At 39.3% G+C, this 71,675-nt stretch overlaps 5 protein-coding genes across 10 annotated transcripts in view; 4 read left to right on the top strand and 1 right to left on the bottom strand.

Moving 5' to 3' along the window:
- Positions 1 to 2,385: 2,385 nt before the first annotated feature.
- C7H8orf33 (chromosome 7 C8orf33 homolog) lies at positions 2,386 to 13,711 on the top strand. 4 transcript variants are annotated; one of them, XM_072417636.1, is made up of 9 exons: positions 2,386 to 2,438; positions 3,252 to 3,322; positions 4,289 to 4,379; positions 5,120 to 5,257; positions 6,788 to 7,341; positions 7,756 to 8,013; positions 8,616 to 8,706; positions 11,883 to 12,029; positions 12,687 to 13,711. In XM_072417636.1, exons 2-9 carry the CDS (start codon positions 3,314 to 3,316, stop codon positions 12,893 to 12,895), a joined length of 1,497 nt encoding a protein of 498 aa, XP_072273737.1. In that variant the 5' UTR covers positions 2,386 to 2,438; positions 3,252 to 3,313; the 3' UTR covers positions 12,896 to 13,711. The 4 variants fall into 4 exon arrangements, with proteins under 4 accessions (XP_072273737.1, XP_072273738.1, XP_072273740.1 ...); XM_072417638.1 differs by having other exon boundaries at positions 2,405 to 2,438; positions 5,125 to 5,257; XM_072417637.1 differs by lacking the exon at positions 11,883 to 12,029.
- A 16,971-nt stretch (positions 13,712 to 30,682) lies between these two features.
- LOC140335186 (uncharacterized) lies at positions 30,683 to 41,266 on the top strand. Its single transcript, XM_072417634.1, has 8 exons — positions 30,683 to 30,863; positions 33,537 to 33,610; positions 34,748 to 35,756; positions 36,156 to 36,369; positions 37,413 to 37,561; positions 38,397 to 38,504; positions 39,219 to 39,413; positions 40,941 to 41,266. Exons 3-8 carry the CDS (start codon positions 34,955 to 34,957, stop codon positions 41,264 to 41,266), a joined length of 1,794 nt encoding a protein of 597 aa, XP_072273735.1. The 5' UTR covers positions 30,683 to 30,863; positions 33,537 to 33,610; positions 34,748 to 34,954.
- A 30-nt stretch (positions 41,267 to 41,296) lies between these two features.
- LOC140335187 (uncharacterized) lies at positions 41,297 to 56,337 on the top strand. The gene is made up of 8 exons (XM_072417635.1): positions 41,297 to 41,488; positions 43,013 to 43,328; positions 45,530 to 45,740; positions 46,261 to 46,409; positions 46,519 to 46,632; positions 47,977 to 48,153; positions 52,220 to 52,313; positions 53,372 to 56,337. The coding sequence occupies exons 1-8, from the start codon at positions 41,297 to 41,299 to the stop codon at positions 53,433 to 53,435; spliced, it is 1,317 nt and encodes a 438-aa protein (XP_072273736.1). The 3' UTR covers positions 53,436 to 56,337.
- Positions 56,338 to 63,592: 7,255 nt separating this feature from the next.
- Positions 63,593 to 71,585, bottom strand: LOC140335184 (uncharacterized). Of its 2 annotated transcripts, none has more exons than XM_072417630.1 (5): positions 71,456 to 71,585; positions 68,971 to 69,433; positions 67,636 to 67,817; positions 67,421 to 67,531; positions 63,593 to 66,180 (listed from the first exon to the last, which is right to left on the bottom strand). In XM_072417630.1, the coding sequence occupies exons 2-5, from the start codon at positions 69,404 to 69,406 to the stop codon at positions 65,866 to 65,868; spliced, it is 1,044 nt and encodes a 347-aa protein (XP_072273731.1). In that variant the 5' UTR covers positions 69,407 to 69,433; positions 71,456 to 71,585; the 3' UTR covers positions 63,593 to 65,865. The 2 variants fall into 2 exon arrangements, with proteins under 2 accessions (XP_072273731.1, XP_072273730.1); XM_072417629.1 differs by having other exon boundaries at positions 68,971 to 69,436; positions 71,456 to 71,578.
- A 50-nt stretch (positions 71,586 to 71,635) lies between these two features.
- RNPS1 (RNA binding protein with serine rich domain 1) overlaps positions 71,636 to 71,675 on the top strand; it is an 8,798-nt gene continuing 8,758 nt past the window's right edge. For both annotated transcript variants that reach the window (XM_072417633.1, XM_072417632.1), the window contains exon 1: positions 71,636 to 71,675. This exon is cut by the window's right edge and continues 116 nt beyond it. The gene's annotated coding sequence lies outside the window, so the exon portion shown is untranslated.

Genomic DNA, 71,675 nt, shown 5'->3' with positions numbered 1-71,675 from the left:
AAAATCCACTCTAATACAATGTCAGCCTAACATCTCTGTGTACAACCCTTCATGGTCGTAACGACTTTTAATTACAAAGGGGATTCTCATAGCTAGTAGTATTTCCCACTTGTCAAGGTTATAAGTTTAAAAACTAGCAAAGATTGAATATTGGGGTTGCTGTTTCAAAAGTAAGTTTGTCTAGGAGCCTGAAATTAAAAAAACAAATTGGGGACCACCCTAATTTACTAATTTAGCACTACTTACATAGCAAGGAGCATTGGGGTGCAACCCCTAAAGTTTTACCTACATGTCCAAAAACTATACATTACCTTTTCCATGTCCCTAATTTGGACCCCAATTTCTCTTGAACAGAGAGAAGTACAAAACCAAAAATTTAGGTGCAAGTGGGGGGTGGGGGGAAACCTGTGACTAAGCATCTCTAAAATGTAATTGCTATGGCATCATCAGTACAAAAAAATCTCTGGCCATCAAAATGTGCTGCGCTTATAACAGAGCAGCGCATTTAGTTGGCAGAGTTCTGACTGCCATAGCGATGCAATTTTAAGGGGTGCAATTAAAAATTTAGCAACTGTTAGTCACAGGTGTCTTGCACTTGCACCTACATTTTTGGTTTTGTACATCTCCCCGTTCCAGAGAAATTGGGGTTCATAATAGGGAAGTGGACAGGGTAGTGTAGTATGACAGTTGATGTTTTGTGACAGGTAGATAAAAATTAAGGCGCCGCCCCCCGAAGCTTCTTTCACCAATTTTTTTAATTGAAGGCTCCTAGACACACTTACTTTTGAAACAGCAACCCCAATGTTCAATTTTCGCAAGTTTCTACATTGATGATCCCCCATATTTTGAAATTTCCTAAAGGTGGGGAGATGAAATGTGGGATACTAATAGATATGAGGCTGTGTACCCTGAACATTTCAAGTCGTTATGACAAACAAAAGGGTTGTATACACAGATGTAGGGCTACTAATTATGACATGCAGCATTTCACACACAGCTATCAAATTGTGCTTCTGATGACGGCATTGTACACCCCGGGTTGTACATGTGCATGCCCCTTGAGTGAATTTTTTTCATGGGCATTTTTTTTTTTTTTTTATGATAGAATGATGTGAGGAATATTTTTATGGGACACTTTGGATCCCTTGGTACTAATTGTTCATTGTTTAAATGCCCTAGCCTACTTTAATATTGATGCTGACCATGTACATCCCATTATGACCGCTGTGTACCCATCTTGTGATAGCTACTTCCACCACCATAACACAAAGCTCAGATCATCTCAAACTGTTTTCTTGAACAGGACAAAGAGTTTGCTGTACTCGAATGGCTTTCACAGTCACCAGATCTCAATCCAATAGAGTACCTTTCGGATGTGGTGGAACCGGAGATTCCCGGAGTTGGGGGACCACTGTACCCATGCTAGATTTTTGCCCCAGAATTATCTAGTATGTTCATGCAGTTTACAGCTACCTAGATAAAATCACCTTACTATATAAATGGAGTGGAAGTGTGGGATGAATTTTATTGCCGTTCAGGGCAGTTAGCAACTTTAGTCTGGTTCACCAGCATGTATGGCCTTGATGTGCACAGTGGTACAATAACACCCACACATTCCTGCCAACTGAGGAACTTGACTGACCATGCATTCTTTGATGCTGCTTCCCACAATAAACATTTTAAAGACTCATGGTGCATGGCTCCAAGCACAGTCATGTGATGATAAGTAATGGGGCGCCAATGTGGTGCACAAGGGGCATGTAAATGAGGGTTTTATGAGTGTACTTTCCAAATTATTGAGATAAAAAAGTGAGACGCCTTTTGGCTTTTTTCACATACAAATACAACATTTTGGAAGTGGTATAAAATTTATAATGTAATATAACATTTTAACAGTCAAACAGAACATTTTTGGTAGCGCTCAACACATTAGGATAGAATAAGGAAAAATTGAAGGGGGAAGAAAAACAGAGGGACACTCTGCAAAGCATGGACAGTTAGTAACCATAGCAACGGTTTCAATGCAAAAAATATAATATTTTAAAAAAGGATGTTTTGTAAAATAAACCAGCAGTCCAACTATTGGGGACACAGACTACAAAACTATTACTTTTATTGTGAGAAATTAATTCTCATCTTTGAAATTTGTGGGATGCTTATTATTTATATTTAAATGTCTCACAAATCTCTTTTTAGGTGTTAAAAAGTGCCAAGTGTAAAAAGAAAAGATATGTGTGATATCTATATTTATTTATTTATTTTGTTTAAAGGGAACAGAATGTATATTTAACAATATTAAACCCCGCACTGGGGGGAACATTTGTGTTGCGGAACTAAATTGCACTGTGCTCCGTTTGACACGAGGCGGTATTGTCACAGTACTCATTAGAAGAGAGCGAGCTAGACCACAATAAGAAACGTGCAGGGGGCTTGGGAAGGTAGGTCAGTGGTTTGAGAATGGGGTTTCTTTTACTGGTTTCTATGGTGTTTTTTATGTAGTCAGTAATATCTTCACTTATAAAGCGATGATATAAACGCATAAAAAACAGGCATGCACGTGTGTCTTGAATGTGTTATCCTCCATGTGTTTCAGTAGGCATCCTTCATGGGCTTTTGAGCTTTTGTTGTGGTGTATCAGCAAACCCTCCAAGCATCTTATAGTACATTGCTGTAGAAGCACACATTGCCCTAACTGCTCTCTTTCATTTGCAGAGAATGTACCTTTTAATGTGTATATAACCCACCTCTATTGTGTGATATTACCTCCCCCACCACCACCACCACTTAGATTGTAAGCTCTTTGGGGCAGGGTCCTCTCCTCCTGTGTCACTGTGTGCATATGTCTGTCATTTGCAAACCCTATTTAATGTACAGTGCTATGTAATATGTTGGCACTATATAAATACTGTTTATTAATAATACTGTAGCTGATGTGCTTAAGCAACCATCACCAACAAGCGCACCAGCGACTGCTTTTACCGCCATAGCCGAGCTACAGTCGCACTGCTCCAGTTTTTTGGCTGAATGCAAGAGTGATAGTGGATGAGGAGCATTAATGTACAGGACGGTGATTTGTTACTGCATAAAATGTCTCCTTAGTGACTAATAACCAGCAGTTATTATTATTAAGAAGGATTTATATAGCACCAACATAATAACTTATGAAGGTTTGCAATGTGTTCCATACATCTGCTACTGCTTAGACTGAGATTTGATCATGAATATAACATGTTTAATTTTTCTTTGTCTAGGTCTTGTTGTCATTCAGCAGTGTAGTTCCCTGGTGATCATCAAGAAGTAGCGTTGGATAGACATGGACCCGGTGAGTCTAAAGCCACCTATACAATAGTCCTACAATTACTTTGGATCACAGCACAAAAATGGCTGAATGGAATAATGCAAGTCAAGCATGCAATGCATTAAGTCAACCCCAACTTTTTTTTTTTTTTTGTGGAGCCAGTAAAACTTTCTGTCAAGGTTTTTGTTCCGTACATTTTGATAATGTTGGCAACATGTTATTACAGCCACATCCTACAATAGCAAATACAGTATATATATATATATATATATATAATTAATATTATTATTAAACAGGATTTATATAGCGCCAACATATTACGCAGCGCTGTACATTAAATAGGAAAAAAAAATCATACAGCAATGCACACAAGTCAGATGAAGAGCTTAAGCAGATGCATGACAAGCTTTGTAATCAATTAGTCCACATTTAACCCTTCAAATCTTGCTCAGCATCTGTTAAATTGTGGATTAGATTAATACAAAAATACAGAAATTCCAAAGCATTTCAGTTTTTATTAAAACATTTACTACTTTTTCAGGGGACAACATGTATGAAGTTTGCTATTATGTGTATTATGTGGAATATCCTCAGAATATAGGCTGGTAAAACAAACATGCTTCTTAAAAAGGGTGGGGGGGAGAGCTGGAGTGCCATTGTATACAGAAAATTATGTGTTGGGTGAAAAAATGGTTGTTTGAATGAGGTCTCTGCCTTTTATATTTCACCTAATGAAACCATGAAGGCAAGAAAGAAAAGGATTCACAACAAGACCCTTCTACAGTGAGATGTAAGCGTGGTCCTGGGTGTCCTCCCTGATAATGACACAGTGACAACCACATTTGTTATTATATAATGGAGACCAAGCACATTAAACCACGTTTTACCACATGACACACAATAGCGGACTTCAAACATAATGATGCTGAATGTCCTCCAGCCAGAAAGTGTGACACGATTTGTCTGACAATTTGCACAATCATGTTTTAGAACCCACGGAGAACGTTTGAGGAAGATCTGGAATGGTGTATCTTACAGCTGGAAACTGGCCTCCTGCTGGATTATCCCCCTGAACAGCAAGGTAGGATGGTATATTAATGTGGCAGTTTGCTCTAAAATGGGTATTTCCTAATTTAAGGGGTCAGTTTACCCAAAGCTGATATTTGTCATTTCCCACAGCACACATTCACTGTGGTATAGTTTTTATAATGCAGTGTCACAACATTATGCTTATGAAGTGTCACAACATTTATTTCCATGCAGCATTCACTTTTCACCAAGATTTTGTTTTCATAATGGGAGGGTCCGAGGGCTGTATAAAGCAGTGGTCGCCAACCTTTTTGGTCCCGCGGACCACTTAAGATACCGGCTCCTGACCGTGCATGCACGGGGAGCCGGGTGTCACTCAAAGGGGGAGGAAACCTCCCCCTGTACTGACGTCCTGATGACATAACCCCGCCCTCTCTCCCATCGCAGCCTCAGATCTGTGCTCACTTCGCTGAGCCTGGGACTTGTACGGGGAGACATGGTCCGTGGCTGTGGCAGTGACCCCCCCCCCCAGCAGGGGCCTTCTCTTGACCCCACTCAGGGATGCACCGGCTAGTGCTGCGGACCACCAATATTTGTTCCTTTCCCCTTATTGTTCTCGCATGCTGTCGCCCTGCTAGGGCTTTCCTAATGGGGACTACAATCAAATGTGCTTTTTGAATTATGTGTAGAATACAGGAGCTGTAAATATAACTGAAAAATATTAAAATTAGGAGAAATATAACACGTAAGATATGTGCATTGTTATGCTAAATTTATCATTTATGTTATTAGTACAGGAGACTCAAAGGATACTCGGGATTCTGAAATCCCCAAGGAGCCACATTTCGAAAAAGAGGGGGTTCATGAATGAAGTTTATGTAACCTACCAGATCCAAACGGCAAAGGCGAGAAGGCAAAAAATATTATCAGGTTTGTAACCGCTGAGAATGGAAAAACATTCCTCCCACACTGAAAACCAGAAGAGGGGGCATCCTGTCATCTCCACCCGGCTACAAAATTCTAGGAAATATTAAATACATTTATCTTAATTTGCACAGCGTTCTCCTACTGGCAAATGTTAATCAGCATTGATGCCCTTAATCAGCATACCATTTTTAAAGCTGAACTTTAATCTGCCTATATTTTGCCCTCCCTGGTTTTCCCTCTTTATTTATGGACATGCTTATGAATGTTTTATTACATACTGTAAAGTTAGGGGGATCAGCTCACTGCAAGACACTGCAGTGCTTCAGAAAAACGTCAATTTATTTAGATTCAGAAACACATAAAGTATCTTACATTCAGCCTAAAAAACACAAAAAAGGCTAAGTCCAGCCAAACAAAAACAGCTCAGCTTGCTTTAGCAAATTGGTCCCACAGATAGAATGTCACACAGACCTCCACATGCAGCTACACCAGGAGGATGCCTTGTACTCGCAAGTGTTCTGTGTGTCGTTTGTTTGTCCTCCAGAACTAGGGAGCTGCGTCACACTGTGGCTTCCAGGCTCATTCAGATTGAGTAACAACCACTGTCTCACTATAACCATACCTGCCATGACAGTCTGAAAGTCTGGGCTGTATTGCCGTGGGATAGTAAGGCCCACCCAGATCGTTCCCTCCTATCCCAGAGTCCAGGCTTGCAATATTTTAATAACCATGGCCACCACAGGTGGTCCATGACTCTTTGGCAGTACCCAACCTCTTTTCAAAGGAGCCATGACTTAAGTAGGGGAAAATGTATTTACCATCCATGACCCACCCCTGGCATTACTGGGTCTCCTTGCTTCTCTATACAATGCTGGAACAGAACTTGGCTGGCGGAAACTGCTGGCAGGAAGATAATATATATTTGCATGCAGACATTTTTATGCAGATTTTTAAGCAGACAGTACTAGGTAATTCCCACATATAAAGCTGAGTCTTCATGTTTAAAGGAACAAAAATAAATGAAAGAAGGATGAGCTGGAAGGGAATTGATCAGCCTTTCTCAATGTTTTTACCCTAGAAAAAGCCCAAACATAATTTCCAGGTTTCAGGGAGCCTCAGCTAAAACAAATGCCTTGGCTGTAAGTGGGAAACATGCCCTATGCATTAGTGATCAGTTGGAGGGATGCTTCCCTTAAAGTAATCTTCTGAATGCCACCCTTAAAAGACAGCTAAATTAATCTCTGGTGTCACACTGTTGGCTCTGCCAAGTGGCAGAAAATTAAGCAGGCACTACAAAATGGCAGGTCAAACATCCATAGCCCAAGGAACTCCTATCAACCTCCAGATGAACACTGGTTGAGAATGGCTGGACTAGATGATGTTGGATGTGCATCAGCCAGTTGTCCCACTATCCCAATTTTTTGTTTTTTGTTTAGCTTTTGGCTTCCTCTCCTTGATTTGTCTGCTGGTATGTATTAATCTTTTTAAATGATTTCTTTAAGCTATAACTGCTTTGTTTCCTTAAATCCAAAGAATCTCCTCCGAATAAGATTCAGGAAGTGACCCAACCAAGTCACAGTGTCAGTGACAGTCAAAGCACCAGCACACCATCTGACAATTTCTTTGCAAAACAAACTGATGGCTGTAAAGGAGCAGAGCCCGGAAATAGGAAGCACAGTCAAGCCGAGTGTACACAGTTCGAAAACAAGAACATATGGATGTTGCTTACTGACGAAAAGACTCCGTTCCGCTTTAATTTCCAGTTCCCTGGGAGTTTAACACCTCCACTCCTAGACTTTAAGGGGGACGTGTCCACTGCGGGCACATCATGTGACAATCCCAACACTAAAGACTCTTCAGCAGTTGGAAATGTAGCAAACACAGAAGAAGCATTATCTCTTGCTCCTAGTTTGGATGCTTGTAGCACTTCGGCGTTATCAACCGATCAAAACTTAACACCAGAAGCTGCTGTGCAGGATTCAGCTGATTCTGTTCAGCAAAAGAGTAAACAAAAGAACAAGGTGGAGAAGGTGAAGGAGTGCAAAGCTGATACACAGATATCACCTCCAACTGGGGAAGATGGTCAGGTAGGTGGGGTTAATTGGAATTATTATACATTTTGTGCTTCACCTCAACCATAGTCATATCCCTGACTGCCATAGGAGCTCACAATCTAATGCCCCTGCCATAGATCTATTTTAAGCCAATTAGCCTGCACTATCTTCATTGGATATGGGGAAAAAACAGAATGTTCAGAGGAAACACTTTGATACAGGGACAACATACAAACTCGATGCATATAGTATCCTTATGAAAAAAAACAATACCCATTTAAAAACGTATTCTTTTAGTTCCATTTCTTCAGTGAGTAAAAGATAAATTGGGGTTGCTATTAACGGGTCATTTACAATGATATTTCTGTCTGTCTAATTGCCTGGTAACTAACAATTTAAAATGTCACCCAATTCAAGTAAATGTTTGTGTTTAAAATTCCTTTCCAGCTCAGCACTAATGACTCATTATCAGCAGTTGGAAATGAAGCGGAATCACAAAAAGCATCATCTCTTGGGCCTAGCTTGGTTGCTTCTAGCACTTCGGGATTATCGGTCAATCAAAACTCAACACCAGAAGCTGCTGTGCAAAATTTAGCTAACTCTGTAAAGCAAAAAAATAAGAAAAAAGGACAGAAAAAGAAGAAGAAAGAGGAGGAGTGCAAAGCTGACACACCAAACTCACCTCCAGCTAGGGAAAATGGTCTGGTAGGTGGGGGTAACAGACACCCATATTTAAAACTGACCTTGAAATAGTAACCTAATAAATTATTTAAATGTACTGCTGTAAAGAGCAGCATCATAAGCTTTCAGATAAGTTAAGGTAAGCTGTCCCTGTGCAATGTCAATAGATGTATATGATCGTCCCATAATATGCTTCCTTCTGGAAATGAGATGATCCTATACACCATACAAAGTACTAGACACCCAAGTATACAATTACTTTCATTGGAATTACTTCAGCAAAGACTTTTTCCCCAGATCTTGTCCCCCCCCCCCTTTTTTGTTGTATTGCATTGTATAGCACTAAAATATTTTGCACGCTTTATATAGTCCGTAGTCATATCCCTGTCACAAACAATGCAGTTATCATTGTGAAAAAAAAAATAAAAATTTGTTCTTTTACTTCTATTTCTTCAGTCAGTAAAAAAAATGTGGTGGGTCGCTATTAACCTGTCATTTACAGTCCTAAGTCTGTCATAATATTGCCTGGTAACAATTAATATAAAATGTCACCCAATTTAGAGTAAATGTGTATGTATTTGTTAAAAATTATTTTCCGAAGTAACTGTTTACCTCTTGTGTTACAGTCAAAGGCCATTGAGCTACAGAGAGAGGTGGACTGGTGTATAGAACAGCTGGAAATAAGTTTATTGCAAAAGAGAACCACTCCTAGACAAGGTAAGAAAATCCCCCCCCCGGACATTTGCTAAGGTGCTCATTACCATCTTAGCATCACTATGTTAATATTGTACCATTTTTTTGAATACTTCTCGACTCTTGGGTAGATTGGGTCACAGTCATTACCACCTTTGGCTGATAAATTACCAACAGAGCCACCTAAAACCCACATAGAATCTATTTTTTTTAGGATCCCTGTAATACCAAAGATGACTGAGAGAGTGGCCTCCTCCTAGGGAAAGATAGGTACATAACAGAGCTCAGTCTTAGTGAGGAACCAGAGCTGAAAGGGTGTATCCAGGCATATGCTTGGCTAAATGTTTCTCGATGCTGTGGGAGTGCATGGTGTCTGTATGCTTTGACGGCTTCCCTGCTTCACCTTTTTGCACCCAACAAACCTGGTAGTTACCTGTTCATATTTTGAAGAAATACCTATTCCATTCCCCCCCAAACCATCAGAGGTATTAATTTCTGACATCTTTAGCAGAAAATCCTAATAAAGGGACTTTTCTGTATGATGTCCCAAAATCTACACAAACATCTCCAAGCAACAAACCATAATACCAAAAATACTCAGGGATAAAGCAATTCACAGTGGAGGTCGCCCACACACTAAAACACTAATAAACCACATAGAATGTGCAAAGAAGTCTGTCCCACGCATGAGTTCATAAAACTTGAACAGACGTGCACATTTTATTGGGATAGTTTAACTCGCCTTTAGAACTTCTTTACAATATGATTTTGCATCCTATGCTGTTTGACACTGTACAAAAAAACTTTGATGCAATATATAATATCTACCCTGTAGCTGATATGTTTTTTAGTTAGTAATAACCATAAATAAAAAAATAATTTTAACATTTTTTTTAGATACTCTGTTTCTTAAAAAAAGATCAGCTAAATGAAAATAATCAAATTCTGTTCCATTTTAAAAGACCTTCTTGTATAGAATTCATCTATGAATGGATACAGGAACAGTCATAACTGCCTATTACAGATGCAGGTTCTACTTCCTCCTATTCCTATTGTCCCACTGATAAGGACTGTCACATTAAATGCAATAAACTTTATAATGTATCAGACAATGCACCTGGCACTCTCAGACTGTGCCGTCTTTGTTTAGGCTGTAGATGACTTCACAGAACTTTCTGTTCATGGCTAAGGAGGGGTGCTGGTATGTTTTAATTTCCAAAGGATTCTTTATGTAAACCTGTAGGCCAGATATCATGGCTTCCTCTTTGGATCTCAGGGCAGGAAATTGTACAGCTCGGATTCACACGTGACAAGAGGCTGCAATCACCTCTAGAAGCACCATAAAACTCTTGCAGGATCTACCTGCAATATATGACATGAAACACAGATTAAAAACTGCTTTGGAAGTTTGACTTTTCTGATGTCGATGTTTGGGTCAGTGGGTTTACAAAATAGTAAAACCAAAAACATCCAGCCAGCTCACATTTTTAGGAGGTCAGTGGCAGTCTTTCCTTCGTTTCTTTTATGCCAGGTTTACTTTAGGTCAAAATAAGTGGACCTTTTATCTTAAAGGGCTACCGACATGAGTGTGTTCACTGCCGTTGCTTATTTCTCTTGGTAGTTCCCTAGGTGCCATTCTGATGCTTTGACGTTCATGCTTTCTAAGTCTCCACACAAGTATATAAATCGGAACTCCAGACACTTATTTAATGTATACTTGGGGGTTTTGACTGAATTATACATCAGTCACCCAACATTTTCAAAAGCAGACCTCTAATGGCAGCCCCAGTGGTTCTTTTAATGACTGAGGCACATTTGCGATTTTTCCAGATAGCACTGTACTGAACAGTTTTTACTGTTAAAACTATTAGTGCAAATAGTTCTGTATTTATATTTATTTTACTGATATTTTGACAGTTATAGTTACAAAACATAAGACTTAAGATAGTAAGCTCTTCAGGGCAGGGTCTTCTCCTCTTCCTGCGTCACTGTCTGTATTCGTCTGTCATTTGCAACCCTTACTTAATGTACAGCACTGCCTAATATGTTGGCGCTATATAAATCCTGGTAATTATTAATAATAATAATAATAATAATAATTATATTAATGATGATGAGTGAAATTTAGGTGGTTTTTGGAGCTTTTAAGTGCAGTCAGTTTAATGGCTTCTAAGGGGCAGGAAAGTCCCATTTAACTATTTTTCTTTTGCCAATAAAAAATGGCGTTGTATTACCCTGATTAATATAAAAAGGAATGAAACTGTGACAAATATGATCAAAATGTAATCTTCAGAAAAGAGGGCAATATCATCAGGACAACTCAAAAAGCAAGGAGTTTGTGTGGCATTGAAATCTTAAATATTTATTTCATATTCCATTTACAAAACAGTATTATGCAACAATTCCCACAGTTAAAATGTATTCCGAGGTTCAGTGTTACTTGGTATTTTTTTATAGATTCCAATACGTTTCACGGGAGACCTGCTTCTTCGGGGAAAATACCAGACGTGAACCAGCATTTACAAAACCTAGGACTGTGTTAGTGCCATGAATCAAAGTAGAGAAATAAAGATTGTTGAGCCAGACAAGGCTCAAGATAGGAGTCAAGTTGTTTTCCCAAAGGGGCAGATACAGTCATGCACCTTTAAGGCAACATCCCATCTAACTCCATAAAACAGGGTGTTAGTGACCCAAAGCAGAGAAAGAATCCTCCCTTTAAGCAAATCAAGTTTAAAACTGCTAATCCTTAAGTTAATGCCACGCGACTCCCTGCTTTTTAAGTAGCCCGATATTAAGGAACTCCTCTCTTTTCTATGTATATTGTTTCCTTTAGGAAGTGGCAACTTAAACTTTGTAACAATAGAAATTGGGGAATTTAGAGCTTCTCTTGCTTTTTCCTTCCACAAATACCTTTACCCAATTAAACACACCAAAATAACAATAAGAGGTATTTTTGTCAGCAAATGTAGCCTAACCTGTACGAAAGGAAACCAAGGGGTTTCCCCCAATGCAGATTTCACACAGCAAATCGATTTTGACTAAATAATGCTGCTCATCCCTAATAGTTACATACAAGTGAACCCCAAGGTAAGAGTGCCCTGTACCCTTGGAAAGTTCTGATTACAGCTACATCTGTCTGTCAGTCTCATGTTTTTGTTTTAAAGCATTAGTGATCGTGAGTTTGATCTTGTATTGTATAGTGGAAGAAGCTTTGGGAGCTATCAAAATACTGCGTAGCAATACCGTGGTATTGGTTAAGAAACGGCGACAGATGCGCTTACTGTTTGCTGATTACCGACACAAAATGGAGGAAGAAAGAAAAAAGCTGCTGCGGTTAATGCAAGCAGGTGAGTGATCTAAGGTGACTGGTAAAAACTGGAGAGGATGAATAGAGCAGGTGCATGAAACAACCAGAGAATCATTTTTATTCCTGAGTCAGCCATAGCAACACCAATTCAAATCAGTCTTCTGTTTTGACCATAAAAACTGTTTTTAATTTGGTTGCCCCTAACCAAAAAGAAAATGTCTCCTGCCTTTACAATAAAGCCAACTTGAATTAGTCCTCTGTTTTCTGTAAAAATAAATACAATACCCACCAATGAGATTTCTATTTACTGCTCTGCCTGCACATTGGACCATGCTTGAGTATCATTGCACTAGTCTTAAGCTAGACATACACAAAGATTTGATTTTTTAGGTCAACCAGCATCAATATAAATGTTGACCAGTAATTGAAAATAAATTGGTAATACACTATAAGTGATGCTTGGTGCAATAGGAGAAAAATGTAGTGACAAAGCATATTCACAGCCAAAGAATAAAGTGGTTGCCTTTTTTTTTTTTGTGCTTGAAGGGTGAATCAGAAGTGAATGTAATGATAGCTTTTTGATTTGTTACTGTAGCAGTATTTATATCAGTACAAACACCTAACTAATCTTAAGCATTGTTTATATCCATGTGGAGCCTCATTATAATTCCTCTAATAATTTTCTTGTTCTTTGTAGCTGTTAAATCTACATGGATTATTGAGATGCCCGAAATAGAAAGACAAAAACGCAGCCGATTTTTCCAAAAGCGCTCAAGGCAATCTAACAGCAACACTAGGCAGGTCCTTCCTGCCGATTCTCAGGACTTGCCATCACAATCACCGTCTAACCAAAAAGAAAACAATGGCCAGTCTTCCAAGGAACAGTTCTCCTTCAATTTCTTCTAACGGACTAATTATAATGGATAATGGATGTCATTTTTCAATGGGTGGCTTACATCAGCCTCAGTACTTTTTATTTTTAAATTAAAAAAAAAAAAGATTCAATATATTGAATGCAAACATTTGAAAGCTTTTAAAGGAAAAGTTATGCATACAACCTTCTCAAAAAAGGAGTGCTGAGGAATACCATACAATATCACTTGAGGGACAGCTCTGAATCTGCTTGGGCTGCTGACATCAAATCCAAGGTGGTGGTGTCCAACAGAAGTCTCCGGATATCTACACTAAGGAGGATTTATAAATCATTAACATAAATAATATATGGACGTGTATTCACAGCTCATGCCTGCCGACGGGGGGAGCATAGTGCTGCACAGAATATCTTGCGCCTTCCTTTTGAATTTGTTGGTTGTGCGACGATGCCCTGTGTGTATCCCTTATGCAAATGTAATAATGTAATAACATAAAATATGTGTATAAAACCTAAATATGCTAAGTTGTGCACATGTAGGTCCTAGTTCTTGCTGCTATGCCTGCACATTCTCAGGAAATTTGATAGGGTTTGCATTGAGAAATGTAAAACTACAGTTCTTTACCTTAAGGCTGAAGAGCTCCTTCAGCCATAAGCACTTGTATAGCCAAAGATACCGAGTGCCTTTTCATTCTGAAACTTTAGCTTAAGAATTAATAAATGTGCTAGTGAATAGGAAACTAGCAGCCATTGTTTGATTTAGTTTAGGAGAAATAAAAAAATATAAAAGACAAAATTACAAAGGCCAATATTTGTAGCACATTGTCAATAAACTGACTACACAAATAAAATTGGGTGATAGATTGTTGTTTTCAATATAAGTGCTGTGTTTTGTTTTTTCTTTAGCAGTACATGTTTTTTTTTTTTTTTCAAGGTTACAGTCTTATGAGCCTAAAATGTAGTAATAAATCTCCAGTGAGGAATTTAGGAACAAATTACCCACTGCTATCATGTCTATTCTGTTTAAATACAAGCATAAAAGCTTACAGATAACATGCAATACTTGCTTTCCATGTGGAAACTACTGCTACATCATCCCACAACAGCTGGTCAAGTGATTAAATGCCTAGGCTGATGTCATGTGACTAGCTGATGTATAATCCTGCAGCAGTCTATATTGGTCATTGGTCATTATTGGTGCTGGTCATTTATTGATAATAGGCCAAGTAAATGATCAATATATCCAATATATCAATTGTTTACCTGTGTAGCACTGTGCATCAGTATGCATCAACTAGCCCCTTTCTTTGCTTTACTGATGCAATATTTAACCTCTGTAATGACCATCAATAGCGGGGAGATCGCCTCCAGCTTTATATTATTGGTGGTCAGAGCCAATCGGGTAACAATCATTTTTTTTTTAAATTTATATAGATAAAACATTAATCTGGAAAGCCCCATCTTCTAATAGATTTGCATTAGATTTAATTATATTAATAATATATCCAATGTTGAATATATTGGAAATGTTTACTAGTGTATGGTCAGCATTAAAGTAAACCTTAAGACATGCTTTCTGAACCTTTTTAACATGTGGGACCTCTTGAAATAACTTTCAGGTCTTCAGGGAACCCCTGCTATAAATACTATATCCGTAGCTCACACTACATTAGTGTGATGGTCAGTGGGAAGAATGCCTCTTACGTTGCTGGCCATTGAGAAGAATGTCACGCTTACAAATAGCCAAAAGGCACAAATTGCTCATTGCTTAAGAAACCCCTAGCATTTCTGAAGGAATCCTAGGATTGCATGGAACCCTGGTTGAGAATCACTGCCTTTAATGGAATTACATTTTGTTTGCTAAAGCACTATGTATAAGAGAAAGGTGATAAATGTCTATCCTTTTGTTACATGTCATGGCTTCTTCCCATCTACAGCAGCTTCATTTCTACATGTGCCATAGTACTGGCTTCATGGCTTTTCCCAGGCGAATTTCCTGACAGTAAAAAATGCGCAGTGTATGTTCAGCAGTCCAGGTGCCAGGATGACAACAAGGAGCAGAACTAATAGACTGGGACAGAACGTTGTCATCTTGTCGCAGCAGGTTCCAGCACAACGATCTTCATGAAGGTAAATTCCTTTAATAAAATGAATACATAAAAAAAAATTAATTTAAGGGTTACATGAAGGTGACAGTATGTACATGATATTGTATTGATTAGGTTTACATATACTTTTAATTTCAATCATTTTTCCTTTGTCCAATGTAGGATGCCTTCATTATTTTCTGCTGAGACATTCGTCACCAAGCGAAACAGAATGGAGTCAACTTCTGTCCATAATACACCAAGTGGAAACAAAGCTGTCAATCGGGACATCATAGGGCTCCATAAGCCCCACCTTCCTCCTGCAAAAGGGGCTGCAATAAGCAGGCAAGGAGCAGACTGTGTGTGGGATTGTAGGGAAGGTATAAGGACAACAGCAGAGAAGACATACAGACCAAGAATTGATGGGATACACCAATAACTTGGAATAGTGACAAAGCGGATATCACTCTAAACAAAGCAAATTTTATCCTGCAATCAACACCAACCTACTTGATCCTTTTGTTTGTTTTTTAGGAATATATACTTCAATATAGAATACATTTTGTACATTTCTACTACTTACAGTAAAAACCAAGAAGAAAATTGTTATATTTTTATAGCATTGGACTGTAGTCTTTTATTCAGATTTGATTTTGTTTACAGAACTGCAAACTTTTGTTACTTTCCTGGTTTTGCCGTTAAAAGGCGATCCTTCTGATTTTTCGTGGTGCTAGAAAAAAGAGTTGTTAAGTTTCCAAAGTTTCCCTAAGAACAACAGAAGCAGAACATGGATGAAGTATGGATCTTGTCCCTCTGCCTCACTTTCTTTGCTCTTTTCCTCTTTATTTGGACCTTAAAGCCAGCCAAAGAGCCCGAGCCAGAAAGCATCAGCAAGAAATCTGTCTCCACTTCTTCCTATGTCAGCTTTAGCGGAAAGAGCCTGGAGCTCGAAGAAGACGATATGGAGAGGATGATGCAGCGGCTGACTAAATTGCTGTATCAGGATGAACCTAGGAAGAAAGAAGTCCCTCAAGAAAGAAAGCGTGTTGTTCAGGAGAAAGCCCCAGAGTCTCCTCTCCATATTCAAGACTCGGAAAGTTCTTCTGAAACTCAAGAACATGTAGGCAAAGGGCCAGCACATACCCAGCCTGCCTACCAGCCGAGCCACCACAGGGTTCAGGTATGGGGCATGGCCAGGAGGAACAAGTCCAGTCAGCATGGGCTCTGAAACTTAGACCAGAATTAGCAGCTTGTGAATTATATGGGGGTATAAATAACACTTGAGCTATAAAATCATTGTCCAAATGTGGGATTTAATTTAACGATCCCTCTTTTTTAACATGAGTTTGTAATGTTATGGATTAATTCTAATGGATTTGCTTAAGTGTACCTAAACCAAGAACATACATGTAATTAATTACAGTTTACCAGTTCATAAATGTAGGGAATGCATTCATCTCCTATTTTCAGATTCAGTATATTGAATAGAGATAAAGAGAGATAGATGATTTACATAGTTCTAAAAACTTCCTATTCAAATGTGGCAACTCTATCTACACCATAGTGTTGTTCTCCTAGGGCAGGAAGTGTGTTGGGTTCACCAATATTAGGTCTAGTGACAAATCCTCACACAGCTACTGGTGGAGGAAACGGTTGCTCATCACATCTGTGTGTGTTCCGCATTTACTGTGGATTAAGTCATGACTTTTTAGTTCCCCCCTGGACTCACATGAAAGTGGTGACAATTCCTGCCCCATTTTTATATGTGGTTTTCATGCAGTGCACCACTGAATTGAGCAGATAAAATGTTAACAAATACAAACAAGCTCTATACATTTGAGCTGATTAATGAAAAGGGATTAGGCACAAAACGTTCAGCAACCAATCAAAAATCCACATTTTAGTGGTCTGACTTCAGCAAAGTCTAAGAGTTTATGCCCTTTGCTGACTTCCCTGTTTGTTGTACAAGCCTGGAAGTGTGCAATCTTCCATTTTAAGGAGTTAAATTGTACACGATGATGGTGTATTTTTGGAACCTATTTGGAGGTGAACAGACTCAGTCTGTGTTTGCACACTTATTGCAGTTCTCTTTGTTGTTTGAGTAATTCTACAGATGTTCCATCAGTACCTGGCACGCTAAGCCTGTGCCTATAGGTGGCATAGAGAGGCAGTTTTTCCCTGTCTTGTTATTTTTATTCCGTTATCCATACTCCTAAATGTTCATATACACATTACAAGATTCTAAGTAAAGTTAGGGCAAGTAAAAAGGAATGACATTTGTCCTTCATTTGAAAAAATCTCTCTCTTTAAGATCCACTTTTTGGTCCAATGTATAGACATCCTTAAGAATGCACCTCCTCGGTAATACAAGGAGCTGCTTTTCTACAAGCATTGGGCCCATGACACCCTGCCCTTATAGTGTGTCCTCAGTCTTTTGGGCATTAATGAGTCGAGATGACTGAGGACAACTAGTGGCAGAAAGGAATTACTTCATGAAACAGCAATGGAGAGGAGGTGAGTATTGCAGTCAAAGCTGCATATCCTTAAAAAAAAGCCAGGGGCTCTGCTTTAACTAATAAAAGTGTGTTACAATACTAATCCTTTCATCATACTTGCATTTCTTTTTTTTTTGAAAGTTAGTATAAAGAATGAAAAAACACCTATTGGTTTACCTATCATATTGTATATTCATTGTTCATAAACTATATATTCAGAAGTAGACAAGAGTGTTTCCTTTGCCTACACACTTTGGGCCTGATTTATTAGAGCTGTCCAAGAATGAGGAAGATAGACTGTCATAGATGAACCTGGGCTCAAGAAGAAGTCCAGTCAAGGTCTGCTTGATCACCCAGATTCTCTCATATTTAGTCTATTTTCTCCCAGTCTTGGAGAGCTGTAATAAATCAGGCCCTCTGTGCTCAATGTATCCTTTTTCTCATCTCACAAAATTGTGACATATGTCAGGAGATAATGATGTCACTGAGGGATAGCTTTGGGCTCCAAGAAGCTGCAATGGAACATGTATAGCCTTGACTAGTATAGTATAGTAACTTTCTACACCCAATCAAACTGGGACATTTCTTAAGAAAAAGACTTTTATAAGAGTCACTGATCAGTCCATGTTGGGGTCTGGTCTAATAACAGCTGATGAGCCTTGCGTGCTATCGGTATGGATGAGCAGAGATTGGGATTTAGTTACTGAAAGGCCTTCAGCGGAATCCAGCAGCATCTCATGCTTGGATATTCGGAGTGCCTGAGCTCACACCTCCTGAATGTCAAGAGAGGACCACAGGCTGCCAACAACATATTTTGCAATTTACAGTGGTATTAACTCACATTGATTGCATAATACATCTTCCTATTAGAGGAACGACAAAGTAAATACAAAGCCAGTAACTTTTTCAGCCTGTGTTTTAGGGCGTCCTTTTCACTTAATAGACTTTTAGGACTTTAGATAAAAATAAAACTGCTGATTTGCTGCTGTAATTGAAATACAGAAGAACGGCAGCTAAGAAATCTAAAGCAGATGTGCATCTGTTGACCAAAGCTATGGGGAGCTGGTTCAGTTTTGCTTTGCTTGTTATTATTGTGCTGTATTCATGCTCATAGGGCTCCAGTTACAGATTACCATTCCACTACTTTTTTACTTTTATAATACAAATAATATTACCCTGGAAATGTTGTTTTCCTAAAGGAGAGCTAAATGTAAAAATTAAAATATTGGGGGGGATATGGACAGGAGGCTGAAGGCTTTGATCTTTTGTAGCTCTGCACCTGAAGCAGACAGGATAGAGTAGATAAAAATGTTAAAACTCAAACTACACACATACAACATACATATCGTTCAACAGGTCTTCACAGGTAACCTGAATTTGGCCCTGGCACTGGACCTGGCTCCAAGAACAATAGCCTTCTATGCTGAAAATCTGTTGGCTGCCAAATATAACAATACAATTTCCCAATTACTTAACTCATAAAAAGTCAGTTTTCTATTCATATTTAGTAAGAATTGGTGTTATTTCATTGGTAGACCTAATTATCTTATTAATCAGTGGTTCTGAATCAGTAGTCTATAAATTACTGGTGAGTGACTGAAACTTTGCATTGAGTTCCTGGATCTGCACACCTGTTGTGGCCAATAAAAGGTTTTTACTATTCCTTTTGGTGTAGGAAATTAGCTCCCTGGTTGATTTTTTAATTATTATATCCAGATAGTCCCCGAGTTGAGGACATCTGACATACGGATGACTTCTAGATAAGAACACGGCTTCCCTGTTGGTTTGTGTGCAGGACCGAGGCTCGATAGGGGGCCAGTTTGCATGACTTGCAGAAGAAATCTTTTATTAAACACAGCTGAGCAACATCTTGTAACTCAGGGGTCAGCAATCTTTGGCTACTAGGCCATTTTAGGAGGTCAAGAAGGCACACTAAGCTGGACTCTCTCGAGTCCCGTGCTGATGGCTCCGCCCCCCACCAGGAATGCCCCTGAAGGGAAATCCCTTTCCACCGCAATGCGGAGGAGAGGGAATGTCCCCTTACCCCGTTGTTAACGCCGGCCACCGTAAATATGGAAGGGAGGCATACCAAGGCTGGGATTAGGCCGGGTCGCCCAGGGGTCGTTAGGCCAGGACGTACTACAGGCTAGGCCGTATCTGGCCTAAAGGCCTGGGTTTGCCTACGCCTGTTGTAACTGTTTAATGACTAAGACAAACTCTGCAGTTGTTAATTTTTGCAAATTAAAGTACAGCGTACTCCAGAAATGAATGAATGTCTAGGCTTCATAAAGTTTTTTTTTTTGTCCTTTGTCTATTTTTTACAGTAACTGACACCATGCTGCCTAAAATTATGTTGAGACAAACATCTGTCCTAATTGCATTTATTAAAACAATGTACCTGTTCTGACTTACATACAAACTCAACTTAAGAACAAACCTACAGTCTCTATTTTATATGTAACCCGTGGACTACCTGTATTGTGAAGAATGCTTGAATTCTATCCAAACATGGATGTTCCCCCTATTATGATGATCAGACTAGCTTTGGCCAACCCACAAGTAATTACAAAAAAACAAGTGTTTTTAAATTTTATTAACTGGATGGTTTAGGAAAGCGGGAATTTGGGGAGAAAAAAGTACAAATATTTATTCAAAAATATGAACACTATACAAGGTTCAAATTAATACAAGAACAACACCTGTGTATAATGGGTGTTTTGTTTTTTTTATCAGGAGCAGGAATCTCAGACTCGTTTTGTCCTTTTTGGCTTCTTCAGAGAATGAGATGTTCAACTGACAATATTGCAGTAATTTCCACTAAGCTTTCATAGGAAGGTGTTTGTAAAGATAGAAATGAGTTTTCAGTAGACTTTGTAAGCTATGGTGTCCTTCCAAACATGAGGAGGAGAAATTCTCCTTCATTTGCTTGCAGGTTTAAAGGTTACAGCAAGAATAAAATAAATCCACATACAGAAACAAAAATATTGGATCCAAGCATACAATTTTGAACATTTCCTTGCCTCTCCATTTAGATCTAATACTTAGTACTTCCATGCATGGAGGAACATATGACCCACTAAATTCTGGTAGTGTTGTCCTATGGGGATCGGACAACATTTCTGTGCCACATGTTATCTCCAAGTGGAACCAGTCATAGCTAACACATGGCTGTCTTTCCAATTATGTGCTGCCATAAACATTTAATGTCAGTGTTCTTTTCTGCTTATTAGCCCAAAGACACAAATGTAATATATTGCAGCAAACTATTTCATTAGCACCCCCTTTAGGTGCCAATGTTCACTTACTGTACTGTGTTTAAAGAGGGGTTGCATTGTCATTCTAGCATCCTAAGACAGGAATTTTTTTTAACACTACAGAACAGCACACTCCATCATAACAGGGGCTGTTCTTTTAGAGATCAGTCAAAAAGCATAGTACATAAGTTTTCCAGAGGATCAATGAGTACTTGTTTTACTTTACTTATCATTTATCATTTATCAAACAGTTACCATACATTCTCAAGTATAAACTGAGACCTTTAATTCTAAAAATACCATGAGAAAAAAGAATCTGATACACAAATCACACCACCAGATGGGGTGGTGTTTCTTTCTAAACACAATGAGGCACATTAGAGTTTGCTACACACTTTACTCCAGGACACAGTGCCATCTACTAGTTGCCAACACTAATGTTGCAAAGACCATTTAAAAGAAAGCTCAAAATGCATCAAAAACTAGGAAAAAAATATAAACAGTCCGACCCCTTCTGTTGATTACCTTTTGGAATGTTAGCAGTAACAGCCACATTTGTGCCCTAGGTTTATATTCGAGTCAATGTAGTTTTCATTTTTCTTCAGATAAAAAAACATGGTAAAGCAGAATGCTTCCAATTGTATTTGACAGACCAGAAGAAAATTATTATGTTTGGGTTTATATACACTTTAAAGTCAAATATGTCAGCTTGGCCATCTTCCACCCACCTCTCGGTGATAAAACATAATCCATAATCAAAAAAAGTAAATAAATATAACTGGCATCTGTTCCGCAGTCTGAATGTCCCATCACATGATTGTAAACCGCAGTGTTCTTTATATTACAGGAGAGATCAGCTGCACCTGCTGTTGAGAATATCATGGATGAAATAGGTGAGTTGGAGGCATGGGGGTTGTGTTTTTTTTGTGTGTGTATAGGGGGGGAGTATTGCTGTTCCTAGTAGGATGATTTTTGCTCGGTTTTGACACATCACATATTTGCTTCTATCATTAGAAGTTTTTAATGTGTACAAATAAAATAACATGCCGGTTAGTGGCTGCCAGTGCAACATCATAGCAAAATGATTGCTGAGATAAAGCCAGTTGTGGAATAAACCACCTAGAATTAGTTTTTTTTTGGTTTAGTCAGAAAGACTTTAAACTTGAGGGTGATCATACTTCGTGCCCTTTTTCGACATTGAAAGTACATAAAGTTGTTCCTAAGAATGTTGGGTGGTTTGAGAATTGTCTTCCACTATATAGACATCATTATTATTATAATAGACAGTATTCATATAGCGCCAACATATTACGCAGTGCTGTACATTAAATAGGGGTTGCAAGTGACAGACAGATACAGACAGTGACACAGGAGGAGAGGACCCTGCCCCGAAGAGCTTACAATCTAAGAAGTGCGGGTAGTAGCACTCAATAGAAGGAGAGGGTATGGAATGGTGGTGATTGTTTAAAAGACCAAAGAAGACAGGTAGGCTAGTTTGAAAAGATGGGTTTAAGGGGCTCTCTTAAATGTGTGGAAAGTAGGAGCAAGCCAAACACGATTGTTAAAGGGAATTCGTAGGGACAGGAATACTGGAACTGCTATTGCTTACTTGTTTTTTACTTGCCCATAATCCTGTAGTGTGACAAGCCTGAAAATTCAGAGGTGCCATCCTTGTTAGAGGATAGTGACTCCCTAGATAGTAAGTAGAGAAGTAAGGATCAGGATGACATCTGTGAGGCTTTAAAACAAATCAGCAGTGCAACTATTGTAGATTCCTGGTGGAGAAAGGGTGATGCCTCATACTTCTTTTGTCTGTTTTATTCTAGAACAAGCTGTACAAGAGACCGAGGAGCTGGACTACTATGCCAGGCGTAGGCAAGAACGTGCTGCAGCTCGGGCAAAAAATTTGTAAGTAATATAGTGAACTCAATTTTAATTATTCTAAGGGAGCTGCCTTGAATAAGAACCCAATTGGATTTTCTCTTTGGAAATATTTTGGAGCTAACTGTGAACAAAATGTGAAAGTTATTTTCTAAATATCAGACCCTAAGCAGAAAACCTATCCCCAGTACTGTAGCTAGAGACCCATGGGCCAGTCCCAGCAAGCACTGCCTCTTGATGTTCATCTGCCTACAGGGTCCATCCCTCCCACCTGTCAATATACAGTAATCCTACCTTCACACAGTAATAGAATGCCCCCAAGGGCCTGGACAGTATTGCTTGTTGTATAAATACATTCATGTAACCATGTAACAGACTGTGACTAACACATAATAAGATAACATTCAGGAATACAGTATATGGTAAAGGCAAAAGCACAGCCCCACATCCATTGTTAGTAAGAACCTGTGCAGACAATTGGTGGGACTAGTGGTTCCTGTGCTGCTCTGGTTCTTAATGCACCAGGGTACTATCCTGCTCACTACTGCCCTATTCATTCCCCATTGGCAGCTGAGGGTGAGATGCTATGTGCAGAATGTGGTTCACGGGTGTGCAGAATCAGTAACTGCAACCTCACCAGTCTGGACAAACCATAAATAGTGGCTGGTAAACAATGCACCCAAATTAGTATTGTGTATATTAAATTAATGTTATGTATTTTACCAAAAATGGGGATTATTTTGTGTTTAAAAAAAAGTGAAAGAAGTGCAGGAAGCGTAAGTATAAAAGTGCCTATAAGACTCACACAGTGTGCAATAGAAGCTGCAGCAAGTCAGATAGAACCATGATCTCATGGCTGGAGGACATTCAGCATCATCCAGCCATTTCTTCCCCAGTCTGACTGTCTCTGGCTACTGCTTCATTAATTAAATTAAAGGTATTTCAATCGCAGATGCACCACATGTGGGAACTACCGCACCTTTCTGTTTTCATGTACAGCACCCCACCAGCCACAACCTGTCTGCATTACATAGAGAAGACCATGATAATGTCACTAGTTGAAAGTTAAGTATGTACAAGTTAAGTATGTTCATAATATAAACTGAAATGTTTCATTTATTAATTTCTGTCGCATTCCAAGAACGGAAAAAAAAGTCTTTACCATGAGAAACCAAGAAAACCAAGAAAGTTTAAACTTTAAGTTAAGGTTGAGCTAAGGTTAAGGACAAGCATTTGCCCAGACATATTTTCTTAAGGCAGACCTTGAACAAAAAAGCAAAGTTTTCTTAATACCCCATATAAAATCATTGTTACACACAGTAGAGGGTGATATCGAGTTCCTTCTGGAAAATTGTGAGAACTCCTTGGGGGGTGTTTATAAAGTCTCCCCTGTCAATTTGACTAAAATTCATCAATTTATTCATTAAAATAATTATCATTTACTATTCTGATTGCTGGGCTTTGAAAACTGGCGACTAGGTGGCAGGATCAGTCTTAGCTTTTATATACTTTGGAGAGAGCAATGTATAGGGTTTCAAATGTCTGTGCACAAAAATAGAGGCAAATTAATGAGCTATTGATTCATTAACACAGCCCGAAGTGTCTCACTATAGTAATAACCAACACTAAACTGTATACATAAGGAATTGCAGTCAGTAGTTCGGCCAGAACAGATCCCTCCGCCGGAGTAGAGAGACACGCTGTAGGCAGGGAAGCAGCAGCCTTGGCCATGCTGTCTGCTGCAGCGCTCTCTTCCACGCCGCTCGTGATCCCGGAGGAGGTAAGGTAAGTACCTTACAAGTACCTTGTGTGACCTAACAGGTGTAACCTATCTAGGGTTGGCTTTGTATATTAGCAAATATGTCTATAGTCTATTACTACAATATTTTTACATACCATTCCTTTCTACAGAGTTGTATGTAATGTAGGAGCTGAGTATAATGTCTGGGGTACAGTTTGGAGGATGCTGGCTATCTAAAAACATGGCGCGTTGTTCTTCGACTTGTAGCATATCCCGGTGCATAGTTCATGGTATGTTCTGCTTTAGAAAAACTGTCTTACTCATTTATTAATATTTATTTTCATCTTTGTAGTTCTGAGACAGACAGCCAATGAAGGACGCCCTGCACTTGGTGAGTTGTTAGACATTGGATTAGGGAACACAGTACACTGGGGTCCCTGGGCTATTTGCACATGCGGCAATTCACCACCTATTAGTTAGAGTGTGCTGGCAGACTGGTACTTACACCAGATTCTCCCCAACATTAGGCATATTCTCCGAAGGGTCTCCAGCCAACACCAATCTGATGGACACACACCAAAACCCTTTGGCATACGGCCCTACTTTGAACTAGGATATATCGCAGTTCAAATCCTCAACCAAAAGTGCATGCAACCACCAACAAGGAGGTAATCTTTTCCCAATGGTGGACGTAGCCATCAGTGGGCCCCTGTGTAGAAATGACTTAGGGGGCTCTTGTGGCTAAGGAAGGTACAGTGCCCTCGTGCAATGGCACACGTTGGACATCCTTATGTTTGCCAGTGTCTCTTCCTAAGAAGTAGATAAAAGTTAGCACCTTTCAGTAAGTTTGGGGTTCTCTTTGGATAATGTGATATTACAAGAAACAACCATTGAGGTCTTTAGGGCCTAAGGGGACTTCAAGTTGGTAAATTCTGAGGATTAGGCACAATGGTCTGTTACCCCTACTTTGGTATTCCGCATATCTGACAATGCACTCTCATTGGCTGATGAGCTTCCGTCATGTGACGCATGATGTAAACATCTGGTGTGGTTGCAGTTTGGCACGCTTTGGCCATGTTGGGGAAAGGCCATTCCTCATCTGACTCTGTTCTAAACTATAAAAAAGTGCTATATTAATTGCTATAATATAAACTAGGAATCTTTTTTTTGAAATTTTACATGTATACTTGCACTAAAATAATCAAGCTAATAGGATTCTGTAAAATGATCTAAAATAGGAAATAGTCTATTTCTACAAAGTTCTCTTTTTTCATTTGTTTAACCTCTTTCCTTTTCCTAGATCGTCATAAGGTCTTGCAGGAATGGAACCCACATCCTGTCCCCTCTCCCGTCACCTCCTTCAGCTTCCTCTTTGCTCACAAATTCATCAATTCGAGGAATTAAAACTTCCATCACCATGCCTGTGTCATTTCACTTGTATCTGTCTCTACTTCTGGTTAAAGTCTGATCTCTGGATAAAAACAACAACATAGACCCGCCATGCCTTGTCTATTAACTGGTAGGATAAAACAAAAGTCACATTTGTTGAAGGATCAACCCCATGACCTTCTTACATTAAACATTTTGTTTTATTGATTGAGCATGAACACATACATGTCCCATATATTGAAACCAAAAGTCCAAATAACTAAAATACCAGATTCACAATTCAAAAATATTGACTGAACCCATAATATATTGATAATATAGTACCCAAAGCACATTAAACATCTTCATTAAAATCACTAGCTCAATGAAGTCCTAACAAAATGATTTATTTTGTTTGGAAAGGTTTGGTAAAAAATCCACCAATTCTGATAACTTCTCTTTATAAACTCTGAGCTTCATGGCCTCAACAGGAAAAGTTCTTATCACTGGGTGTAGATAGTGAATTCAATGTATCCCAGGATAAAATCTTCTTACACATATTTAAGTTTAGATCAGATTTAAGGGAACTACAGGACAATATTCTAGTTTCTCTTCTAGAAACTGGATTTCTAAAAGCATTTGCTGCACATGGTTGGTGGTTTTGTATTGGTTGTGGTTATTGAAGTTTAAATTTCAGGAAAAGTTTCATTATGCGTTCAGCTTTACTATCAATATACCACCTTGAGCTCAGCCTTTAAGAAAATCAATGGGCAGAGCATTATTTTAGTAAGTGAGGAGTAATCTCCACTAGAGACCAAGGCAATACAACCTAAATGGGATTCTAGCCTTCACCTTCCCCACTAATATAAAACTTTTTTTTGTAATTGTGTCTATGAGAGATATAACCTTAAATCATGTTTTAGTGACAACGTTTTCTACAGGACAAGAAGCTCAAGTAAAAATCCTGAAGTGGGCCAGATGAAAGGGATATCCAATGGTTCCCTACCCATTGTCTCCAATATATTTTATTCTAAATTTACATCTACACTATAGTGAAAAGAACGTTGCAATGACTGGCCAATCAATAAGTGTATTATACGTAATGCAAGTAATAAATGGCCAACTCGCTTATATAAAATGCAATTTCCGGGTGCCATAATAAGTAAAATCTGTTTGGTAATCCATTATACCATGCTGGTAAAATATAACCAAGACTTGTGTGAATAACTCATTATTATGGGAAGTTGCTATGGATTTGTTATCATTGTTCTGCTACCACTGTAAAATTGTACTTTTATACTTATTTGTACCAAAATAGGCTTTAGGTTCTCCGATCTCTATAAAAAGTAAATACCATATATTGTATAATGATTTCTAATGAAAGTACTATCCTTGACATATGTATTTCTATTACTGCCCCTTGTTAATGTCACAATGTATAACCAGAGATTGTAAAGCCAATGTCTTCATACTTTACCTGTTGGAAATCTAATGGTTCTACATTTTGAAATGATCATATGTATAAAATGCAACATTACATGTAATAACTGTATATTAGCATTATATTTGCTAATTTCCCAAGAATAAAATGTATAAAGAAGTAATATCAAATGCAAAAAACGTTTTGAAAAGGATCATCACATCTCAGCATTTCTATATTAAGATAGGGAACTGGGGTTTGCGGTGTCTGTGGCTTCTGATTAAATGAAACACAAAATCATCCACATAACATCATTGCAATTGCAAAACTATTTAATATTATTATTTTTATTAATATTATTATTATAAATAATAAACAGGATTTATAAAGCGCTAACATATTACACAGCGCTGTACATTTAACATTTTTAGTAATGGTAAAGCTTAAAGCTGACACCAGGAATATATATGAGATTAAAGTTTATGCAGCCCTGTATGCATAGCACTATCAGTATCTGAATTTCATTTCTGGCAGTCCCTGTACAGAAGAGCCGAAGTATAAGAGGAAGAGACAGCAGAATAAAAGTGATGAGCTCATCGCCCTGCTGCTTCAACTTTCATTGTTACTGACAAGCTAGGATGACCTGGGCTCAGAAGACGAGGTTTTATCTATGATGGCCATCAAATATCAAGAGGCAGAAAAAAAAAGTGCTACAGGAGAAGTTTCAGGCTGCTGAAGCATTTTTTTAATTTTGCCAACGCAACCATAAACAGGCCAATATTAGAAAGTATTGTAAGCATTTTGCTAAATTTGAGCCATGATGGGGTTAATCTACAATGAGGATGTAGGAATGTGGAAAGGCCTTGCTATCACACAGAGAGATTTTCCGGTACTTTGGAAGATGTTCATGACGTTCAGCAATCATTCTTTTTCCAATATAGAACAAGCAACAAAACTAGTGTATGTCTCTAGTGGACCTTGGCAAAGCAATGGTGTTCAAATCTGAATAAACAAGGATGGATCTGTTGTTGGGGAGAGTTTCATTCATGCATAGCTGTCCTAAACTGAATTTAGAGTAACAGGTTCCATAGATGTTTGGCAGTTTTGGGATATACAGATAGAAGTCACCTCCCAGCTTTTCTACTTTAGGGAACTTTAGTACCTGGAAATGGCGGAATAAAGGACATAAAAATGGAATAATCTAAGGCCTGAGAATGGTAGAATCTAGCACATGAGAATGGTAGCATGTAGGATCTGAGGCTGGAAGGATCTAGGACCTGAGAATGGAAAGATCTAAAACCTGTGAATGACAGGTTCTAGGACAAAAGAATGGCAGAAGCTAGGACTTGAAAATAGAAGGATCTGAGATTTGAGAATTAAAGATTTAGGATCTTTGAAATGAAAGATCCAGAACCTGGGAATATAAGAATCTAGATCCAAAGATTGGCAGGATCTAGGACCTTAGACTATCAGGATCTGAGATGTAATAAAGACAGGATTTGGGATCTAAGAATGGAAGAATCAAGGAAAAAATATAATATAACAAAACGTATAATGTGATCTAGATTTGAAGTCATCCTGAATTCAAAAGGTATGTAGTCTTATTATTAAGGTATGCAGTCTTATTATGGCAGACTGGGGTAGCACAGGCGATCACATCCAATCACTGTTTTATAAATGTGGGAGAACCGTACTACAGAATCAGTACAACAAGTTCATTTGTATTAATCAGAATTGTAATTTATAAAATGTTATCAGCTGATTGAGAATGTACAGGGTGATCTAAATAATAATAATAATGCAGAGAATGGCACAGGACTGGGCACTGCCAAGACCAAGGAAAAAAGAGATCCAATGTGTCATGTGACCAGGCAGAAGACAGATACTACTATGTTTGGGGGTAATGAAAGCAGGCTATTGTGTGTTGGGAGAGAGGGGTGGTATTTATCAGTCTGTAGTTGGAAAATGAAGCAGTGCTTTGGCTATTCAGATTTGTATGCATGGGAAGGGGTTGGGGATGCCTTTGTTGTCTAGGATAGTTTTTGACAAAATGGGGTGCTGGGCAAATATGAAGTGGGAACCCTTAATGTACACCATTCTAGCCCCTTGCACCCTCTGCCAATCTGCCATCTGGGGCTATAGAGAAGGTAAGGGGTCCAGATTGTCCTACCCTAAAATGGGTGTAGTGGGGTGGCACTACACCCATTTTAGGGTGCCCTCACTTTTTTCACGCCATGCCCTCACTTTTTTCGGACCCCCCGGATAGGCTTTCCCTGTGCGCTCGCCACTGATAGCCTTCACTATTACCATGTCCCCATGTCTCCGACTACACCCCTGCCCTAAAACCAGACTTATCTGTAGTTGGGCTCTAAACCAGCGCTTGCCAACCTTTTGGAGCTCACGGACCACTAAATTCATCATTTTAAATCCCGCGCACCATTAATATGAATTTTATAAAAAGATAAAAACATTTGTAAAATAATGATCTTGCTAATGGCAACTGACAAGGACTGTGGAGGCTCTGATTCATTGATCGGCTCACGGTAAGTGAAGTATTACTATTGTTACTATTATCATTAGTTGTATTATCTTTGGTATTACTAAAGAAATGCAAAATATTTGTTTGCTTTCTCTCACTCATTATGGGTTTATTTCATTCCAATCTAAGATCAAGCAAGAAATGATAGTTATCAAAGTCAAACTATTTGATGCCATCAATTATAACCGTTAAAGAAAATACACAGTTAATGTCATACTTACCTAAAGAGCATCTAAGAAATAAACAAATAAAATAAACCGATTGGATAAGAATAGTGAAGTGTACGGCCAACAACGATTGCCTCATACAATTTAAAACTACACTGACATCATGCTGCACCACCCTTGTTTTTCCGTCTCTAGTACAGTTTGTGAACTTAGTGCAGTATAAAGGCAAAATTTGTCATTCAGAATATAAGTATTTATTAGAATATTATTTTTGTTTTATTAATAAAACATAAAAATTGCAAATAATGTCCAAATTTTTCTGTGGACCACCAAACTTTGCTCTTGGACCACTATTCTAAAGTGAACCTGTGCTTAGCTCATGCAGGTACCTATGCTAATCTGATGTAAAATTGTGTAAAAAGGAAAAGAAATACACACTGAGACCAGGGGGACATCTGACATACAGGCAAGTATCTGATCTAGCAGACCTTCTAGCTCTCCATTAGATCAAAGGCAACACTTTTATCAGCTCCTGACATAGGGCCTGATTTATTAAAAGGTTGGAAAAGATAGGCTATCATAAGAGAACCATGGTGATCCAGCAAATTTGCTATTTAAATTCTGGACCAGATTCATTCCAGCTTTGCTGGGTCACCCAGGTTCTCCCATGATAGACTATTGTCTTGACTCTTGGAGAGCTTTAATAAATCAGATCTTTGCATTCAGTTTTAAAATACTGCAGGGTATCCCTCCATCTGCATCAAGTGATCAGAAAGGGTTAAAGCCTTCTCCTGGTTTGCAGTGATGACCAACATCTGGTAGTGATCAAGGCTCCTCCATCCCTAATCCCTGCACTGGGGAAGGATCCTAAAACAGAATCAGGCCCCTTTACAGCAACGTGTACATTAAGGGTTTCAGATTTCAAGCAAAAGTAACACACTTTTTTTTCTTTATCCTGGCTTTCTGGGAATGAAGGAGGAGAAGAGGAAGCTGGGAAGTGGCTTCAAGCAGAAACTAGGTCAGACATGCGGAGGAGAAGGCAGAATGATCAGTAAGTTTCAGGGGGTATCATGCTGTATGGGTCAGGGAGGGGGTAAAGTTTAGGAAAGTGAAAGAAAAGAAAGTTTGGGTATCAAGAAACAAATGGCTTCTTTTATGTAATATATTCCAAGTTCTAAGTTTTAGGTTGTGTAGAACAAGTGAAAGGGATATGTAGCTAATACAAAGAAGAAGTAACATAATATACCCCAAATACTTCTCTGTATCGGTTTACCTTTGCCACAAGTTCTTTCACTTTCTCTTGTGCTAATGTCATTGCAAAGGTTTCCTAAACTTGAACCAAGTTTTTGTTCAAGCATTTCCTTTCTTAGGGTGACAACACTTTCCTGCTATCTCCCAACTACGCTCTGGTGTTGCCACATAGGCTTCTAACTGAGACCACAACTGGTTATACATTACACAGCCGGGGCCTTCGGTTGTCACCATTGGGAATCATTCAGCCACATCTGGACGGGACATGGCTGCGGGAACTCAGCAGCAACAAAAGGGGTTTTAGGAGAACTGGAAGGGGCCGAGTCACGCCGTCTTATGTTTAGGATCAGCTTGGTAAATCTATAAAGCCGCATGTGCAGCCTCATAGTAATTGTGAAACTGACATTAATATTATTTATTGGGATGTCTCATATCCCCCAACCACCATGACTTATCATTTAGGGAAAATAAATTGTGTAAATTGTTTGAGTTGGGTAAATTGTTTGAGAAATGAGCGCAATGCCGACATTTGTCATTCAGAGCATCTGAATATTTGTTGGGGATTAGTTAAGGAAGGCGATATGTTAATTGTATGATTTTATTCGTCATAGGATGGTGTGGGTCAGATTGGATCCAATCCCTAATGCACTCCTGCAGCAACAGATCACTTATAGATCTCTAATATTAGTAAACTATTGTTGGATTGTAATCTGGTGCTTGTTCCTAGTAAGTGAAAAAGAAATTTAAAAACCAGAGACAGCCAGGCAACCAGCATTTATGGTGGCTACCCCTTGTTTTTAGGGGGTATTCCTAAACAGACAAAGGGTGCACATGGGGTGCTTTTTCTGTCTGTGTATATAAGTGATGCTGTTTAAGGGGGAACTGACCTCAGAAGCTGTGCAGTGAACTAATTGTCAGTAAACCAATGCTGATCCCTACAGCTGACCCTTTTCTATTACTAACTTATTATGCCGCTTTGTAGAAGTGGCCATTAGGACACAGACAGGGCTTTGCTTCGCAATATCAGAGCCTCCTGCAAGGACAACAATGAGAAGCACAATAGTAATATCACCAAATCTCAGTCCAAATCTCCTGATTCTAGCAGCAGTGCCTTTGATCTCACATATTAGATATTCAAGCCCTAGGCACACCAAAAAGTACACTGCCATTTTTAGGAACATCTGTCACATGTACATAAGTTGTTGTAAATTATGCAAGGAAATGCTGTTTTGTAAATACTGGCATATAATGATAAAATTGATCTCCTTTCTATGAATATCTGAATAAATATAAAACAACTTTAGGCTAAGTTCAGATGGACATTTGTCTACCTTGCATTTTAGTTGCTCATGGGTGCCCATATTCAATCATTAGGTGTCCAGGAGGAATCAACAATTGGTTTGATTTCACTGGAAGCAGATTGAGTAGCATATAGTTCTCCATGGAGCATCTCCAAAACCGCACTGCAACCCAACAACTGTGTAAAAAAGGATTTCAACTACTCAGCAATAACCAGGGTTTTAGGGAAGTTGAGGACTAGTCGACAGTGGTGATCCGCAGCTGTATTGCTGTCACAAACTATTGGTCTGAACTTATCCTTGATAGTGATGCACAATTTGCTTTGACAATTGGTGCTTGTTGGTGGAGGTTTGATCTATGATGCCGGGAGTCAAAGTTCTGAAGACGTTATTCATTCTTGGTCAGTAAAGCTTCATAGATATCAGAAGAATATCAACCATGTAGACACTCCTGGGTCTATCTTAAGAGATCTGGTGGGGGTTTTACTAATTTATAAGCTCTGCTGGAACAGGCTTAAAAGTATGGTATATGGATAAGGGCAAGGTGGAAGATATTGAAGAAAGAAGGACAAAAGTTTCTTACCTGTCCAGCTAATGTTCCGTCTGGTATTGTCCAAAAACAGTCAGATTGGGAGATTGTCATCCAATGTTTATGGCTATCCAAGTTTAGGATCTCTTGCCATGCCTGTGCCAGGATTCTTTAAATGTTCGTGGTTCTGGAACATTTCATTGTCCTATACATTCTAAAATTGTGTAAATGCAGAACCTTGCTAATACACACCATATCCAATAAATAATACGTCCTATTTATTCATCCACATCATCCTTATCATGCCATACCCCATTAACAAGAGCAAGGTTGTGATTTCTTCCCCATGAAATAAAATAAAGATAAACAATCATCATTTCTGAGAACATTGCCCTATTCTACAATTTTTTACATATAGGAGTACAGACATCAACTTCTGCTTTAGGTTTGTTGCTGTCTGACCAGACATAAAAAAGACAGCTGTGTATTTCACAATACTTCATAACTCTTCATTCTGAGTGGTGTGGTTATAAAAAAAGTGTTGTTTTATTACAAACATTGTGACGATTAGTAAAGATCCTGTGAATCATCTCCACCATTGAGTCATCAGAATTGTTCTACATTTGTCTTGTGTTTTTTGGAGCAGAAAGAGAGACAGCCGTGTGTGACCTCTTCTTCCTTCTCGATGCATTCCTCTCCATCCCTGAAGATCTGGTTACGGTTAGTTTTTTTAATTTCATTTTCCATCATCTCATGTTTTTTGTTCTTTCTGTCATTGGTGACATCTCACAGCTGGGATAGCCGAGGTTCATGTATCGCAGATATGTATTGTCATCTCTCTGGATGTTCTTTAAAGGAAAGTGTTTGATCTAGAAAGTGCAAACTGCAGATTCCCCACCTCAGGCTACTCGGTTTTGTAATGAAAGCTCTTTTTTTGCTTTGTTTCAAGCTGATCTACAATACTTTGATTTTTGTCACTTGAGTTTGGAAAGTCTGTTTGAAGTGACATATATTGTGCGTTGTGGTTCCCAGTCGACTCCGATCAGCCATGCTCATTCACAATAACGAGCGTTTGAGTGGGATTATTAGTTATGGAAATCAATCAACAGCTCCATACTGATCCCATCCATTCTCCATGGGTGACTAAGGATAGAATGCTGGTAAAAAACCAATAGCCGCACTGCGCAGGTGAATAAACTACAAAGTTATTGATTTTCTGAGTCCCCCCCCCCCATGAATTTTTTACGTGTTGATCTTACAGTACTTTGCTACTTCCTGTAATTGGGTGACTACACTATTTTCTCTGCAGTAAACTTATATAGCAGCATTATCACCCTGTGAACATGAGAGTCAAAGCAGGGGTTCCTTGGGGGTATGGGAACTAAATGCTTGGGGTATGGGACTCCATCTCTGGGTACTGGTATTAATTTTATTTAATGTATTAATTTATACTTTGGTAGTACGTGAATGGAATGAGAAATAATCTTCAAGAACATTCAACATTTCCTGCAAATGCTTGTATTTAATTATACACGTGTGTATTTACTACAACTTTAAATTTTCGACAGTCAAGTAAAGGGAGTATGGTACCATATTTGACAATCCATTGGGGGCCTGGAGTCTGGAACCCCTGGTCTAAAGCCCCATAGGGACGTCAGATAATAGTCTTTGTGACTGTTGATGATAGAAAAAGACAACAGAATTGCAAAGAGATGAACTTCAGATAAAGTTAGGGGGAAGGATAAAGCTAATGGAGGGTGAAAACATGTGTTACTTATTCGTACCAGGAAATAATTAGGGTTTATTTGGGTATGTGGTTCATAGCCTGGCTTTAATGACATATTCCTTCTTTTTCAGATTTCCAATATGCCAAAGCACACATCTTAGGATACCTTTTCAAGATATTCCCTGACGCCCTTTGTTTCCACTTTCCATTGACCCCAACCTATTTTAAAATATTTCTCACTGATAGTTAAAAGAAGTAAAAAACTTCACAATTCACCAAAAAGCTTTATCAACATGGCAGCCTCAATGTCTTGAGTAATATGGTTTTTATGGTCATTGATGATGGTCCATTCACAAAACCTTATAAAGAACTTCAAGGATGTGAACTTGGACGGTCGACTCCTAATAAACGAGGTGAATCCTGACAACCCGGGTCATGACATAGCCGAATTCATTGAACTTCGTCATACCAGTGGTCAGAACGTCTCACTCGATGGCTACACGCTGGTCCTGTACAATGGAAAGACAAACACGGCCTACAAAGTGCTAAGCCTAATGGGCTATTCCACCGATAGGAAAGGATTCTTTTTAATTGGGTCAATGGCAGTCAAGCCTGCACCCACTATTATTTTACCACGTAACACCATCCAGAATGGGCCCGATGCTATAGCTCTATATTTTGGAAAGGGTCCCTACAAAGAGTCAATGCAACTTACTCAAGATGGGTTAGTTGATGCTCTTGTGCATAAGTCTAAAAGCACTGACCAAGCTGATGATCTTCTGAAAATCCTAACACCGGGTTCGGAGGCTTTCCTGGAGGATCCAAATTTTCACTCATCAGATGAATCAATTGGGAGGTGTTTGGATATCGCCGGTAAATGGACATTTCACCTGACACATCTCTCTCCAGGCAGTGAGAACCACTGTAAGGGCTTTCCGATCATGATCAATGAGGTGTCCTCACCTTATGCTGATGACCTTTATGTGGAGATCCGTGGACCACCATCCACTTCACTTTCTGGACTAACTATAGCGTTTATTAATGGGATGGACCAGCAAGTCTACTTCTCTACGGATATCAGGGGCCAGACAGATTCCAGTGGGTTGTTTTTGCTTGTGAATGAGAAACACGACAATCGAGGTAACTACTCATCTATACGATCACTTAACAAAGACTTTGTCCATAACATGTAACCAGCAGATAGCAAATCATTCACACATTCACACAGGGAGAATAATATTGGGTTATAGTTGGAAGGATATTGACCTCCTGTTCTGTGTCTGCAAGGCTGTCAGGTAACTGCTGAGAGTGAAGCAGGGAAGGATAAGTTTTGACTTGAACTTCAAGGGTGAATTATTCCACACTACATGCAGCTACAAAATTAGTGAGAACTTATTTTATGCTAGTTTACTTAGGAATATGTCCAGTCTATAGCTTGGGCACAGGTATAGATTTTGTCACTATAAATGTTTATATTTTTGTGTTGTTCTGGTATTAATGGTCACACTGGTGTCACTTGTGGTTGTTTTTTTCTCAAAGCCCAGCAGACTCTTCCCAACAATGCTCGTCTGTTACATAAGGGAGGTGGTGCTGTAGCGCTATACTTGGGGAAGAGCACTGATGTTTTGCAGAAGAATCGGTATACCACAAGTGGTTTGGTGAATGCCTTAGTATACGGTGATTATGAAGACATGGGACTGCATCCTCTTCAAGATCTAACTACTGACAATAACATCATCTACTGGCATACATGGTATGAAAACAAAACTGCTCACTTTTTAAAATTAAACAGAACCTTGTTTCTTGAGTTTAGAATGGTGTATCTCTTCTCTGCCAATCTTCCCTTCCCTTTTTTTGCCCTCCCTTGTTCCTTTCTTCCCTTCTTTATGTCGCCATCTTCCACCCTTCCTTTCTCCCACCCCCTTTTATTCTTTTAATGAAGTCATCCTCTGCTATCCTTCCTGTCTACCTACTTGTCTTCTGTTCTCCAGAAGATCTCTGCCCTACCCAAGCTCCAGTCCAACCCTTTCCACCTGTTACCCCACTATCATGCTTCTGTTGATACACAGTTTGCCCATACCTGATATTGTGATAATGCCCCATGTTCAGGTCTAAGACTTCTCTGCTCCAGGGTTCACCCTACAGCCTGATCCCCACAATGAGCCTGATTTATGAAAGCTCTCCAAGGCTCGGGAGAATACACTTTAGTCAGTGAAGCTAGGTGATTCAGCAAACCTGGAATGAATTTCCTAAACAAATTTGCTATTTGTTCAATCCTGGACCAGATCCATTCCAGGTTTGATGGATCACTCACTTTCACTGCTGAAAGTGTATTCTCTCCAGTCTTGGAGAACTTTCATAAATTAGGCCCAATTAGAAGATAAGGAGATGCCTTCTCACTGATGCTGTTATCCTGGCCAGATGCCGTGTCAGTAAGGTGAAACATAGGTGGAAGCTTCAAAAGCTTAGACAAGGTGGAAATTCAGCTGCATCTTCATTATTGGTTTAGCCCAGAGTGGGGAGGAATCAGATTTTTTTATTGCTTTGTCCCAGTACAGGAAAATTTTTCTCACTTTCTGTCCAGGAAGCACCCAACACGTGAACTTGTGTTTCCGAAACAAATCCACCAGAAAACCGTTCTTACTATCACCAGCTTCCGGTGTAATGGGTTTAGGGAGTGGCTTGTACCAGAATGACGCTGGGTTCCATCATATTTGAACAGTTATTGATCATGACAAAATCATGTGCCAAACATAATCCAATGTGTATTACAATGCCATCTTCTTTTTTCCATAGGGATGTAAACATTTCTGCAAGCTTTTGTAGCCAAGGAGAGGCCATGCCTACACTCTTCATGCTTGGGGCCAGCACGCCAGGGCAACCTAATGACTGCCCAGCAATGGCTGCCCACCAGAATATAACACTGTGTTTTAAAATAAATACTGGTAGGTGTACTTATATTCTTTATACCCTACAACATGTCATCTGCTCAGTCATCTATACACTGGCATTTAGTACTCACTCCATTGTTTTAGGTTACAAAGGTTTTTGATAGTTATAGATAGTAATATTATGTTTAGTAGTCATTATTTAGATTCATGTTTTGGCCCTTCCGGGTTAGTACAGAATTGGTAACAAGGAGGGTGTGTTGGATTATTGTACGGAGCTGTGGGGGCAATAGGGGTCCATTATGGCAAAATGCACTTATCCTTTATATCAATAAAAATGTTTGTATAGATTTGTCTGATAGGTTGGATACTATGTCAATTTTTTATTGTCTGTGTATTAGCTTCATAGATTCTCTCCCCAACTTGTCACGGATAAAGTTATAGGAAATGCAAAAGTTTACAGTTATCACCATTACAATCCGTGAGAGTGATTCTTCCAATATGGACTCCAGTTTAAATGCCTAGAAAAGATCTTCTCATTTCTTGTTGCTTCTTCTGGATAGGAGGTGAACTCAGGTCACCCCAACAGGACAAAGACAGCAAAAACTACTACTTCCCTACTATATCTAAAACTAATGTCTGCTTATACACTTCGAACTTCCAGAATCTTTGGGGAGATCTCTGCACTTGTTTTTTTTTGGGGTAGTCAGATCTGCTGTAGTCTTCATGAGGGTTTATACTCTTCCAGTTGTATTTAAGTGATTTTTTGGAGATGCATCCAATACCTATATAAGCATACATATGATCCTATCTATTTAAACCTGTTACCAGCGCAGCATCTCGGCTTCTGCAAGCTTTCCATCCGTAAGCACTCTCTCATTTGTCATTGCAGACTGTTCCTTCTGGAATGGTGGTGAAGACCTCTCCGACCTCCTGACCGCTGTAGCTGAGTCATTACAAGCTCTCTGCAAGTGTCATGTATCTGCCAACATTTTTACAGGTAGAGTATTTACTGCAGGGGGTTGAGATGGTTCAGACAGTAATATTTCACCATTAGGGGAAGTATTAACTGGTTTTCATGATGTTGTCTCTCACTCCCAGCCCAAAACAAGTCACGTTATGGAGAATTCTGCTAGATATAGTGATACTGATAAATTAACTTGGACAAACATAATAAAGTCCTAAAAACAAGACATGAACAAAGCTTAAGAACCAGAACTAAGAAACAATGTCATGTGATAAATTCGGCCCCCCATATCTAACCAACCAATGAAAAGAGAAAAGTTGATGTTAGTTGTCAAAAACTTCAGCAGTTCTATTGACACTAAAAATCCAGCTACCTTTCTGAAATAGAGGCAGGGCTCATCATTTGTTGAGGCTTTTTTAACAGTATGTTCCCATAACCTATGCTATTCACAAACAAAAGATGGGCTTGTTTGTGAAAACCATGATTATTTTTGTAGGATAGGAACATTTTCTATTGATGTTCAATGCAGAGGAGACCCTGCAAGTTCATCTGCTGGGGGGTATTGATACATTGATAGCTGTAGTCACCTGAATGGTCCAACATTGAGCTTATTCCTATAAGCTATGAAGAAGTTATAACCCCTGGTTGTATCATTGTACTTGGAATGGCTTATTTAGAAAAAAACTAGAACCATTCTGATGTCATGTTCTCTCATTTTCTTTGAGTAAACGTTTTATTTGTGTACAGATGCCATTCTTACTTGTCAACCTCGTTTGTTGATGCTTCATGCAAAGCAAAACGCAACATTGACTCCTCAAAGTGTTGACATAGTTGACATCCAGCTGTTTGTAACAAAGGCCATTACACTGAATGTACGTAATAAGAGCGCCACAGTGACATCAACCTGCACCCAATCCACCATGAGCCCAACAACACCACCAGGTAAGAGATTCTATATTATAAGAGCCATCTGTGGCTTAGGAGAACTTTCTGGATTTTGACTACCATTGATGTGTCTCCAGCACCCTGTTGTAGTAGCTCAGTAGTTTGCCTGTACACCTCCTGCAAACTTTTTAAATGGGCCTTAGACATTAAATAGTGGTCTGATGGGGCTGGTCTCTCCATTGCCTATATCATATTTGAATGCTTGCTTCAATATACAGTATGGGACAGTTCAACTGACCTTTGAGGTCCAAATTGCTCATTGCTCAAGGAACCTCTAGCAACCTCTTGGTTGAGAAACACTGCTCTAACCCCCTATGTCTTAGTAACCCTTATTCTCTTTATACTTTGCTCTTTCCCGTGTTGATGATGTCTGCACAAAATCCTCACAGTGACCACATGAAAATACCACAGCTGGAAATAACTGCTTCTGTTTTCTTACAATTTATAAAGACATTCATTCATTCATTCAATCATTGATAAAAGTGTAGGAAAGAGGAAGCACCAATATTTTATAAAAGATATTTGTGCTTTTTGCAGAACTTTGCTATATTTCCTTTGTGGTAGAAAGCTGTCGTATTGTTGAATAGCGCTTTTCATCTTTCTGCCAAATGTTGCCCACATGTAAGTTACTTGCAGAAAGCCAATATTAAATATGTCTGCTTTTTCTGCAGAGAGTTCAACTCAGTTTTCTCACCCCTCATCCTATTAGGTGTATGGCTACCAATGACTGTCTGTGTACACAAATTGCATGGCACAAGGCGGGCCGGACAGATATACCAGACAGATATAATTAGAGCTTTGCCCATCTCTACCAAACAAGCCAGGACAATGATGTGCTGCCAATGTTCATGAGCATGTGTGTAGACAATAGGTGGTTGAATAAAACTTGATCAACTCGCGGCAGTGAAAAAGAAAAAGTTTGGAAAAAAAAGGCAATAAAAATGTTTATTAAAAAAAGTTGGTTATCAGACAAATTGTAATCATCTAATTAGGACAGTGTTCCATGGAACCCTAGCATTCCTCCAATGGTTGTTAGGGATTCCTTGAGCAATGAGCAATGTGTAAATCTCAGATCATATACCACTGCCACCAATGATCTGTATGGGTGACATTCTTCCCAATGGTCAGCAATGTAAGAGACATTCTTCCTACTGACCACCATGCTAATATACTGTGAGCTGTGGATATATTCTAATATATATATCCTTAAGACCTTAAAGTTATTTTTTGGGTTCCTTAGAAGTTAGAATATGGCAATAGTTCGTTATTTTGCTGTCTCAGAGCTCTGCAGTCTGGATCTTCCTTCACAGTATTTTAATCAACAATGTTACTAGAATGGCCATCTGGCTTTTGGAAGTGACAGTCATTGTGGTCATGGCAGGTATATTAAATATCATGTTTGTGGGAATTTGGCATACATTTGCAATGTTTTATATGACTGTTCTTGGTTGCTGCATGCAACCTTTAAGACATATAGCCCTGTTATCTCTTCTATTTTATATGCTGTTTGCTTTTCTCCTGCAGAAATTATCACGACTGCTTCTCCACCTTTTAATCCTGGCCTGCTACTAATTAATGAAGTCAACCCCAATTCTCCTGGATCAGCCGAAGATATGGAATACCTAGAACTTTACCACACGAGCAACAGCTCGGTTAGCTTGGCTGGCTACTGGCTGGTCTTCTACAATGGTAAGAACAACTTGGCCTACAGTGTACTTGACCTGAAAGGATACAACACAGATGACAAGGGCTACTTCCTCATTGGGAGCAACAAGATGATTCCAAAGCCTCATTATACGTTACGTGCAAACACCATTCAGAACGGGGCAGATGCCATTGGGCTGTATTAGCGCCTGGGGAAGGCTGGCTACATTGTAAATATGCCGGTGACAGCGGATGGACTGGTAGATGCTATTGTATATGTATCCCAGGCAAAGGATGATGCCTCCGAACTTTTGAAGGTCCTAACCCCAGGACAGGAAGCTGTACACGAGGATGAGAGGTTTATTGTGGAAGATGAATCCTTGAGCCGATGCCGTGGACTAAAACCACTGGACCACAATGCTTTTCAGGTAGGAGAATGGAATTAATGGCATAGAGGAAATGGCAAAGCCCTGGTATACTCTGCGTCACATGGGGGCCTCTTGTAGTGCTTTGCATCCTCAGTCAGTACTAAAGTTTGATTTCCAGGTCAGCCAAATACCATTTATAACAGGCTACATATAAATCCTATCAGTATTTATATTATATTATATTATATATATATTATATTTATATATATATATATATATATATATATATATATATATATATATACGGTATATATATTATATATGTATACATTTTTTGTTGACCGTAAATAGTATCTTTGTATTGTGGTTGCATAAGGTCTTTTTCCACCCTTCTTCTTTAAGTCAGAGGGTGGCTGGCAATATGGCAGGTGGGTAGCTTTGGTAAAGTCAAGCAATAGTCGGGGAACTTTGCTTTCCATGGTACAGTGATGCAGTTCTACAAACAAGTTTCCTGCTAGGAGGGGCTGTCAATCATCAAAACAGAGATAGGTGACAGGCATGGCGGAAAAATACCTACAGGAGATGCAGGAAGGAAGCAGATCTGTGCTGGTGAGGTCAGTTTGCATTCCAAAACTGCTGTTATGGAGACACGGAGACGTACTAAAAACATTGCGTCTTGTCTCTCCAATGCAGCAGCCCGGGGATATGAAATAAACATGCCAGCACAGAACTGATCCCATGATTGACATGGCCAGAATCAAAAATAAAACTCTGGAATTAAGAAAGAAAAGAAAGTGAGAGAGAGAGAAAAAGACAGAGAAAGTGATAAAAGGAAGAGAGAGAGAGAGAAAGAAAGAGAGAGAGAAAGAGAGAAACAAAAAATGCTGTCGCCTTAAACAATTCATCCAATCATGCAGAAATATTCCATATTCATAAACAAAATATATAATAATTTTTGGTTAACATATATTTGACTTGTAATGCATATGGTAGGTTGACAAGCCATTAGGAACTCAACAAACAAACACACTTTAATCAGCATAAAAATAGACAAATGCTAAAAATAAATAAAACGCCTCTGACACAAGGCAGGTAATGCCGCAGTAGTGACTTCCCCCCTTCTTCTCTAATTAGGATTGCCCCATCCCTTGTACAGAAGAGCTGACACAATGACGTGTGATTGCTGTTCTGCGCCACTGAGAGCCCAGCCCATGTGATGCCGCTCCTCTAAGGGGGCGTGTCTGTGACAGCCTAGGCTAACAGGAAGTGGGTTGTGTGATGCTGGATTGCAGAGGTGACAGCACCACTGGTGATAATTACTGCGGCAAAATTTGACTTTTTTGTAGGAAGTTCTCTTCTTTAAGAATGAGATTAGATAAAGTCATTAATAAATGTATTGAATTCTCTGTCAGTTTGGTCAGAACAAATGTGCTGATGAGGAACTTTAATTTTGCTTGCTTGTACAACTTAAATGACTCAAAACGTATATGTTAACAACCATCAATGGGCATTGGTGGCTTTAGTATTTTTGTAGTACAAGTTCCTCTTAAAGCATGCCCATAACATAACTTATTCTCTTTGCAGATCACCAGGATCACCCCCCTTACTCCGAATGACTGTGAGGCTTTACCCATCATCCCAGTTGGCACCTCCGGACCCAAAATGTCTTCTCCCCCTGCCTCCTCTTCTACCCCCATAACCCTGCTGATCAGTGAGGTGGGGTTAATGCGAGGATCAGAGCCATATAGCTTCATCGAGTTAAAGGGCCCCCCCGGGGGGCGAATCCGGGATTACACTCTGGTCATGTATAACAGAGAAGGAAAGGTCTATGAAAGGATTGGTGTGCAGGGCGTGATCGGAGACAGAGGGCTGTACGTGATCAGCACCAATGGCACCGGTGGTAAGTGGCATTTGGCATGGCTTGTTTGATATTACCTGATTTAACCATTTAACCATTTACTGTTACAGAACATAGACACGAACATATAGGGCTCTATTTATATAAAAAATAGGGAATCTGAAATTCTCCCAAATATTTCCTGCTGGTAATCTTCTAGGTCCATGTGTTTCAATGGCAGTAATTGATTCCCACCAGGAAATATTTGAGGGAATGCCAGATTCCTTTTTTAAAAATAAAGCCTATAGACTGTTATTCATGATTTTCTCTAAACCAGATAAACTCAAGACGGTCATGTCCCACCATGGGGATTTCAAGTGGCCATTTCACATGTGGATTATCACATATCCAACAATTTGGATTTTGATATCCACCAAACATCCCTTTTGTAAAATAGGGACCCCCTGCATCTCTGTTCACCCCACTATCTCAATGGTAAAGGGCATGAAATATTTTTGCTGCCAAAATTGCAGCTTTTGCTGGATCCCATGGGGATTAATCATTATATTTTTACTGGTTATATCATGTGATCACAGCTGGGCAATCCCTTATAAAGGCGTCACATGATCAATGCATGGTCACATGACTGGCAATCCTAGAGTAGATGTTCTACTCTGTGCAAGTCACAAATGGCAGCTGCCCCAGTTCCATATAAAAGTGTTCCTTTAAGGGACTGAAATTATATTTAGCAATAGTGTAAAGGTTTTTTTACTGCAATACCAAGAGAGAAACATATGTTCAGGTATATGAATTATAAATTCAAATTCATAAGAAATAACACCATAGAGAAGCCTTTCTTCTCCCCCTTGAAACAACTTTCAGGTCTTAGGGAATCCCTTCTATAATTACTATATCCATAGGTCACAGTAAATTAGTGTGGTGGTCAATAGGAAGACTTCCTCTTATATTGCTGGTCAGTGGGAAGAATGTCACCCTTACAGATAGCCAAAAAGATCATTGGTATCTATTAAACTGACCTGAGAGTCATAAACTGCTCATTGGAACTCTGGAGGAACCCTGTTTGAGAAACATTGCTATAGGTCATTGATCCGCAGTATATCCCAAGGGGACCAGGAAGGAGTTTTTTGCCTTCCTCTGGATCAACAGTTTGGTCTTCTGGGGATGTAGGGTTTCTTTTTGATTGCAAATAATGGAAATGGCTCTTTTTTCCCAATTTATTTTACTTTGTACTTAGAACTAAAGAGAACCTGCCTAGGTAATAGAGGAACACATCTCAATTTGTATTTAGCAGTCCTGTGAATCCTTTAGATGGCAGGCTTGGCAGATGTGACACATGGAAGTGTGGCACTGAGTAAGGGGGATTATCCAGAATTGCAATATCAGGTATTAGGTAGACTCTGCAGGCTGTGTTATTCTTAGCACTGTGCTGGGTACTTGCCAGGACATCCATCCAGCTGACATCCTATTGGTTGCCTTGTGTATGCTGAGCTGCTGGTAACCAGCTGCACTGACACCCTCCACGTATCATGTATTTATCTCTCTTCTGAGGTCTTATATTAAAAGAAAACTGTAACATATTTGCAGCAAGCATTGCATTGTTGATGTGAAAGTCAATGTAATATGACTCGCACTTGTTCATGTTTGCTGTTCCATATTTATAAGCATATCTTACAGTGAGATTTTCAGTCTATAAGGTAGGTGTCTGTATGTCAGTGCATCTTTACAGAATAAGACGTGTGATCTGGTTTATATTATTCAGCTGATTGATACACTTGCATTGAGTAAACAGGACAAGTCCAATCACTGTACTGTATTTCTTGGCAGGAAGCAACCCCTACATGTGTAATAAACAGAATTCCCATAGAGCACATAATAAAATAATACAAACTTTATAAATTCCCAGTAAATGAATCCCATCAACATATACTGTATGTCACCGTGCACATTGCTATTTGAATGTACAACCTAAAGGGTAGGTGCAGGTTTGCTTCAAATTCAAGCAGCCCCATATGGCTCCTGGCGGCTCTCTTAAAGAACCAGGATTGGCAGATTTGCTCACTACCACCCCAATTCATTTTCTAGGGTATTCAGTGGCATAAAGAAGCGCTATCCGCACCACAATCTCATTGCCCTCTCAACTAATTTATATAACATAAAAATGTATAAAGTATATTTAAAACATATAAATACACAATATATAAAAATATTTTACATGCAACCCAATATTTTCTCTTGGTCTGCAGATCAGCAGCTCCCCATTTTCTCCAGGCCGTACACTCTCAGTCCTGAGGCCTTGGCACTCTACAAGGGTCGTCCTGAGTTATTTTCTATAGGATCCGCCTTGACGCGAAAAGATCTTGTGGATGCATTTGTTTACACGTGGGAAAGTAGCACACCATCTGAAGTTCTGAGAAGCCTAAATACACACTCCACTATATTGTATGGAGAACATCGGTGAGTAACAAATCACACCTATACAAATTAATCTTCAGCATACCTCAATGTAATAAGTCATTGTAGGTATAGGGGAACCAAGTGACACTAGAAGTATCAGTAAGCCACAAAATATTCTTCTTTATAAGAGATGCTGTTTTTGTGTGCCTTTTATTCTTGTAAAGGCAATGGAGAGGGTAGTAAAGATCTGGTGATACTGACGGTTACTTTCTCATTCCTGATGGCAACGCTCTGCATGCTGATGCACCCTCTGCAGCATTGCCACCTCTGTGCACATGCTCCAATTTTCCCTCCTTTCCCCACATATTCGGGGGTGGATCCAGCTGGGTGATTGACAGCCGTTTCCCTGCAACCTAGCCCTGCCCACAAACTGGGACTATGCAATAGGGATTGGTAATAATATGTTATCGGTGGCTTTGGCCAATCCACAAACCAGGGTTACATAGTGGAGAAAAGTAGGAAAATGATCATGACATGAATAATAAAGGTATTTTTGGTAATTAGAATACTGTGATTTTAGGTTGATGTCTCTAAGCCGCTGTAGTCTTTCCGGGGGATCTTCCACTGCACTTTTGCCCGTCCAACAATCCAGCCCTGGCTCAGAAAACATATGTCCCTCCACGGTCACCTCAATAAAGCTTGATCTGTGTATGAAGGACTCCAACCTGGGTAATTTGGCATCTACTTTGTTTTTCTTTGTTGTAAAATGCAATTTTTTTTTATTAACGCAAATGTAGTAGATATGTGTTACAAATAAAAATGTCTATCCTGCTTTTAGATTGCTCTGAATGGATGACAAGAGAGCCATCGGCACTGGATAGAATGAAGATCCTGCTGAGCCATTCCATTGAGACCCACTGTTCTTGCACTGTACCTCCTTCATATATACAAGGTAAGAAGCTATACATCAGATGGCTTGTATTCCGGGTAATCTCAAAGCTATGATGTTTAAAGACTTCACCTAAGGGCCCAAAGCCTCAGAAGTAGGATTACTTAAACATCAATGGTTGTGGTTTTGCAGACACCAAAGACCCATGTGTTGAGACACCATTTACGTACTCCTGAATTCAACAGAACTGGTTGTTAGGAGGCATTGATCCATCCCACAATGCATACAGATGGGCTTCCTATGTTCAGAGGTCTGAGACCTAAGTTTTGTGGACCTTTTGTTGCAGCTGGGGGAAGAGTTTAAGAGGTTCTTCACATCAACAGTAAATATTATTAATAAAATAAACCTCTGATAAAATTTTAATTCTTGGTTGTCTGGGACCTGTCAATGTTCCTTCATGGCACAGCACCCTCCCAGACTTTTGGGGGTTTGCATTGTATAGCATATGACATGCCTATGAAGAGTGCACAGCCCTGGGAGGGACCCAACAGTCCCCGCTACAAGCTACCTGTAGAAAACTAGACAAAGGAAGCTGATACAAGACCAGTGATCCTGTACAAGGACCTGGAGCAGCAGGAACTGGTCTTACTAGACAGAAGCAAACCTTCACACTGATTATGGGCTTTCCACTGAAATGCAAAATCTACTTCTACTCTATGGGCCTTTCCCCAGATTATCAACTCAACATCACTGATTTGAGAAGAGTTCCATGGGCTGTAGAGCAGCCAAATACTCATGAGAGGATGTCCTTGTAATAGATTAAGATTTTCCTGAAGATTTCCCCTGTTCTGCATTCCACAGGAGTCTTCCTGGAAGGATAATGATGTACCATCCAGAAATGTGGAAGACAGGGTTCAAGTTTTTCACCTAGTAAGATCAGTTGATTTTGGAAAGGGGCTCAGAAAATGTAAGCCAACCTTTCATTTTATTGGAATATCCACCTTAAAGCCCCCTATAGGTTTTTATTTTTATCATCCCTGTCCTCTTTCCATTCTGTACCATAGACACAACAGAACATGAGAGAAAAAGTCTCAAAAGTGATCTAATATAGTTTTAAATGGAAATAATGACTTAAGTGGAAGACTTACCTTTTTTATGTTCTGGTGGATTTTCCCCCTTATTTAGTCCTGGTAGACCCGACATTGAAAAAAACAGGGGTTCTCGTCCTTCACCTCTCTATCCAAAATTTAAAAAAAAGAAAACTTGGGGCTTTAAATATATTTTACCATTTATTAGAATTCTAGGACTGATAATTAAACACACGGCTTCTGTCTGATTGGTTACAGTATGTAACACATTGCATTGATTACTTGTTTCTGAATCCTCTCTTAATATTTCTTCCCCTAGAATTGATTGTAATGTGTATGCAGGACAAGCTGTCCCTGTCCGGTGACATCTTGAGTACTTATGGTGACCAACTACTTATTCATAAATGGAACAACGACTTTGCCAATCATTCCCAGGCCTTGCAGGACAAATCCCTGGGGTCCTTTACAGGATGTCTAATGGTGGAAAAGAAACAAGGTAAAAAGAACACCCAGTCCTGAGGTAGCTGGCAGCCCAGTACTGTAATTGGGGGATATATTAAGCAGCTAGATCATAACTTTTATGTTTAACTTGCCCCCTCACACCTCAGCACAGCCAGGGTACCTCTTCCTTTTTCCGTAGAATGGGAAATGGTTAGAGATTTCTCAGATTGGTGTTGCTGAAGACTTGGATGACTTGGATCACAAATAGACACAAATGCCATTACCAGGCTGTATTTGCAAACTAATATAAAGATCCCATATTATCTGGTCCTTTAACTTTTATTTTTCTATTCAAGTCTGACCTTTAATATGGAGGATAGCCATGTACTTGGCTCAAGACTTTGACCTCTGTCTTTCTGCTTCTGACATTATTTTAATATGGAGCCAAAGGGAGACATCCAATCCTTGACTATTTATATTACAACCTAGATGTTAGCCAAGCCCACGTGTTCTTTGCGTTCGGGCTCCTGTTAAAGCTTAATTCCAGCCTTCCCCTTAGTCTTGTACAGATGTTCAGGTACAAATGGTACCGGTACTTTGATTTCATTGCATATTGTGAGCACCTCCAGTGTGCATTAGAAGCACCAGAAAGTCACATGATAGAGCCTTCCATATTTCCTAGCTGGGGGACATCCAGCTTTGGATTTTATTTATTTCAATAATGGAGGCTCAGCATCATATATAGGCATTACCTAGGCTGCTCTGTATGCTAGTACTGTCTTGTCCATTGTTGTGGGAAAAATAACTTCTCTCAGTCAGTTGATTATGGAAAACAAGCTAGAAGGCTTCTGTTTATTTTCTTGAGCAAGGAGAATACAATACAGAGAATATGGTTGTACTATCTTAAGTAGAGTAGTCTGATAACCAATAATTTTGCAGGTTTATATACAGTAGTGGTTTTAAACACACCTTAACTTCTAAACGTGTTTTTTATTTTTGTAAGAACCGAAACTTCCAAAGATTCGTTTCCGGAGAAACTACCTTAAAAGTTTGGCTTCTCACAAAAAAACAAACGTTATCAGTCTTGCTGATAAGAAGTTTTGCTAGCATCGAAATTCCACATAATATAAGTCCTAGGGAGAAACAAAACTTTTCAGCTTCATGCATAATAATGGCGTATATTAAGTGTTATAACACTTTACATGATGTGCATATAAACAATTTTCTCAACATCCATCAAGGCATTTTGATATCTGCATCACTTCTTCCTAGAGCAAGCCCACTTCTTCCATAAGGACTTAGAGCTTTGGAGAACACTAAATACCAACATAAGATAAATTCCAATTGGTATTTATGCAGCTGCACTTATGAAGTAACATTCTTCTGAGTAACGTATGAATTATGTTTAAACACAGATGTCCCCCCTATATTGATGGTCAGACTAGTTTCTTTAGCTAACGCCTAAGTAATTACAAGGAAAAGTGTTTGGAACCCCTATTTAATAGAAGGTTTGGAAAAAGAGTTTTTTTTGTGTGTATTTTTTTATAAATATATGAATATAATACAACAGTAGTCCCAACCTTTTGGAGCTCGCAGATCACTAAATGCACAGACTCCGGACCGCGCATGAGGAGCCGTGTGTCATTCAAAGGAGAAGAAACTTCCCCCAGAGTGACGTCATGATGCCAGAACCTGCCCACTTCAGAGACACAACCAGCCATGAGCCTGCATTGCGTACTGGAGACGTGGTCTGCGGCCTTGGCCAGTGCGCCCCCCCAAGCGGACTCCTTCTCCTGACCCGGCTAGAGCCGGGGCCCACTTGTCAGACAGCTGTGGCCCACATGGGGACCCCTGCTAAACAAGGTTCAAATTATTACAAGTACAGCAGAAGTATAGTGGGTGTGTTTTTTTATTTGGAGCAGGAATCTCTGATGCGTTTTGCCCTTTTGGCTTCTTTACAGGATAATGAGATGTACAACCAACACTGTGTGAGATATGTTTGTATCAATGTCACTTTTTTGGGAGTAAAAATATTATTATTATAATGGATCAAAAGCAGGAAGAACTCACAAATTCCAGGAATTTCTCTAAAGGAATGTGTTTGTAAAGGTGGAAAGGAGTTTCCAAATGGACCTATATGTAGAAACATATGTATATGTGCATATTAATATTTAGTGTATAAGGTAGAGGGATACAAATACATCTTAGTAGGGTTTTCCTTTCTTATAAGGGGTTACCTTGTAAGCTGTGGTGGCCTTCACTTGGTTGTAGCTTTGAAGGTTGCAGGATCAATTAAATAATTCCATTAGCCAGGCTACAGTCATCCAGGCCTAAATGATGTAATAAGTTACAAATCCTTCTTATAACTCTAAACCTAAGCTACAAATCGCTCCTTTAACCTAATAAGTCTTGAACCATCACATACAAATATGGTTACACTGGCATACTCACCCAATAGCCCTGTGAAAAAAAGGGCGAATCGCGTTAAGATCTGGGATTAAAAACACACACACACTATACATGAGTTCTGCAAAAAAAAGTCTGAGATTCCCGGTATAGATAAAAAGAAAACATCCACTATACATAAGTGTTATTCTTGTAACATTTTGAACCTTGTACAGTAAGAATAAATATCTTTACTATTTCACCAAAAACTTTTCTTGAACCCCTGTTAAGTAAGTGTTCAAAGCGATTGTATCTTTGTACTCTTATGAGCAAGTCTGACCTACATTTTTTGAAGATGTAGACAATATTTGTGCAGTTTAGAGTAAGCGGTTTGGATTTTGTGGTCAAAGTGAACTTTTGCTCCACCCATGTAGCACAAAGCAATAGGTTCACTTCCCTGCTGTGCTCTCCATATTATTCTTTCCATTTGGTTACGGAGGAAAATTGAAGAAAGTCATGACGCTCCTTTTTATAGCTTGATGATAATTAGGGGCTCCACCTGACCTCCACAATAAGATATGCTTTATTTATAATCTTATGTGTTAATTACACGCTTTCTAGTAGATTTTTTTAATCTTCTTAGCCCAGAGACATACGTTTCACATGGGACTGTGTTATATGTACCAGGTATTTCTCTCCGATCTCCTAGTGAATAAAGTGGGTGCAGGGGGAGGGTGAGCATGTGCAGCTCAATCTATAGAATCCAACTGCAGCAGTTTCTAAACATTATTTGTTTTTTTCTTTGAAAGATTTATACTGTTCTACTTATTTGTTATGCAAATCCTCCAAGCATCAATGTTAGACCTAGTACACACAGCAATTTATTAATTCCAGTCCAAAAGAATGATCAGAGCTGAAAAGAAATCGGCAGCCAGCCAACGTTGCAACCGCATTTTAGTTTGCCAATGGGATGTGGATAGACTGAAAGTACACAAGTCATGTTGTGTTTATAAACAATTACTGTCTATCCACAAGGATAGAATATTATATGCACGTGTGCAGTGTTTTGGGAGTTCCAATTGTGTGATTACCAAAAATTAGAAAGTGGGGTTGAACCGGTCCGGCGGGTGCTTAATTTCGGCAAAGCTGCAGATTGTGTGTACAAAGACTTAATTATGGTATGTAGCTGCTCCTGATCCAGTAATAGTGGTTGTCAATGTGGAAGGAATCATACCATGGAGGCACAGTAAGTGGGAACATCTGGAGGCAACAAAATATTGGGGGTGGGGGGCATTAGTGGTGATATTTGCTTGGCATAATAACTCATCAATGCAAGGCACCTGCACATCATTATAAGTCATACCTAAGACTTTGTTCACATTGGTCATAAGGTTGTGGTGCAGTTATCACTTTATCATGCCAGAGAGTCACTGCTTCAGGGGAGATGCTACATATAGCTACTCCCCATGGTAGTCCCATAGAGAACGATTGGAGCAGGCAGTGAGCAGTACAGTAACGCTAACTGCTTCCCGCTGTCAAATGTGCAGATGTTGCTTCTTTAAGAACTGCTGCTGAAGTGCAGGTGACCGAGCAGGATCGCTCAATGCCAAGGCAGGTCTGACCCGTACTTTTATTTTAACTGTGCTGAACGATGAGAGCTGTTCATCTGCAAGTGTGATGAAAAGCAATGAAATATATTTGTCTGACCTGTGTTTTTTTTTATTTGTTATTGTCAGGATCCTTTAAGGCATGGCAGGTCTCTCTTCTTGTGCTGCTGTTACTGCTTATAATATGTGGAGCTGTCGGATTTATAATCTACCTGCGCAAAAGGTGAGCGGGGATAGAAAATTAGGCTAAAAATATTGTTTTCTAATAATAATTGTTACAATAGTGTTTAATATGTGAATTTATTTTTTATTTTTAGATATTTTCTCTAAACAATTACACCGACAAGGTGCTTACAAGGGTCAGCTTTCAGTTATGTTGTTTAAGGCCCATGTAAACTTTCAATTATAGCCAGTTTATTATAAATAGGATTCATCAAAACATATATAGCTCAAAATCTTATGATTTGTTTTTCTTAGAAAGCACCTATAGGCTTGTTTCCTGCAGACATGATGCAGAGAAGAACACGTTCTCTGGAAGGAAGGAGCGGTCTCTCTGCGGGGCTCAGGCTTAGTAGTGGAAGTTCCTGCTCAGTCATATCTAAGGCTCTTTTCCTAGAATACACCCTGGTTATATATATATATATATATATATATATATATATATATATATATATATATATATATATATAGGTCTGATTCAGCAGGGGTGTATTGGACCTCTGCAGAAAGACCACTGTTTTTACTCACTTTGCACTCTGGAAGGAGGCAGGCTTTTCCACTCAAGGTTTGGTGACATTTTAAAGAAAACACTCTGTAAGATGTTGCCTTAACCTGACCTGGTTTCTTGATGAAACGTAACTCCAGAGGACCATAGAGTTTCCATATTAAAGGGGATTTAGTTGCAACATAATTATGTTATAATGTCTACATGCTGTAAAAACATATCCATAAAAAATTGTAAAAAAGCATACCTTATTCTGTAAAAAATGAAAATGTAATCTCTATGATGCCTAGACAGGGTAAGTTATACCAAGACTTTCCCATATCTACCCACTGCAACAAACCCAACCAGTCTTCACCAAGTACCTAATATTCTCTGCATCAACAGAGATCACACGATTTATACATTTTGACTTTTACTTGATGTTGTTCTTTATCCATGCAGCGTGGTTATGATGTATAATGAAAATAGTTGCTGCTTATACTGAAAATGAGAGTTATGTTTCTGTAGTTCTTCAGATTGAAATCACAGCATTACCATTGTATCCTTTACTTTTACAGGACACCACAGAACTACACAAGCATTGAAATGAATGCACACAGAGAGTTGACTTTGGACTATTGACAAGCTTTGAAAAATAATCAAAGAGACTATGGACCAAGTGAAGGAGGCCTGTTGTAGGCCCAGCTCTTCTGTAGGCTCAGTCTGATAAGCATGACCTTGTTGGATCAGCCCTGTAGCTTGAATAACGGCACGGTATCTGCACCTTCAAAGCCAAAGCAGGAATTTGATGCTCCCATTGCAAATATAGTACAATACTCCTCTAGAAGTATAGAAAAGGAGACTATTGTTTGGTTTTGGAGCAAGAAAATAATTGGTCGCCCTGTAAAAAACATACATTTAGTAAATATTGCAACTACTACCAGTGGCGTGACATTTTAAAAACTGGTAAGCTCTTGGTAATTTGTGGTCATCGCAGCATTACCACCACCGCAGTCTATTTGGTGTCATCTTCAGAAATATTAAAGCAGAGGACCCAACGTGGCCCACTCCATAATTTACAATATGTCAGGATCCTTTACCTCTCTCATTTTTCAGATCGAAACACTTGTCCCAGAACCTTTGCAAAGGGATTGCTTATAGGTACCATTTCAGGTAACAAATTTGATATATATCATTGATGACTTGAATGTAAAGGTGAATATGTTGGTTGTTGCAAAATGATTAACAAATGCTTGTGAACATCTGTTCCAGATGAATTCCAGCAGTCATGGATGACCCTATTTAGAGTCCCTTAGTTTTGGATACTTAATCAATTTTTTTATGGTCCTGACTTAGCTGAATATGTATAGGTCTTGCTGTGGATGGGGTTTTATGAATGGTGTTGAGCAGGTATAAAACTCTCTCTCATCTTCTTCAAGGTACAGAACTGGATTTTGGGGCAGATAATTCCAACCAACCCTGCTGTCCCTGGTATCTATTTGCCCAAACCATAAATCTGTACTTCCTTGACCTGTGGTCTGTTCCAGATTGCTGGTTATGATAGTAGGAAAGGTCCCGGCTCTGCATGGCCTATATGTGTGTCCTTGTAGCCAGGGCTGGAGACCCACTACTACCAAAATGTACTCTTCTGCAGCCAGGTACCAGGGAAAGCCTTTATTTATCACCCTTAATTTTACCAGTTTACATGGACAAACATCTGGGCAGATAATAAAGATTAAACGGCCTGGTCCCCTCTACCCCATTTACACAGAAAACCAGATTGGGACAGTGGATATTTTGGTAATAATTAAGTAAGGTAAACTCACAGATCTAGAGCTGACACATGCCACAGCTACCATGTACAACTGATCAGGGAAAGTACCTTAGGAGAACACTGAGAAGTCTTCAAATGTCACTTTGTCTATGCAGGTCTAAATGGCAGTATACTCACCTATCTATGCACACTAGCCACCTTCATGCTCCTTGAGTCCACTTGCATAAGTTTTGTGTAAGTGATGGTGTCTCACTTCACCACCTATGGATGGAGTCACTGCTGCCCATATCTTCCCCATGTTGCAGTGTTAAAGCTTTTTAACTTGTCATTCAGGTTGATCACTGTCACAAGGAAGAGGTTTATGTGCTCCCATATACCTTGAAGTCCTACTGCATTAGAGCAATGCAGGAAGAACTCTAAAATAGTAACAAGATGCCAAAGGAATTTAGATGGCTAAATATACAATGCTGTGGAGGTAGCCTACCACAAAATATCCAATGGTTCGGAAGTATATGTGATTTCCTCTTATGATGAAGTGTTCAGCCTGAGCACCAATCATGTAAGAGAGAAGTGACACCATCAATCTTCTGTAAGCTCCATTATGGAGCTTTCAAAGAGGTAAAACATTAGCAGTGTTGTGAAAGTGGGTATAAATGGGTTCACTCCAACTTTAAATGACTTTCTAGGACCAATAGGCCTACTAAGCATGTCAGTGTTGACTTAAGGCAGCGAAAGAATGCAAAGCATATGGCAAGCATGTCCCCAGTGCAATATATTGGACAGGAGGCAATAAGACTCAAGTCTTTACTAAATTTAATACTATTTATTAGGTTGCTCCTCATGCCGAGTTGTTTCGGGCCACCAGCACTAAGATCATTATTCATTTCTGGCATTTTTATTTTCTTCTTCTGTTTTCAAAGGTTTAGTAAAACAAATGTTCTGTCATATATGACAAGATATGTGAATAGCATTAGGATATAGTGATTTGAAGTGTTTTGCTTGACAATTATCATCATCCATTGATGTTACAACAAATTAAGAAGTTATCATTTATGCAGCACTAGAAGCATATAGAAAAGTAAATGTACCATGCCATGTGTTATGTTGTTGTATAGAAGAAAAAAATCTCTGGTCTCCTGTGAATGTTCTTTGCTCACCTCCCTTGGCCTGTCATCACCAAGTCCAGGGTGGAATGTAAATTGTAAAGGAATGCCAGAATTTCTTCTTTGATATAACTTTATAGAATGTACTATCTCTGCCATTTCAGAAATATATTTGATGGTTCAATTAAAGAATTATTGGCAGGACATCAAGAAAAAAAGCTTGGGGAGTCCAGAAAGTTAGTATTTGAGCAACAAGTGCTCCTCTTCTTTAATCTTACACTTCCATAGTTTGTCCTAATTTATTAAATAATCATTTTCCTGGAGATGTTTCCATGGGTTATCTAGACGATTTAATTCCTCCAATGTTGAATCTGCACCTTAGAATTCCCGACACCTTAGAAGCCCTCGGCACAATTATGTTCCTACAGATCTATGCAAATATCTGATTGTAGTCAGAGAGAGAGAGATGTAGATGTCTGGGTGTACAGAGACATATATGCTGTAATTGGCTGTCATATGGCTGGACCGAGATTTCTCCAGTATTATGTCTGTTGTTTTGTATTGCATTTGTTGTAAATGAGATAAGAAACTGATATGTTTTTATGTACATTGTCTTTGATAGAATTTTTTTTTTTAATAAAGTTGCATATTTTTGTTGTTTAAAAAACACTTTATGTTTCAGATATCATAGGCTTGCTGAAAGTAATTAATGAATGACCATTTGGGAATACAGTGTACACTGCGCTCGTTTGTTCATCTGTCAATGGAAACGATCACAAAGGATTGTTTTGATGACAGTATTGTGGCGTTCATCTAACATCTGTGTAGAGCTTAAAGTGTACCTAAACTCAGAATTTTTATTTTACACTAAAGAGTAGACAACCCTTTAATGTAAAGTAAAAATTATTTAGTTGGTTTTTTGTGAAGAAGATGCGAAGATGGAGGTGCCCGGAGCGCCTGCCCGAGGGAGGTATTTGTAGTCCTGTGGATACAATATGGTAAATGAGAAGCAGGATCAAATATAAGGAAAAAAGCTTAAAATTGAAAACTAATACTGCCAAGCCCTGGCAAGCTGCAATACGTTCTTGCATTCAGTATACTTTAAATATTTAAAGTGGACCCACATCTAAAATTCAGTGCCCACTTACACCTTCTGGGTCCTTTCCTTCCTCAAAATACCCACCCTTAGTTACAAAACTCATCTAAAAGTTTAGAATAAACTTTCCTTACCCCCATCTTCCTCCTGCATTCCTGAGGACCACAGAGCACCCAGATGAAGATGGCCATGCAATGGATTGGAGTGTCTTGTGGCAGGATTTTGCCTGATTTGCATTCCACAGGAATCTACCTGGAAGGACCCAGTGTTTGATGTGGAAGTGGAAGTTAAGAATAATTTTTTTTTTTGTTACCAATTAAGAAAAGATTTTTAGAGGGAGCCCAGATAATGCAGGTGGACCTTCTATGTATAAAGACGATTTGCTTTAAAGTCGTTTACAGCCACAGGTATCATACCATCCAAAATTGCTTCAAGATTCCTACACCATTCTAAAAACTTCAGAGATCAACATCTGTTCAAAAGAACATAGCATTGCCATTAAACCCTGAGTTTGCATTTTAGAGGGTAAGGTTCCCTTCCAGACTTTCAGTAAACTGCAGCCATGTACTGCATGCTCAACCATGTTCCCAACCTGTATGGAAGCAGTTTGGAAAAGCATTTGTACAGTCTTGTTTGTGTTGCATTGTTGCTTCTGGCTGTGCAGTTGCATTTCCTCCTCTGGGAGAAGAACTGCACCGCCACTGCAAATGCAAGAGCAACCCATGCAACCATTTTTACCTGTGGAGCAGTTTGCCACCCCTGGAGTCATAGCAGCAGTTTGCTATGTTCCTGGAAGAGGCTAACAATTATTATTATTATTATTATTAATATTAATAATAAACAGGATTTATATAGCGCCAACATATTACGCAGCGCAGCACATTAAATAGGGATTGCAAATGACAGACTAATACAGACAGTGATATAGGAGGAGAGGACCCTGTCCCGAAGAGCTTACAATCTAGTAGGTGGGGGAATTTACACCATTCAACTGCAAGTCAAAAAATGACCTTAGAATTCATTGTAGACAAAAAAAAAAACTAACTAAGGCGTTACGTGTCGGCTTGCTACACATCTCCAAACAATGACCTCTTTTACCAACATATTTAGCAGTTTTGGAATATTTGCACTGTTTGAAAACAAAATAAAAAATGGAAATCCCCGCAAAATTTCTCAATTAAAATAGAAAGCTGAATGTGCTATGTAAGAATCAGCAAATATCTTCTAAGGCTCATTCAAGAAAAACATTTCCGTGACACAGAATGAATTAGTGAGGAGTTTCCTGACACTGAAAACTTTAGATTGCTGTAGAAAGTTAATGTGTGTAGGAGAAGGTGTTATTAATTGCACTTCTATGGTCTGGTACTTTTATAAAATAGTTTCCTATATTTGCTATAAAATAAATTAATAATTTCGTTATTATTACACCCTAAGCAGTTTTTGTTACATAGACAAACCCGTGTTACAAGAAAATCTTCTCATTAGGAAGAATTAATAAAGCCCAATTTCAAAGGTTTTTTTTATAGTTTTGGATATTTTTTTCATTATTATCCCCCTTTTTTTTTTTGCTAGGACAAAAAAGGGATATAAGCTGCAAAAATCATACCCTTCCCCAATCTATTTTGAGCTGAGGAAACTAATGACTGAAGGTGGGTTTAATGTTTTAATTATTAAATAACTTGACACATGTTTGTGCATCACTTGGAAATTTCCATATAGGTATGCGTGCACATTTAGTTGCATAGGGACTGTAGAAGAATATTGTGTTGCATGCTGGACCTTGTTCATCAATCAGCTTTATTATACAGGGTTCCCTTGGAAGTTTCTAGGGGTTCATTGAGCTATGTACAGCGATGCTTTGATTATCCATCTAATGTTGTCTACATATTTCAACATAATCACCGTCTGACCACCATTGTAAGGTAGCACCATAATAACTAACGTTATGGGGTTCCTTTCTTGCTGACCACCATTTTATTGGGGAAGTTGTCCTGCTGTAACCACCAATGTAAAGCAGTACCTCTTCCTCTGACTACCAATGTAAAACCAGTGTAAGGGAGCGCTGCATTGCCCAACATTGTAATGGTGGGCAATACATTAATAGCGCCACTGATCACCAATGAATAGGAGTTTTTTCTTTCACCGGCCAACACTTTTTCCAATACCTCAAATCCTATTAAGCAACTGCAGTCAGACGGAACCTTCCCTTTCACTAGCTGCCCACATGGTGTTAGTGGAAATGGTGAAAGTCTCAGACATGGAATGACACCGGTGTATTCTGCCAGATACCACTTGGATATTGCAAAACCAAGACATCCAAATTACTCCCACTTCTTATTTGCCTCTAGAAGTGAGCAATGAACACAAAGGGACCTGGCACCCTCCCCACCCAGATCCTACAGGGCCCTTGTGAAGCTGCACAGCCGGCCTTTGGTTTAAGTATCAAGCTTTCTTTTAATGTCCAAAGCAGGTCAAGGCGGATTGATGAACGATCAAGCTGAGACAACCACTGTGCTTTCCTATAAGATGAGCACTGTTCACATTGGCCACAGCATTGGATTTTAGCAAGATCAGGACAAGGATCTACATTCCTCTTATATTGCGCTTATAGCTGAATTACCTCCATGTATCACTGGGTATTCGGATAATCAATGGAAACTAATACTTTTCTGTCTCTTACTATAAATTTTTATTTTACCAGCAGCTTATAAAATGGGGGCTTCCTCCCAACCAGCAAGCTATAGAACCATTATCTAATAATTTCTAATAAAACGGGCAGAGCTGTGTAGTTATAGCAAACGGTGTGGGGTGCATGAATGTCCGGGTGAATTTGAGCTGGAAGAATCAGCAATTCAAGTTAGGGCAGACTGCTTTAAATTAATCTTTTGTCCCTTTATTGCTGTCCAGAGAATACATGAAATTGAATAAAAGACAAATATATCTTTAACAAATTAATGTCTTTTCATAAGTTATTTTCAAATGTATACATTTTACTATTATAATAACTCCTGCAACAAGGATCGTTGTTTGGGCATTAGCGTTCTTCTAATAATGAAGTTACTAGCAGGACCCTTGTAGAGTTTGCTATAGGCAGTCCCCGGGTTACATACAAGATAGGGATGGTAGGTTTGTTCTTAGGTTGAATTTGTATGTAAGTCAGAAGAAGTACATTATTTTATTAAATGCAATTAGGATAGATGTTTGTCTCAACATATCATGCAGCATGGTGGTGGCAGTTTTTGTTTAAAAAACAAAAAAAAAATGATGGAGCCTAGACATTCATTACCTTCTGGAGCAAGCTGTGCTGTTATATGCAAAAAGAAACAACTGCAGAGTTTGTCTTGGTCATTAAAGAGTTACAAGAGGTTGCAGAAGAGCTTGATCTCATCTGTGTTTAGCAAAAGATTTCTTCTGTGAGTCATGCAAACCACCCCCTTCCCACCCATCAAGCCTCTGTCCTGCACACGAGCGAGCAGGGAAGCCCTGTTCGTAGCTAGGACTCGTCTATAAGTCGGATGTCCTTAACTCGGGGACTACCTGTATTTGCAGGAACCATACAAAGGAGCACAGGTTAACTTTAAAACCACAATTTTGTTCTGAAACAGATTCTATTGGGCAAAACAATGAGATTTATTCATGTGAAGAAAAACTATTCTCATTTACCATGAAATGTAATGTATATGACCTAGATTAGGAATGAGGATGATACAGAAACGAGAAATGAGTTCAGTACAAGCTCAGTTATTTAAAGGTGTACAAGAGACCACTATTAGCAACATCTGTTACTGGGTCACCACCAGGGTTGAGTGAAATGTGAAGTGAAATCAAGTAAAGCACAGCATATTTCAGTCAATGATCAATATCAGTGAAATATCACATTTACTTGGTTGTTCACACATCGGGCCTGATTTATTCAAGCACTCCAAGGCTGGAGAGGATACACTTTCATCAGTGACGCTGGGTGATCCAGCAAATCTGGAATGGATCTGGTCCAGGAAACTCTTTGAAGAAATCCATTCTAGGTTTTCTAGCTTCACTGATAAAAGTGTATCATCTCCTGCCTTGGAGAGCTTTTTAATAAATCAGGCCCATTAGCTAGTTTAGGCAAATGTATTGGTACATTTATCTACCCTTGTACAATACCACCACCTGCTGGTTAATATTGGAAATGACTTGATGATTTTATGTCCTCTAGTGATTGTACATCAACTGTGTTTTAATATATATAAACACAGTTTTCTACATGTTTTTGTGAAAGGCTGTAATAAAAAATAGATATACTTTCATTGCAATGCCTCAAATGTGAATTATATACTTTTAAAAGATGTAAGGTTGTGTTGCATATTCAAATTGCATTATAAGAAAGACATACTGAACAGATGAAAAGAAATAATGGTAAATTAAGGTGGATGAGCCTTATAGTGAGTGCCAAATGCACAGGTACAAATACGAATGCACTCTTCTACTATGCTAAAAATTATTTTGTTTCATTGCCCTGTAAGATAATACGTGTAAGATAGATAATGCACTCCTTTTCATTGCTATTGATTCATTTTAAGTGGCCCTGAATTAAAGAAATAAAGATTGGCTATGGTACACTGGAAAATAGCAGAGCACTCCATGGTATGTGAGGGTGCCTAGGCACTTCTAAGCCTAAAGCCTCCTAGCTGTATATCTGCACTGCTGATTTATGCAGGGGATTTGCTGATGTTTCTACTGTACTGCTCATTGTTCTTCTTGCTGGTGGCCTCAACATGAAGAAGTTATACCAAAGATGTTTGGTCACAATGAGCTAGCAATGGTCATGTCACAATCAGTGTATAATTGTTAATTACATGTATCGTAGAAATAATGACATTTTCTGGATACCTGCAAAAAAAATGCCAGCTTCTACCTGCCTGGCTCTTCTCAATTAGAGGATATAAAGATGGGCCCCCCCGGGGTAAACCCGGGTCTTGCTGTTGGGCCATTGTACAAGTTATTGCTGTTTTGGACCATTGTATGCATCCAATAAAGATAAGTACTGTACTAACTTTTAGTTAAGCAGCACCTTTGTGCCTTTCTTTACCCTTGTAGCATCAAAAAATACCCCACCTTGTTACACCTTTATAGAGCCATTCCATGAGTAACTCACAGGATTTCTTACTGTAACTAGGTGGAAGTATTTGTGGGACTACAAGTGTCAGGAAGGGTACAAGAAGGACACAAAACACTTACCGGTAGTTAGTACTTATCATTATTGGATGTGTACAATGGTTCAAAACAGCAGCAGTTCCAACAGCAAAATCAGACGACTCAGTTTACCCCAGGGAGGGCCCATTGTCATATAATTTACCTGGCACGAGTCAGGCAGGGAGAAGCTGGCATTTCTTTATGTCTATCCAGATAATAGCATCAGCACTCGATTCTATGATTACTACAATATACACTGATCTCCACCAATTATTATTATTATTTTATTATTCATATTGTTACATGACCATTGCTCATGTTTACCTTGTTTCATTACAATGTGAAAAAACTTGCCATTTTTAGTATGAGATTATATTTTGCTTAGTACCAGTTGCTTTCTTTCTCATTACCCATCGGGCATAACTAAACCATTACTTTCCTCCAATCAGGTCACTCCGACCCCAACATGTATAGAAAGGAGGACACAAGGTGATCACAAGGGCACAGACTACAAATCCACCTGTACATCCACAATATATGTATTCAGTATTCCACATTTTTGTATTTAATTTTCTAAAAAGATTAACTCTTAGGTGGCTCTGTAGTGGAATAATTAGAAAGCTTTACAGGCTTCAGCATCATCCAGCACTGCACATTGCTAGGAGAAAACCAAAGTACAAAATGACCGTCCAGAAGATTTAAATCATAAAAAGTATAAATGCTGGGGTATGGGGCATTGGTGGAAAGCTTGAAATGAGCATTAATATGTAATCCCAGCTTTACATTTGGTGGGAAAGGATTAGAACCACTTTTTGCCATCTGAAAGTTTATCAGAGACATAAATATTATGACCAGGTTTGCATCCCTGCTATTGTTTTTCTCTCCCTTCTTGTCTGCTCAAAATCATTGTCTGCAGGACAGAAAGTTTAAGACAAGATTCAGCATAAAGCAGTAAAAACCCAAGAAAGATTATTTTTCTAACAAAAGCTGCACTGCAAAGTGAAATGATTGTGTACACCATGCAGCACACAGCAATAGCCTATAACAACCAATCAGATTTCCATAATCCAATGAATTGTGATGAAAATCTGACTGGCTGCTAATATTCTGTTTGATAAGTACAAAAGAAAAAAAAAGTATCCATTGATCTTGTCAGAAATTCAGAACTGTCCTGTGTAAACTTCCTGTGTTATCTCAAAAAAGCCTAATTAGCCTTCCCCCATTCGTGTGCATGTCAGATGATTTTCGCCCAAAACAAACGGTCACATAAATGTGGTTCAGGGATCCCTGATGACATTCATCAATCCACCCTGACCAGAATCAATCGGAAATGGCTGTGATCCCCTATGGAGGGGTGCTGTTTGCTCATACTCCCCCTCTCCATAGCCATAATCCCATAATCTCCATAATCCAACAGACAATGTGAGGGCTTAACCCTCACATTAAAGAATAATTAGTCCTCAAATTATGGAGAACAGAATAGATGGAGGAGGTTTTAATAAAGGAATAAAAGATTCGGGGGAGGCTGACACCTTTCAGTCCACCAAAATGTTGTGTGTTGTCATCCCAACAGGAAGTAGAAGCAGAAAGCATTTCTGGCAAATTAACATACAATATTTGATACACCATTAGTAATGGGAACGTACTGCAGAGGTACTGCATATGTTTTTTATTTTGCCCTGACAAAAAGCCCATAGGCACTGCCCTTTGCATGTCCTGATATAACAATCCATTGCTATACTGCACATTAAAAATGACATCTTTAAAACTTTAAAACAAATAAAATACATCCATTTCTCCTCGATAGATAACACGTCTAATAACCAGCAACATGGCTTCTAAAACATAAGAGCTTATAATGCAACATAATAAAGTGTGTATAAGTGCTGTAACCCATAACAAAGACCTTGGCTTTCCTGTAGTAAAAGCTGTTGGAGTAATGATGAGGCCATCGTTTCTTTCAGAACATTTGGAATCAAAGCATTATGGGATGAAGGTGTAAAATAAAAAAAAGTTTGAAGTAAACCAGCCTGTCCTTCACAAAGCAACTAGTAACAAGGTGCCTTTCATTAAAAAAAAATGACAGATCTGATTGGCTCCTTTGGGCAATTAGATATTTTATACAAGTTGTATTTTTATAGCGCCGACATATTACGCAGCGCTTTACAAAGTCCACATATGACTTACTGTCCCGAAAAGGGGCTCACATTCTAATGTCCCTACTATAGTTATATATCATTATCAAAGTCTAATGACATGTTTTTGGAAAGTGGGAGGAAACCCACGCCAACACGAGAACCTGCAAACTGCCTGGCCGAGATTCTAACATGGGACCCAGCGCTGCAAAGGCCAGGAGTGCTAGCCACTGGTAACAATTATTATATTTTATATATTTATACATTGCCTAGATATACTCTGTAAGCCATTCCTACTCACTGGCCTCACTATGTAAATGGTTCCAGTGTGGATTTCTTAAAGAGAACCTGTTATCAGCTTAAAACTGCAGGTCAGGCACAAAAGAAGAATTTAAATGCTTTATTGCAGCATTTTTCCTTTCAATTAACATTTTTTTTATTTACAGCCTGACTCTGTATTTGTTAATGTTAGTTTTCCTGCATAGCCCCCCCCCCCCTTTCCTTTTACATCACAAACCTATATTCTAAATACTGTCTGTGATGGCCTAGCTCCTTTGCCTTTACCCATTTTTTCCATAGGCTATTATTTGGCTGCCATGAAAAAGGTGTTCAACCGAGTGACAGCTCTGAGCCTAAAGGGGCTGCTGCCATCACATTCAAGATGGCACTGCCCAGCAGCAATCTCAGCGCTTTCACGGGTAAGAAACCTGCATAGAATACAAAAATACCTTTCAATTTATAGAAAGGAAGTTTTCTGTGGAAAACAGCAGGCAAAATCTTGCCAGGAGACACTCCAGTTCATTGCAAATCTTTGAGAGATTTCAGCTGCAGTGCCCCAGAAGGGCAGTGACACCACTCTCATGGATACCACAGGCAGTAAGAATTCATTTCTTTTCAGTTACCTTTCTTTTACCTACTAAAGGAAGATGATTTGGCAAGGAGGGGCCAGAGAACATTAACAGAACCCCTATTTAGTGAAAAGGTCCACTTTAAGGTGCCTATTGATACCTTCACAGCATCCACAACCCCTGCATTTAACCATCAAACCCCCAAAGATCCAAGCTTGGGGATTAAAAAACAAAAAGGGATCATTTAAATCTGGCCAAAACTTTGTTTAGTTTTGAATAGACTTGAAAAGAGAAAAAAAAAACTTTTGTCTACTTTTACTTACTGACCCCATATAGGAGATTTTACCTTACTTCCTGTCCCAGTGATAGTAGGACATAAGAGGGATTGGTTGTCACCTGGGCAGGGATATACAGACAGTAACAACTACCTCAATGACGGTATATCTCATCTTAGTAAGAAAAAGTGCTTGCTTCAGTCTGTGACCCCGTAATGGAGACACAGACTGTAAAACAGCTATAACTATTTTTTGGCTGTTCATTCCAAGCGTAATTCCTAGCCACAAACATATATATGTAATGATAATCCAGTGCGCAACACCAGCTGGCATATGATGGCAAATGGGCAAGGTTTGGTAGTCATCGGTGGGGTTTAATGTGAAATGTGAACAGGACAGGTTCACCATGCCCACCCTTTGCTACTGTAGTGCAGGGTGAAGTATAAGTCTTTGTGTATGAGCGGACCCCCTCTGTAGTGGACGTGCTGGCTGGAAGACCCGACACTTTTATAAATATGCCCCTGCTCCCTTACTTTCCAGCTTTAGAGGATGACCTCCCCCCAATATTCCAGTAAGGAAGCTAAAGTGTGATAAAAACACTGTCACTCCTATCAGTCTCATCGTCAGTTGCAGAATCAGTGATCAGCTTTAGCCCAGTGATCGTCCCCTTTACAGCTCCATCTTGAAATGTCCCAGATCAGGGAGAGAGGCCTCCAACTCCTGACTGCTTGTGAACGGGGCACAGCTCTGAGCGATCTTTGCCCCCAGCGTTGCTCCAAGCTGCTGGATTTGATTCAACAACTCCTGGTGGTGACATTGTCTTTGCCTCATTTGTTCTTGTTCCCAACGATTCTGCCTGTCAATCAGAGACTGCATGACTTGTGTCAGTCTGTGGAGCTCCCCTCTCACAGAGTCCAGCTGTTCTGTACTAACTTCTGTTTTGGGTGGTGAGAAGGAGGCCGTCTGTGTGGTGGCATCTTTTGTCTAAGGAACAAGAACATTCAGAATGATTAACAGAGCTAATGTCAAAGTAACCCTGGGGTACCAATAGAAAAAGTTAAATCATAGCACATGTACTTTTTTTTAAATGCCACCATATTGGATGTGATGTTAGCAGCCCCAGCAGACTTTGAGCTGTTACTCAAGTGAAATTCTTTAGCAGGGGTCCTCCAGTACTTGAGGGCCACATAGGGGCCAGATTTAGGTATATTTGGCCTCTTTGTAAAACCATTCCTTGGTTGATGTCTGCTGAATAAATGCTAAAGTAATTTTTTAAATCCTTGACAGAGTAGAGTAGATGACCATTGCTCTATAGTTCTACTTTACGGTCTTTTGACAGCTACAAAAAAAGCTGTGCTAGGGTATTGAATGGTCAATTTTTCTATGACATTCTAATGTATATTACAAATAATAAAAATAATTTATGGAAAGTAAAGCATTTTAAATACTGACTTTAATCCTTGTATGAAGGATTGGGGTTGGAGGTGTTATGGGGGATATTTTCTTTGGGCCCCTTGGTACTTATTGGGCATTGTTAAACCTTGGTATTGTTACTGAACATGGTCTATTCCTTTATGACTGCAGTGTTTTTCTAACAGCAAGACATCTCGCCATGTCACAAAGCCCAAATTATCTTAAACTAGTTACATGACAATGAGTTCCAATGGCCTCCACAGTCACCAGATGTCAATCCAATATCTCTATCCCTTTGGGATAAGATGGAATGGGAAATTCCTATCATGGATATGCACCCCACTGCACCATCTGTGCAATATTATGTCAATATGAACCAAAAATCCTTAAAGAGTTTTCCAGTACCTTGTTGAATCTATCCCATGAAGAACTACGGCAGTTTTGAGGGCAAAGGGGGGCCCAACTGGGTACTAGCAAGGTATTTCTAACTAATGTGGCTGGTGATAATACATTTTCGATGGGCCGGTCATCTTCCAAATAATCCTTTAGCAACCATCAATTGCAAATTCTCTAACAGCGTCGCAGTTTGTCTAAGTGGACGAAATTGCAGGCGTTGCAAGGTACACATAGAATGTAAATTTAAAGGAGCAAGATAGGCAATGTATAAATTCATTTCTAAAGCTCAGCTTACAGCTGCTAAGAGCAGAAAACTATTGTATACTTCATACTTGTTTTTGCATTGCTCCCTTAGTTACATCAACATTTTGTATTGCACCTTCTGACCCCATTGTATAGCCGCAGTGTTTTGTACCTGAGGATTCGGTTGAGCCACCGGTCTCACAGCCTGCTGGTTGGTGACCGATGTATTAGGTGGATAATGTCCTCCTTGAATTAACAGCTGAAGGCCGTTTTGGAGGATGACCTGATGAGAAAATCACCACAAAAACAAATGTAACAAGTTGAGCTTCATTATATATTACAATTTACGACAGCAGCAGTATGGCCGCACTGCAACCATTATTATACCTTTTTCTGTAAGCTGATGGCTCTGTCTACGATCTTCTTGGTGACGAGCAGTGCTGGGTTCTTAAGTACGGGCAGAGGCGTCCTGGATCTACCATTTGGAGGATGGTGAGAAGGTGGTTGGGCAGGGCTGGGTCGGGGTCCATTCACGATGGGATTTGGAGCCGGACGGATAGGGCAGAATCCTAAAAAAAAAAGGAAGACAAGTGAAAGACTGAACAGATATCAGGGGTGGAGCAGATAACATGCAGATAACAACAGATACTAACTTTTACGAAACTTCTTTTTGGTAAATTGAGACACCTAGTTTATGCAGATGGTCTAAGCGCCAAAAACCACAGCTGCTGGGTGAATGGAGAACGAAAGTGGTAAATGGGGGGGTTGTTGGGGGCAGCTGACAACCAACCGCTCATTATTAATGAATCACCTAGGCTCCCATGATAGTGTATTTTCTCCAGTCTTGGAGAGCTTTACCAGGGTTTACCAGAGTAACCAGGGTTACTGAGCGGTAACCCTGAGTGTGGCTCGGGTAAAAAAAACAGATGATAGCAGTAACCCCAAGCCACACTCGGGGTAGGTAAAAAAAAAAGAAACAATAAAACTTACCTGGTCCCACCAGCGTCCTCCAGTGTCCTGCCCGTCGGATCCCATCCTCTGGCCGCATCCTCTTGCTTCGATCTGTCCCCCGGCGAGTGTGCTGACGTTACCCGGAGTTCCCAGTGACGTTGGTGCGTTGCGGGATTTTCAAATTATTTTGTACTGGATTCAATACAAAATTCCTGTATTGAATCCAATACAAAGTAATCATTATATTATATATATAAATTATATATAATATTGTACAGTTATATTACAGGTTTCAGTATTTTTGATTTATTTATGCACCCTTGTTTTACCAGATTTTTGTGTTTTTTATTTATTAAGTATTGGACATATTTCGGTGAGTTATGCCTAAGACTTACAAGCCTACAATGTAAAATAAATTTTCATGAAAGACAATGTACCGCTTTTAGACATAGAAATCCAGACAGAAATGAACCAAAGTGTTAAAAAAATAAAACATTTATAAGCTTCCATCAGAACAGCTGTCCCCATTGTATTTCCTTTCATTTTGGTTTTCGACTGAGGAAGACGGTAAAGGTTCCCAATGGGGACATAGAGACAATATATTCCCTCATTTCTGAAAGTCTGGCTGACTGATGAAAACTTTTCCATTTTATTATCTATCTATGGGAATGAATATGGCTGGAATTAAATCTTCTAATAGTCACCCAATAAATCTTCACATTGTTCTCTAATTAGCCTACTGGAAAAAACTTTGTTCCTAAGGGTTCTTACGTGACTTCTGCACACTCTGCCCTTGGGGGACACTCCTTGAAGTGCTGATTGGTGGAGCCAGTGACTGGTTTACGCTGGAGAGAGACGTCACGTTCACTATTTTGATTCCGGTTTCTTGGCTCTCCTCTTTCACATCACTTGCAGACCGCTTTTCCTTGGGTGCCTGGTTGCCCTCTTCCTTCTTCGGCCCGCCATTGTCCTGTAACAAGCTGCAAAGATTGGCCTGTTCCCAGCTCTGTCCTTTCGTAGTCGGGTTTTGAGAGGCACCGATTGATATTTCCGGTTCGATCTTCTTACGCTTCAAGAAGAGGTAGATGGCTTGAGGTGTCACCTTGATGTTGTCTAGTTCTAGAACCTTCTTGATTTTCCGGAAACTCAGACCGGCCTTTCTCAGCACCACAATCCTATGCTTGGCGTGGTCATCCAGCCGACCCATCGCTCATGGAAGTTAGGACTTTTTGTGCTGCTTTGAAAAAAAAAGTAAAGAATTATCAGTATACAGGAGACACGGCTGATTTTACCTAAAGTGGGATTCAGCAGCCGACCAACTGTAAGAGACCAATTTTTGGGTATCTGATTGGATGTGGATAAATCAGACATGACGGTAAATATCCATCAACAATACAGCAATTGTCTCATTTCTTGGAGTGATCGAGTTTATCAAATCCGAATACTGTGGACTGTATTGACATTTCCGCTTAATCGATTGGTTGCTCAATGCAAAAATGTCAGTGGATCTGCTCGTGTGTACCAAGACTTAGAGTATCCAATAATAAAGCTTTGTTTATATGTTTTAGGAACATGCAGTGAGGTTAATTGGCTTCCCCCCAAAACTGACTTTAGATTGTGGTAATGACATATGACTATGGTAGGGACATTAGATTGTGAGCTTCTTTAAGGGACTGCTAGTGATATGACTATGGACTTGTACAACGCTGCGTAAAATGTTGGTGCTATATACCGTAAATACTGTGTAACAAAAATAATAATATTAATAATTGACTCCATTGCACTTCCTGTCCTTGTGACACCAAAACATGAAATTTAGGGAGCAGTCTTCATCACTATAGGAAGGCACAAAGACAATAAAAACACCAACCAGACCGTCGGTCCCCACCCTCATTTTTTTGTCTGTGTCCTTTTATTCTGTTACTTTTGTCCTGACATTTACCTATTCAAAGCAAAGCAAGAGCTTCCCTTTATTACCCCTCCTTCCTCAGAATAGAATTAGCATTTCTTTGCTAACCCAAAGTACTATGAGGAAATAGTCAGTAACTCCGGGCAATGGGAGGCTACAGCCCTGGGCCAATCAGCTGGAAGCTTCTGAAAAACTTTCCTTCCCTACCAGGAATGCAAAACTTTTTTTGTTAGGTTTGGATAAAGAACGGGTTAGACCACTTTCCAAGTTTTTATTGTGGTCTGTGATTCACTGGTGATCAAACAAAAATGGAGGGCCAATCTAACATTTGGGAGATGTCCCCTGAACAACAAATGAACAGAAATCTTTTAATGGCGACACTTGTTCTGAAGAAACCTCACTTTGGGAGATTTCTACTAACTTCTTGTTGTGTGTCCTGCTACGGGAAGAGAAGGGGAATTTCACCAATGCTTATACAAAGTCCCACTTTCCTAGATTGTAAGCTCTTTGGGGCAGGGACCTCTCCTCCTCCTGTGTCACTGTTTGTATCTGTCTGTCATTTGCAACCCCTATTTATTGTACAGCACTGCGTAATATGTTGGCGCTATATAAATCATGTTAATATTAATAATAACAATATTTGTTGTTGAATAAAAGTATATTGTGTCATACTTCCCCCACCTCCTAGATTGTAAGCTCTTCGAGGCAGGGTCCTCTCCTGTATCTGTATGTCATTTGCAACCCCTATTTAATGTACTATGTAATATGTTGGTGCTATATAAATCCTGTTTGATAATGATATATAAAGCCATGAATGGAGTAGTGATGGGTTAGTTCCCCTGCCTGATTCTCATTGCTATGTTTCCCCCCTGGCAAGGCTCACACAGCAGCAGTTGCTGAGCGGAATCCAATATACTGTGTTGTCACCAGTGATATATCATCATATGGGGACACCTGTGCAGGTGATAATGGTCTAAGAGAGGGTTTTCCTTTCTTTTGAGTGCTTTCCTTTTTTTCTGATGTAACTGCAGGATGGTTAAGATATGGAAATAAACCTGATGGGGGTCCTAACTGCTCCCTACTCTGCAAAACAAAGCAAAGACAACATTAGGAGCCCAGGATTGCATGGACACCCCCTCCCCCAAACACATTGCTGATCACACGTGGGACCAGAGACATTTAATTTAAAGGGCCAGTGCAATGTTTACCATATGGGACTGTTCCTGGACATTGAGGACGTGTCATATATGTTACCATGCTCCCCCACTTCCTAAACTTGCTCAGCACCTACACCCCAGCACACCAGCCAATCAGCATGTGAGAAATCCATAACAAGCCCCACATTACCTGTGTGAGCCCAGCTGTCCAGCCCCCTGCAGCCATGAATCTCTTTGTTTGTTTACAGAGGAACAAGGAACCAGCAGAGACTTCTGGGAGCAACTTTCCCAGTGGGCGGGGCCTCCTGAGCACTTTAACCCTTTCCCCAATAACAATCCCTATCCTTTCTGACGTGACGTGCTCTGTCTCTTTAAGACGATGTAAGCCATGCCCCTAAATCACACGTGAC

This window comes from Pyxicephalus adspersus, chromosome 7 (assembly GCF_032062135.1).
Source record: "Pyxicephalus adspersus chromosome 7, UCB_Pads_2.0, whole genome shotgun sequence".
Lineage (NCBI taxonomy): Eukaryota > Metazoa > Chordata > Amphibia > Anura > Pyxicephalidae > Pyxicephalus > Pyxicephalus adspersus.
This window is presented reverse-complemented; position numbering and strand designations above follow the sequence as displayed.

Excerpts from the sequence above, each read along its gene's own strand:
- LOC140335184 (XM_072417630.1), bottom strand. The coding sequence starts at position 69,406 with ATGGGTCGGCTGGATGACCACGCCAAGCATAGGATTGTGGTGCTGAGA. Across the intron at positions 67,818-68,970 it reads GCAGAGTGTGCAGAAGTCAC|GATTCTGCCCTATCCGTCCG; the intron begins GTAAGAACCCTT and ends TTTTTTTTTTAG. Across the intron at positions 67,532-67,635 it reads CCATCAGCTTACAGAAAAAG|GTCATCCTCCAAAACGGCCT; the intron begins GTATAATAATGG and ends TTTTCTCATCAG.
- C7H8orf33 (XM_072417636.1), top strand. Across the intron at positions 5,258-6,787 it reads AAGGCAAAAAATATTATCAG|AATCTCCTCCGAATAAGATT; the intron begins GTTTGTAACCGC and ends TTAAATCCAAAG. Across the intron at positions 8,707-11,882 it reads GAGAACCACTCCTAGACAAG|TGGAAGAAGCTTTGGGAGCT; the intron begins GTAAGAAAATCC and ends TGTATTGTATAG.
- LOC140335187 (XM_072417635.1), top strand. The coding sequence starts at position 41,297 with ATGCCGGTGACAGCGGATGGACTGGTAGATGCTATTGTATATGTATCC. Across the intron at positions 45,741-46,260 it reads ATATTGTATGGAGAACATCG|GTTGATGTCTCTAAGCCGCT; the intron begins GTGAGTAACAAA and ends CTGTGATTTTAG. Across the intron at positions 52,314-53,371 it reads ATAATCTACCTGCGCAAAAG|GACACCACAGAACTACACAA; the intron begins GTGAGCGGGGAT and ends TTACTTTTACAG.
- LOC140335186 (XM_072417634.1), top strand. The coding sequence starts at position 34,955 with ATGATGGTCCATTCACAAAACCTTATAAAGAACTTCAAGGATGTGAAC. Across the intron at positions 36,370-37,412 it reads ATCATCTACTGGCATACATG|GGATGTAAACATTTCTGCAA; the intron begins GTATGAAAACAA and ends TTTTTTCCATAG. Across the intron at positions 37,562-38,396 it reads GTGTTTTAAAATAAATACTG|ACTGTTCCTTCTGGAATGGT; the intron begins GTAGGTGTACTT and ends TTGTCATTGCAG.